Source organism: Delphinus delphis, chromosome 8, assembly GCF_949987515.2.
Source record: "Delphinus delphis chromosome 8, mDelDel1.2, whole genome shotgun sequence".
Lineage (NCBI taxonomy): Eukaryota > Metazoa > Chordata > Mammalia > Artiodactyla > Delphinidae > Delphinus > Delphinus delphis.
In genome coordinates this window covers 24337042-24409130 of record NC_082690.1, presented here as the reverse complement: position 1 = coordinate 24409130, position 72089 = coordinate 24337042, and the positions used below count along the sequence as shown (strand labels likewise).

The window sequence follows — 72089 nt, the reverse complement described above, 5'->3', positions numbered from 1 at the left end:
CATCAAATGCAGCGCCACTAATGTAGACATATTTAACTCAGGAAAACTTTGAAGATCCTCTCGCCTCTTTTTATTGATGTCAATTTAAACTAATAAAGTGAGAAAGATTGAAAAATTGGACATGACTGAGGCTTCCACTCTAGACACTCCCTACCTGTTCTCCTCTGAACATTCAAATGACCACCCATGAGTCCCTCAGAAATCCATTTTTGAACTTTTAAATCTCAGCCTATCTGTCACTCTTACCTGAATATAAAACATCTAAGAAGTTTACATTTTCTTTCGCTGTTGTTTGTTTTTATTTGTATTATATCAATGTACATATTATTTTCAAGAGAAATTGTGTAGCAGATTGTATTAAGGGGCAAATAGATATATATAAAGTGTATATGCATATGTGTGTATATGTGTATGTATATATATATAGTCAACACATATGCACTTACAGAAAAATACATTTAACTTAAAAAGACAGTACAGCTTACTGATACTGTTCCTTCTGCAGCGGTAATTTGAGAATGACGATGTCATCTAGAATTAGCTGATTGGAGAGTGTTTAGGTTATATCTAAATTATATGAAAATAGTCAATTCTGAAAGAAAAAAAAATATATATATATATTCAGCTAGCTATCTTTGTTGTGTAGAACAAAAAAGTTTGATTACATTTTCACATTTCAATTGACTGTGCAATATCTTATAGTAATTTAAAATAAAAATTAACTCTATTGTGGTTCAAGACTCTATAAACCTGTCTAAGGAGAATACCAGTCCCCCGTGGACCCACACAAAGGGGCTGGCGACACACTATGTAATAGTTACCCAGCTTGTTGACACATCCCTCTGAGAAGTTTATCTCCCAAAAAGACTGAAAGAAACAAATGATGGATTTTTTTTTAGAATGCTTAAAGCAGACATATTTCCCCACATGGAGGGGAAAAATCAGGTTGAACAACATTTTTAAAATGCTAAATTATATCTGTTTCTTTATTTAATAATTATTTATTGAGCTCCTACTATATGCTAGGCACTATAGAGAGAACAGACAAGACAATGCCTCTGCCTTCATGGAGCCACACCAGCAAACTCTGTGTATAACTAGTTGTACACTAAATGGAAATATACAGTAGGCTGTGAGACCCCCAGAAACTCAAACTATGATTGAGCAATATAACAAGTCCTTGAAAGACTCAATGTCAAAGAACACTGGTGTGAACCATAAGTGTTAAGAGAAGGTCAGAGAAAACTCAGGTTGGTGGGAAATGGAACAGTGAGGAAGACCTCATTGGGAGATGTGGCTTGATCTGGACTTTGAAGAGTGGGCATCACTTGGACAGAGAAGAGAGGGAAGGTCATTTAAGACAAGAAGGAAACAGCAAGGACAGTGAGTGGGGAATGAACATTGTTTGGAGGACAGGAAGGAAATGAGGTAGCTGAAATGTAGGGTGGAGTATTAGATGAGGGTGGATGAGCAAGACGGTACCTAAAAAAGAGAGGTCTTAGTGCTGTGTTCACACATGTGGACTTACTTGGTCATTGGCAATGGGGAACCACTGAGTTTTAATCACAAATGGAGTCTTTATATATTTTTCCCTGCTTTGTGAAAACTACACATTTTTTTTTATTTCTAAGTAATGACTTGAGACTAAAGTAGAGAAAGCATTAACAAGTTAAATCAACCATACTTACTTTGGTATGAAAAATGTAAGAAGGAAAAAGTCTGAAAACAATGGCTAAATTGACATGGATTTTAACGAAATTCTCTCTGCCATGTGTTCATTAATATATGTTTTTATAAATAGGTGGGTAAAATTCAACCAGAGAATAGCTATGAGCTTCTATAGAAATACCACAGAGTGCAATCTGATTAAATTTCCACCCACCACAACTCCCCACTCTTCTAATAATGAATTCTGGGCTCCTCTATACTGGTGTTTCTTAGTACAAAAAGAAAACAGAAATGAAATACTAGAGCTTGAACAGAAAAGAATTGAACTTCCTGAAATTAGTCTAGGTAAGTCCAAGAAGGTGAGTTAAAGCACTTTATTTTATTATCAAGACTGACAATGTGATTTGTTTTAGAGTGAGTATCTTGGAGGGGAGGCAGGTTCCTGATGGCTAGAAAAATATTTACGTTTTTACTAATTCATTGTTATGTTTTCTCGTTTAATTCTGATATTTTGCATGAGCTATTTGGCTTAAACAATAAAAGTTTCATTAAACTCAACTTGGTAGAATTATGCCATATTGCTTTACCTGTTGGTTGATAGTAATGATATTAACATTAATAATAGCTACCTTTGGCTTTCCTTGGTGGCGCAGTGGTTGAGAGTTCGCCTGCCAATGCAGGGGACACGGGTTCGTGCCCCAGTCCGAGGAGATCCCACATGCCGCAGAGCGGCTGCGCCCATGAGCCATGGCCGCTGAGCCTGCGCGTCCGGAGCCTGTGCTCTGCAACGGGAGAGGTCACAACAGTGAGAGGTCCGCATACCGCAAAACAAATAATAATAATAGCTACCTTTTATTGAAACTTTACCAAATTCCAGCTGCTCCAAGCACTTTATATGCATTATCTCATTTAACTCTCACAATATTCCTATGAGTTATCCTCTTTCATTTCACAGACAGAGAAACTAAAGTTTAGAGAAGTTAAGAATAGGCAGTTGCCACTTTGCACACTAGTTTGGGGTCATAAAAATGACCATACAAGAAATCTTGCAAAACAATCTTAATAATCAATGGAACATATTACTCTTATTTTGTGACCTTTAAAAACGTTTTTCAAAACATTAAGAACTCTATAACTGTCTGTTATAAATGTATAGCAAAATGAAAAATAGTAAAACAATATTTATTTAGGACACTGTAATTTAAGAGAATTAAAGTGTTTAGTTTCTTCAAAAAATGTATCCAGAGTAGTTTGAACAGTGCTTACCCTCTTGTTATATAACATGATACAGAGTGAGCATCTTTTCTATTCCTTGTAAATTGTCATACTGTTTCTGTTTGGATGACCTTCTAACATTTCACCTTTTCCTCATTTCGTGTTGTGAAATATCTCCAAGAACCCCTTTAATGTAAAGTTTATTGCTGACATCATGTCCTCTGGGATATCTTTATTCTTTTCATCACCACCAATTTCTTCATTTTTGTCCATAAGCTCATCTTCACTAAGTTCCTTGGACTGTATGTCTGGAGTCTCTTGAATGGTGTCAGTGTCAGTATTCTCAAGGTTAGCTGTTTTTTTAATAAATCCATTTATGTTCAGTTCGTTTCCAGAAATATCATTTTATTTCTTTGTTGCACTTTCATCTTTCTTGGTCAGTTTCCTCTTTTGTTTATTCATTTTTGTAAAAACTCATCTTGGTTTATCACTAGAACACAAGAAGTCAACACAGCTACTTGATGTGTAGTCTGAGAAGCTAGTAGTGAATTTTATAAGTTATGCAATTACTCACAGTCAATATACTGAAGTAACTTAAATTTGAACCATGTTGTTGAAGGACTAGTATTATTAAACTAAACAGTGGGAATTTAAATTTATGCATATCAGAACTGAGCAAAGTAAGGACTTCCTGCAATTGCTTAGATTGATACAACTGGTAGAGACAAGGCCAAGATTTGAATTCTAGTTGGCTTAGCTCCTAAGACCATGCTTTGTCTAATGCCTTACCATTGATTTAGAAATGCATGTCTCTCCAGAGAGAGACAAAATTTATTTTTTCTGGAGGAGGTATGGGTAAAGGAAAGGTAGAGGGAGGGAGTTTGGAGGAAGAAAGCAGTGCTGATGGAGGTGGAAGGAAGAAGAATAAAGAGGGAGGGAAAGAATAAAAGCAGGAAGGAGGGGAAAAGGGAAAGAGTGAGAAAGAAAAAGCAAGCCAAAGAGCATGCAAGAGCAGGAGAACAAAAAGAACAGACAAGAGCAAATGAGAGTGACAAAAAGAAAAGGAAATAGAAACCAGAGGAGAACAGAGTTCAGTTTCCCATCATAGTGACTCAGTGGTCAGTGTGAAATACCAGAAAATTGTTATGTAGAAACTGTTCCCTGACCTCCTTCCTCACCTAAACTCTGAGCTCCTTAATGACCAAAATGAGACCATTTTCATTTCCTTGTGCCTAGAACACTACCTGACTCAACAGTGCATATTATCAAATAAGCTTCAAAAATATAATACTGCCAACAGGGCATTTTAAATGATCTTTTGTTATTTAATAATTGATGTAAGAATAAAAGTACATAATATGAAGTAATCATCTCACCCCTTTACCACAATAAATTCTACATTATGAGACAACTATAAAATTTTAATCAAAGAAAATCAACAGACTATAGGATTAAAAATATTATGTCCATCTTTAGAGAAATGACAATTGTAAACAATAAATAATCTACAGATTCAATTGCATAAATATTTAAATCCCTGGTACAATAAAGAATAACATAACTAAAATATGAGAGAAAACAAAAGACTAAGAAAATATTTGCAGCAAACATGAATACTCATAAAATTTGACACAAAAATACTTACACCCAATGAGTAAACAAAGGATATGAAAAGACAGTTCACACAAGAGGAAAGACAATTGCTAAACCAACATTTAATAGTCTCTGAAACCACCAAAAATACCAAGAGAAACAGGGTATTGTTTTTCACATGGTACATTAACAAATATTTTAAGTAAAAATCCATAATCCTGACCAACATATTTTTAACTATATACACCAATAGGGGAAATTTAATTTGTTCAACCCTCTTGAAAAGTAATTTGGAAATGTACTTTATGAGGTTAAAAAAATGTCATACAATTTGACCCAGTAAAACTATTCATAGGAATATCTTAATAAAAGAATAAATTATGTGGAAAACACATAGGCATAAATATTTCCATTGCAATATTATTTACAAGATGAAAAATGGAAGGGACAACTACAGAGTTGTATGAAATATTATACTGTCATAAAATTAATATAAAAACAAGAAAATTGTGATAAATTATAAAAGAATAAAACAAAATACATTTTATGAATGTCATTCTAAATATGTATTCTAAACACATATGACATTCTAAATATGAAGACATAGAATATGTACACATAGAAATAAAATCCAGAAAACAATATGGCAAAATTGATTGGAGGTTAGTGGTATTTAGATATTTTTAATTCATAATTTTTATAATTATTTTGCTTAATGCATTAGAAAATGGTATATTTTGACATCATACATCTTGGTGAGCTCATTCTTACCAGAAGCTGACAGTAGCCACTTATTGAGTAATATGAACTGAGAAAATGATCAAAAAAATATTTCTCAAGGTAAAAGTGTAGCCACAAAGAAAAATCTGTAATAAAAAGTTCTCTTTTCCTATGCCTTATCATAATAATCTGAATACCAAAAGACAAAGACTTAAGTTAGATTCCCCCCACCCAAAAAAAAGGGATACTCTGTTTTTTGAAACTTCCTAAGAGGACACAAAATTAAAAATACCCCCAAAGAACATTATTTTCAATGACCATATTTAAGCCATTTAAAACCCAAGCTCCATATTTTTAATCAGTGAGTTAGTCATTTCAAACAGATTTTCTTCATTTTGCCTCAAATTAAACTCTGTTGTTAACAACCGATCAAACTATTTATTCTGGATAATCATGTAAATACTAAATAAAGATGGTTATATGGCTTGATGAGGTGATGCCCAAATCACCTACTTGCTGGCTTAGTTATGAATGGAAATGAAATGCATGGAACTACCACATAAAAATATTCTCAAACACGTTATGTTTCCAATCAATTGTTTTATTATCCCCAGTGCCTTAGAGTTTCATGTTATTAATACCAATATATTTTCATCAGTTGAATCAATAAGGCTGTGGTGTAATGAATGTTTCATGCTCAGTCTTGAGGATAATAGAAATACTGACAGACTGAAAAATGACTGGAATTGCCTTCTGCTCTAATCTAAGTCATTATAGTAGCTACAGGGTTGTTATCCAGGCAGCTCTTGCATCCCTTCACAGCTCAGTGGCATTTATTGCTTCCTACAACTTCACAGGCTCTCACATGACAGTCACTGCAAGATGGTAGACAAAGCTCAGCTTTTCTGGGGATTGGATGGCTGAGCCCTGACAGAGTCCCTGTAAAGGAGCTCCTTGGCCACAGAAGAAGAAGGCATCTCTCCCTGTCCCATGGGAAGGAGAAGGCATTGTCTCCTCCTATCTGCAGAGAAATGGAGCTCTTCTCACGGCCTCTTCCTGGGGAAATGGTTCAGAGACAAGTATAGCCAAACACCAGAAAGCCTGTCTGTGTGTTGCTCAGCTGGAGAAACAGAAAACTGCTGTACAATGTAGTGAGTGCCATGATAAGGATTGGAAATGGTGCTTCATGAACCCATAGAAAACATACCTAGAGAAGATTTCCCAAAAGATGTGAATAATAAATTAACTGACTTATTAAGAATGAGAAGGAGTTAGGCAGAAGAAAAAGAGAAAGGAAAGAACTAGGGAGAGATGAAACTCTGTGTGAATCATTAATATAGTGGTAGATAAAGCATACAAATTCTCTACACATTTGGATACTAGTTAAGAGTGTGTGGGGGAGAGAAGATATATAGACATATATACATATATATCTACAATGTATATTTAAGAAATATGTGCTTGAAAGGTCATTTTGTACCAACCACATGCCAGGCCTCTGGCATCAAACTGTTCATTTATTTAACAAGTAGTTATCAAGAATTTTAGTGGTCATTTTAAATAAGTTAACACACAGAAAAAGCTTAAAGTATAGCTTGACATATAGCAAGTACTCAAGATAAGTTAGCTATTATTATTACAGTCAGGAAGTACTAAGGTATTGGGGGTTTAGTAAAAAGGCCCACCAGGGCACCTGACACCACCCCTCCCTGAAAAGTCATAAACCCACTCAAAACATAATAACCAAATATTCCCCTTAAAGCTTATATTTTGGTTAAGACTGCCAGGAAACTCTATTTAGTGCAAAAACCCAAAACTACTGCTGAAACCCAGGATGGAACCAGGGACCTTTAGATCTTCAGTCTAACGCTCTCCCAACTGAGCTATTTCAGCTTGTTCAGGTGATTTCTCCTGAATAACTATAATGGAATAATACTTGTTTTATAATATAAAAACAAAACAATATTCAGAGTCAGCTGGAGGTAGGCATTTAACAAATCTTCAGAGATGATGAGGTAAGATCCCTGTTTACAAGCTAGACGGAATAACTAATTTCACTTTTCTCAGTTCTGTGTTTAACTGCCCTGCAATCTGTTTTTTCCATTTAAAAATAAATCATGGACTTTTTTCATGTCCAAAAAAAAAAAAGAAATATGTGCTTGATAAACAATAAAGCAGAGTAGAGGAATGAGAAGATTGAGGAAAGATAGTTCTGACAAAATCATCATGGAAGACAGCTCTGAGGAGGTGGCATTTGAAAAAAAAAATTGAATTAATTGAGGGGATAAAACGTGAATTGGCTTGGGAATATGGAAATGAAATGAAATGCATAGAACTACTACATTAAAATATTTGGTGTGAACAAGGGAAGAAACAAAAAGACGAAGAAAAGAAGAGAGAAGAATAACAAAAACAACTGGAAAATAAGTAATGAAATGGCTGTAAGTAAATATTCATCAATAATTACATTAAATGTCAGTGGACTAAAATCTCCAATCAAAAGACATAGGGTGGCTGATTGAATAAAATAAAAAGACCCTTTAATATGCTGGTTACAAGAGACACCCTTCAGGGCCAAGACATACAAACTGAAAGTGAGGGGATGGAGAAACATACTTCATGCAAATGGAAGTGACAAGAAAGTGAGGGTAGCAATACTCATATCAGACAAAATAGACTTTAAAAGTCTATAACAAAAGACAAAGAAGGGTATAATGGAATGATAAAGGGATCAATACAAGATGTGGATGTTACAATTATTAACATATATGCACCCAATACAGGAGCACCTAAACCTATAAAGTAAATATTAACAGACATAAAGGGAGAAATTGACAATATAATAACAGTAGGAGACTTCAACACTGCACTTACATCAATGGGTAAATCATCCAGACAGAAACTCAGTAAAGCAACAGTGTTCTTAAATGACACAATAAAGCAGTTGGATTTTTTTTTTTTTTTTTTTTTTTTTTTGTAGTACGCAGACCTCTCACTGTTGTGGCCTCTCCCGTTGCAGAGCACAGGCTCCAGACGCACAAGCTCAGTGGCCATGACTCACAGTCCCAGCTGCTCCACGGCATGTGGGATCTTCCCGGACCGGGGCACAAACCCGTGTCCCCTGTATCGGCAGGCGGACTCTCAACCACTGCGCCACCAGAGAAACCCAAGCAGTTGGATTTAATAGATATCTACAGAACTTTCCACCCCCAAAACAGCAAAATACACATTCTTTTAAAGTGCATATGGAACATTTTCCAGGATAGAGTGTGTGTGAGGTCACAAAACAAGCCTCAATAAATTTAAGAGGATAGAAATTATATCAAGCATTTTTCCAAACACAATGGTATGAAACTAGAAATCTATTACAGAAAGAGAAATGGGAAAAGTGCAAACATGAGAAGACTAAATAACTTGCTGCTAAACAGCCAATGGGTCAATGAAGAATTCAAAGAGGAAACCAGAAAATACCTCAAGAGAAATGAAAATGGAAACACAACTTTCCAAAATTGATGGGGTACAGCAAAAGAAGTTATCAGAGGTTTGTTTATAGTGATATAGGCCTTCCTTAAGAAGAAAAAAAAAACTCAAATAAACAACCTAACATATCATCTACAGAAATTAGAAAAATAAGAACAAACAAAGCCTAGTCAGGAGAAGGAAGGAAATAATAATATTTTTTTTTAAAAAAAGAGAAGAAATGAATAAAATAGAGATTTAAAAAAATAGAAAATATCAAAGAAACAGCTGATTTGCTTGAAAAGATAAACAGGATGGACAAACCTCTAGCCAGGCTTACCAAGACGTAAAAAGAGAGGACCAAATTAACAAAATAAAAATGAAAGGGGAAAAATAAAACACAGATACAAAAAAAAAATCATAAGAGAATACTTCAAACAGTTATATGCCAACAAATTGGACAACCCAGAAGAAATGGACAAATTTCTAGAAATATTCAGCCTCCCAAGACTGATTCATGAAGAAACAGACAATCTGAACAGACTGATCACTAGTAGTGAAACTGAAATTTTAATTTAAAAAGCTCCCAGCAAACAAAAGTCCAAGACTTGACTACTTCACAGGGAAATTCTACCACACATATAAAGGAGAGATAATACCTATCCTTCTCAAACTATTCCAAAAAACTGAAGAGAACAGAACACTCCCAAATTCATTCTACAAGGCCACCATTACCTTGATACCAAATCCAGACAAAAACACTACACAAAAAGAGAAAATTACAAGTCAATATCTTTGATGAATATAGATGCAAAAATTCTAAACAAAATATTAGCAAACCAAAACCAAAAATAAATAAAAATGGTCATACACCATAATCATTTAATTTATTCCAGGGAGGAAAAAGTGGTTAAATATTTACAAATCAAGCAATGTGATACGCCACTTTAACAAAAGGAAGGGTAAAAATTACATGATCATCTCAACAGTTACAGAAAAAAAGCATTTAACAAAATTAAACATCCATTCATGATAAAAAATCTCAACAGGAGACCTTTAAGATAGCAGAGGAGTAAGACATGGAGATCACCTTCCTCCCCACAAATACATGAGAAATACATCTACATATGGAACAACTCTTACAGAACACCTACTGAATGCTGGCAGAAGACCTCAGATCTCCCAAAAGGCAAGAAACTCTCCACATACCTGGGTAGGGCAAAAGAAAAATACAGAGACAAAAGAATAGGGACAGGACCTGCACCTCGGGGAGGGATTTGTGAAGGAGGAAATGTTTCCACACACTAGGAAGCCCTTCACTGGTGGAGACAGGAGGGTGGGTGGGGGGAAGCTTTGGAGCCATGGAGGAGAGCACAGCAACAGGGGTGCAGAGGGCAAGGTGGAGAGATTCCCACACAGAGGATTGGTGCCAACCAGCACTAACAAGCCTGAGAGGCTTCTCTGCTCACCCTCCGGGGCGGGTGGGGGTTAGGAACTGAGGCTCCAGCTTCAGAGGTCAGATCCCAGGGAGAGGACTGGGGTTGGCTGCGTGAAAATAACCTGAAGCCTGAAGGGGGCTAGTGCACTACAACTAGCTGGGAGGGAGTCCGGGAAAAAGTCTGGACCTGCCTAAGAGGTAAGAACCATTGTTTCAGGGTGCATGAGAGAGGGGATTCAGAGCACCGCCTAAACGAGCTCCAGAGATGGGAGCGAGTGGTAGCTATCAGCGCAGACACCAGGGATAGGCATGAAATGCTAAGGCTGCTGCTGCAGCCACCAAGAATCCTGTGTGCAAGCACAGGTCACTATCCACACCCTCCCTCCTGGGAGCCTGTGCAGCCCGCCACTGCCAGGGTCCCGTGATCCAGGGACAATTTCCCCAGGGGGAACACACAGTGCAACTCAGGCTGTTGCAACATCATGCTGGCCTCTGCCTCTGCAGGCTCACCCTGAATTCCGTACCACTCCCTCCCACCGGTCTGAGAGAGCCACAGCCACCTAATCAGCAGCTACTTTAACCCCATCCTGTCTGAGCAAAGAACAGATGCCCTCAGGTGACCTACATGCAGAGGTGGGGACAAATCAAAAGCTGAACTCCAGGAGCTGTGCGAACAAAGAAGAGAAAGGGAAACTTATCCCAGCAGCCTCAGGAGCAGTGGATTAAATCTCCACAGTCAACCTGATGTACCCTGAATCTGTGGAATACCTGAATAGATAACAAATCATCCCAAAATTGAGATGGTGGACTCTGGGAGCAACTGTAGACTTGGGGTTTGCTATCTGCATCTAATTTGTTTCTGGTTTTATGTTTATCTTAGTTTAGTATTTAGAGTTCATTATCATTGTAGGTTAGTATATTGATTTGGTTGCTCTCTTTTATATATATATATATATATATAAATAGATATATATATATTTTCCTTTTTCTCTTTTTGTGAGTGGGTATGTGTATGCTCCTTTGGGTGATTTTGTCTGTATAACATTGCTTTTACCATTTGTTCTAGGGTTCTCTCTGTTTTTTTTTTTCTTTTATTAACAAATTTTATTTTAATAACAATTTTTTATTTTAATAACTTTATTTTATTTTCTTCTTTCTTTCTTTCTTTTTTTGCTCCCTTTTCTTTTGAGTCATGTGGCTGAAAGGGTCTTGGTGCTCCAGCTGGGTGTCAGCCCTGAGCCTCTAGGTTGGAGAGCTGAGCTAAGAACATTGGTCCAACAGAGACCTTCCTGTTCTACATAATATCAAATGGTGAAAGCTCTCCGAGATCTCCATCTCAGTGCTAAGACCCAGCTCCATTCAATAACCAACAAGCTACAGTGCTGGACACCCTATGCCAAACAACTAGCAATACAGGAACACAACCCCACCCATTAGAGGAGAGGCTGCCCAAAATCATAATAAGGTCACAGACACCCCAAAACACACCACAGGACACGCTCCTGCCCACAAAAAATAAAAAATCCAGCCTCATCCACAGGAAAACAAGCACCAGTCCCCTACATGGGGAAGCCTACACAATGCACTAAACTAACCTTACTCACTGGGGGCAGACACCAGAAACAATGGAAACTACGAACCTGTAGCCTGTGAAAAGGAGACCCCAAACACAGTAAGTTAAGCAAAATGAGAAGACAGAGAAACACACAGCAGAGGAAGGAGCAAGGGGAAAAGCCATCAGACCGAACAACTGAAGAGGAAATAGGCAGTTTACCTGCAAAAGAATTCAGAGCAATGATAGTAAAGATGATCCAAAATCTTGGAAACAGAATGGAGAAAATACAAGAAATGTTTAACAAGGACATAGAAGAACTAAAGACCAAACAAACAATGATGAACAACACAATAAATGAAATTAAAAATTCTTTAGAAGGAATCAATAGCAGAATAACTAAGGCAGAAGAACAGAGAGGTGACCTGGAAGACAAAATAGTGGAAATGACTGCTGCAGAGCAGAATAAAGAAAAAAAATTGAAATAATTGAGGACAGTATCAGAGACCTCTGGGAACACATTAAACACACCAACATTCGAATTATAGGAGTCCCAGAAGAAGAAGAGAAAAAGAAAGGGACTCAGAAAATATTTGAAGAGATTATAGTTGAAAAACTCCCTAACATGGGAAAGGAAATAATCACTCAAGTCCAGGAAATGCAGAGAATCCCATACAGCATAAATCCAAGGAGAAACAAGCCAAGACACATATTAAACAAACTATCAAAAATTAAATACAAAGAAAAATATTAAAAGCAGCAAGGGAAAAACAACAAATAGTATGCAAGGGAATCCCCATAAGGTTAACAGCTGATCTTTCAGCAGAAACTCTGCAAGCCAGAAGGGCCTGGCAGGACATACTTAAAGTGATGAAAGGAAAAAACCTACAAGCAAGATTACTCTCCCCAGCAAGGATCTCATTCAGATTCAACAGAGAAATTAAAATCTTTACAGACAAGCAAAAGTTAAGAGAATTCAGCACCACCAACCCAGATTTACAATAATTGCTAAAGGAACTTCTCTAGGCAGGAAACACAAGAGAAGGAAGAGACCTACAAAAACAAACCCAAAATAAGTAAGAAAATGGTAATAGCAACATGCATATTGATAATTACTTTACATATGGATGGATTAAATGATCCAACCAAAAGACATAAACAGGCTAAATAGATATATAAAAAAAGACCAATATATATGTCTACAAGAGACCTGTCTACAAGAGACCCAATTCAGACCTAGGGACACATACAGACTGAAAGTGAGAGGATGGAAAGAGATATCCCATGAAAACGGAAACCAAAAGAGAGCTGGAGTAGCAATACTCATATCAGACAAAATAGACTTTCAAACAAGACTATTACAAGAGACAAAGAAGGACATTGCATAATGATCAAGGGATCAATCCAAGAAGAAGATATAACAATTGTAAATATTTATGCACCCAACATTGGAGCACCTCAAAACATAAGACAAATGCTAACAGCCATAAAAGGGGAAATTGACAGTAACACAATCATAGTAGGGGACTTTAACACCCCACTTTCATCAATGGACAGATCATCCAAATTTAAAAATAAATAAGGAAACACAAGCTCTAAATGTTATTTTAAACCAATGGACTTAATTGATATTACTAGGACATTCCACCCAAAAACAACAGAATACACTTTCTTCTAAAGTGCTCATGGAATATTCTCCAGGATAGATCATATCTTGAGTCACAAATAAAGCCTTGGTAAATTTAGGAAACTGGAAATCATATCAAGTATCTTTTCCAACCACAATGCTATGAGACTAGATATCAATTACAGGAAAAAATCTGTAAAAAACACAAAATATGGAGGCTAAACAATACATTACTAAATAACCAAGAGATCATTGAAGAAATCAAAGAGGACATCAAAAAATACCTAGAAATAAATGACAATGAAAACACGATGACCCAAAACCTATGGGATGCAGCAAAAACAGTTCTAAGAGGGAAGTTTATAGTAATACAATCCTACCTTAAGAAACAAGAAACATCTCAAATAAACAACATAACCTTACACCTAAAGCAATTAGAGAAAGAACAACAAAAAAACCCCAAAGTTAGCAGAAGGAAAGACATCACAAAGATCAAATCAGAAATAAATGAAAACGAAATGAAGGATATGATAGCAAAGATCAACACAACTAAAAGCTGGTTCCTTAAGAAAAAAAAACAAAATTGATAAACCATTAGCCAGACTCATCAAGAAAAAAAGGGAAAAGACTCAAATCAATAGAATTAGAAATTAAGAGGGAGAAGTAACAACTGACACTGTGGAAATACAAAGGATCATGCGAGATTACTTCAAGCAAGTATATGCCAATAAAATGGACAACCTGGAAGAAATGGACAAATTCTTAGAAAAGCACAACCTTCTGAGACTGAACCAGGAAGAAATAGAAAATATAAACAGGCCAATCACAAGCACTGGAATTGAAATCATGATTAAAAAGTTTCCAACAAACAAAAGCCCAGGACCAGATGGTATCGCAGGTGAATTCTATCAAACATTTAGAGAAGAACTAACACCTATCCTTCTCAAACTCTTCCAAAATATAGCAGAGGGAAGAACACTCCCAAACTCATTACAAGGCCACCATCACCCTGAAACAAAAACCAGACAAAGATGTCACAAAGAAAGAAAACTACAGGCCAATATCACTCATGAACATATATGTAAAATCCTCAACAAAATAGTAGCAAACAGAATCCAACAGCACATTAATAGGATCATACACCATGGTCAACTGGGGTTTATCCCAGGAATGCAAGGATTCTTCTATATATATATATATATCAATCAATGTGATAAACCATATTAACAAACTGAAGAAGAAAAAAACAAGATCTTCTCAATAGATGCAGAAAAAGCTTTTGACAAAATTCAACATCCATTTATGATAAAAACCCTCCAGAAAATAGGCATAGAGGGAATGTACCTCAATATAATAAAGGCCACAAATGACAAACCACTGACAGCCAACATCATTCTCAATGGTAAAAAACTGAAACCATTTCTCTAAGATCAGGAACAAGACAAGGTTGTCTACTCTCAACACTGTTATTCAACATAGTTTTGGAAATTTTACCCACAGTAGTCAGAGAAGAGAAAAAATAAACAGATTCCATATCAGACAAGAAGAAGTAAAGTGGTCACTGTTTGCAGATGATATGATACTATACATGGAGAATCCTAAAGATGCTACCAGAAAAGTACTAGAGCTAATCAATTAATTTGGTAAAGCTGCAGGATACAAAATTGAGGCACAGAAATCTCCTGCAGTCCTGTACACGAGTGATGAAAAATCTGAAAGAGAAATTAAGGAAACACTCAGTTACCATTGCAACAAAAAGAATAAAATACCTAGGAATAAAGCTACCTAAGAAGACAAAGGACCTGTATGCAGAAAACTATAAGACACTGATGAAAGAAACTAAAGATGATACAAACAGATGGAGAGATATACCATGTTCTTGGATTGGAAGAATCAACATTGTGGAAATAACTCTACTACCCAAAGCAATCTACAGATTCAATGCAATCCCTATCAAACTACCACTAGCATTTTTCACAGAAGTAAAACAAAAAATTTCACAGCATGTATGGAAACACAAAAGACCCCGAATAGTGAAAGCAATCTTGAGAAAGAAAAACAGAGCTGGAGGAATCAGGCTCCCAGATTTCAGACTATACTATAAACCTACAGTAATAAAGACAGTATGGTCCTGGCACAAAAACAGAAACATAGATCAATGGAACAGCATAGAAAGCACAGAGATAAACCCATGCACATATGGTCACCTTATTTTTGATAAAGGAGTCAAGAGTATACAATGGAGAAAAGACAGCCTCTTCAATAAGTGCTGCTGTGCAAACTGGACAGCTACATATAAAAGAATGAAATTAGAACACTCCCTAACACCATACAGAAAAATAAACTCAAAATGGATTAAAGACCTAAATGTAAGTCCATATATTATAAAACTCTTAGAGGAAAACATAGGCAGAACACTCTATGTCATAAATCACAGCAAGATCCTTTTGGACCCACCTCCTAGAGTAATGGAAATAAAAACAAAAATAAACAAATGGGACCTAATAAAACTTAAAAGCTTTTGCACAGCAAAGGACAGCATAAACAAGGTGAAAAGACAACCTTCAGAATGGGAGAAAATATTTGCAAATGAAGCAACTGACAAAGGATTAATCTCCAAAATTTAAAAGCAGGTCATGCAGTTCAATAACAAAAAAACAAACAACCCAATCCAAAAATGGGCAGAAGCCCTAAATAAACATTTCTCCAAGGAAGATATACAGATTGCCAACAAACACATGAAAGCATGCTCAACATCATTAATCATTAGAGAAATGCAAATCAAATCTACAATGAGGGGGCTTCCCTGGTGGCGCAGAGGTTGAGAGTCCACCTGCCGATGCAGGGGACACAGGTTCATGCCCCAGTCTGGGAAGATCCCAAATGCCATGGAGTGGCTGGGCCCGTGAGCCATGGCCGCTGAGCCTGCGCGTCCGGAGCCTGTGTTCTGCAACGGGAGAGGCCACAACAGTGAGAGGCCCACGTACCGCAAAAAAAAAAAAAAAAAGAAAACCAAAAAAAACCCCTACAATGATGTATCACCTCACAGCAGTCAGAATGGCCATCATCAAAATATCTACAAACAGTAAAAGTTTTAGAGGGTGTGGAGAAAAGGGAACCCTCCTGCACTGTTGGTGGGAATGTAAATTGATACAGCCCTATGGAGAACAGTATGGAGGTTCCTTAAGGAAATAAAAATGGAACTACCATACAACCCAGCAATCCCACTACTGGGCATATACCCTGAGAAAACCATAATTTGAAAAGAGTCATGTACCACAATATTCATTGCAGCTCTATTTACAATAACCAGGACATGGAACCAACCTAAGTGTCCATCGACAGATTAATGGATAAAGAAGATGTAACACATATATACAATGTAATATTACTCAACCATAAAAAGAAATAAAATTGAGTTATTTGTAGTGCATTGGATGGACCTAGACTCTGTCATACCAAGTGAAGTAAGTGAAAAACAAATGCAGTATGCTACACATATATATGGAATCTAAAAAAAAAAGTTCTGAAGAACCTAGGGGCAGCACAGGAGTAAAGATGCACATGTAGAGAAAAGCCTTGAGGACATGGGGATTGGGAAGGGTAAGCTGCGATCAAGTAAGAGAGTGGCATGGACATATATACACTACCAAATGTAAAATAGATAGCTAGTGGGAAGCAGGTGCATTGCACAGGGAGATTAGCTCAGTGCTTTGTGACCACCTAGAGGGGTGGGATAGGGAGTATAGGAGGGAGACGCAAGAGGGAGGAGATATGGGGATATATGTATATGTATACCTGATTCACTTTGCTATAAAGCAGAAACTAACACACCATGGTAAAGCAATTATAGTCCAATAAAGATGTTAAAAAAAAAGAACTCTCATCAAAGTTAGTATAGAGGGAACATATTTCAATATAATAAAGGACATTTATGACAAACTCTTGGTTAACATCATACTCAGTGGTGAAAGCTGAAAGCTTTTCTGCTAAAATCAGGAATAAGACTTGTATGCCCACTCTCACCACTTCTAGTTAACATAGTATTGGAAGTCCTAGCCACAGCAATCAGACAAGAAAAAAATAAAAGGCATCCAAGTGGGAAATGAAGAGGTAAAACTGTCACTATTTGCAGATGACATGATACTATATATAGAAAACCCTTAAATCTCCACAAAAAGCTATTAAAACCAAGAAATGAATTCAGTAAATTTGCAGGATACAAGATTAATATACAGAAATCTCTTCCTTTTGTATACATTAATAATGAACCATCAGAAAGAGAAAAAAAGAAATTTAAAATTGTGTCAAAAAGAATAAAATACCTTGGAATAAAATTAAGCCAGGTGATGAAATACTATTTCATTAAAAACTATAAAACATTGATGAAGGAATTTGAAAATGATACAAAGAAATGGAAAGATATGCTGTGTTCTTTGATTGGAAGAATTAATATTATTAAAATGTCCATGCTACACAAAGTGTACTACAGATGTAATGTAATCCTTATCAAAAGACCCATGACATTTTTCACAAAACTAGAACAAATAACCCTAAAATTCTTATGGAACTACAAAAGACCCTTAGTATCCAGAAGAATCTTGAGCAAGAAGAACAAAACTTGAGGTATCATGCTCCCTGATTTCAAACTATACTAAAAAACTACAGTAATCAAAACAGAATGGTATTGGCACAAAATCAGACACATAGATCAATGGAACAGAATAGAGAGCTGAGAAATAAACCTGCAAACCTATGGTCAATTGATTTATGACAAAGAAGGCAAGAATATATCAACACAATGGAGAAAAGACAGTCTCTTCAGTAAGTGGTGCTGGGAAAACTGGATGGCTATATGTAAAACAATGAGATTAGAATATTTTCTCACACTAAATACAAAAATAAACGCAAAATGGATTAAAGATCTAAATGTTAAGACCTGAAAAGCTAAGACTCTAGAAGAAAACATAAGCAGAACACTCTTTGACATAAATCATAGCAATATTTGTTGGATCTATCTCCTGCACAAAATAAATAAAAGCAAAAATAAACAAATGGGACCTAATTAAATTTAAAAGCTTTTGCACAGCAAATGAAACCACTGAAAAAATGAAAAGACAACCTACTGAGTGGAGAAAATATTTGCAAATGATGTGACCAATAAGGGGGTAATATCCAAAATATATAAATAGCTCATAAAACTGAATATCAAAAAATCAACCCAATTTAAAATATAGGCAGAAGCGCTGAAGAGACGTGTTTTCCAAAGACAAAATGCAGATGGCCAAAAGGCACATGAAAAGATGTTCAATATCTCTAATTATTAGAGAAATGCAAATGAAAACCACAATGAGATATCACCTCACACTTGTCAGAATGGGTACAGGAAGCCTACAAATAACAAATGTTGGCAAGTATGTGGAGAAAAGAGAACCTTTGTATAATGTTGGTGGGAATGTAAATTCTATATATTCACACATGCAATGGAATATTACTCAACCATAAAAGATAATTAAATTCTGCCATTTGCAATAACATGGATGGACCTAGAGAGTATTATGCTTGGTGCGTTAAGTCCAACAGAGAAAGAAAAATACTCTATGTTAACACTTACAGGTGGAACTTAAAATAAAACAAATGAATGTATATAACAAAACAGAAACAGACTCACAGATATAAAGAACAAACTGATGGTTACCAACAGGGAGAGGGGCAAGATAGGGATATGGGATTAAGAAATACAAACTACTATGTATAAAATTGATAAGCAACAAGGTTATATTTTACAGCACAGGGAAATATAGCCATTGTTTTTTAGTAACTTTAAATGGAATATAATTTATAAAAATATTGAATCACTATGTTGTACACTTGAAACTAATATCATATGGTAAATCAACTATACTTCTATTAAAAATACATAAAAATAAAATAAAATATTGTGAGTGAAGTGTGTTCCAGGCTGAGGGAACAGAAAGTACTGTTCTGAATCAGGAGAATACTTGATGTGTTGGAGGAATAGCATGAAGACCAATGTGGTTGAAATGGGGGTAGGAAAGGTAGCCTGGATCTGGATCACATGGGGTTTTATAGACATTGGTAAAAATTTGAAAAAGATAGCTTTTGTTGCTGTGTAAAGCAAAGAATGTGGTGCTCAGGACATATAAGAGGATGAGAAGGCAAGATTGGAAGAGATCAAAGCATCATGAAACAGAGAGGATGGTGGCTTGGATTAAGGTTGTAACAGAGGGATCAAATTCTGGATATATCTTGAAGGTGCAAATGCCTGGATTTACTGATGAACTGAAAATGAGATGTGAAAGGATGATGATGACAATGTCAATGTTAGTAAGCTAATCAACTGAGTGAATGGTGATATTATTAGAGATAAACAGGAAAGAAGAAACAGGGTTGCGAGCACTGGGGAGGAGGACTGGGAATCATGAGTTCAGTATTAGAGAAGTGAAGTTGGAGACGCTGATTGAACACCCAATGTTCGACTACTTTTTAGTATATACAACTTTGGAATTCAGGAGAACAGTCAAGGTTAAGAGTACACACTGGGAAGTCATCAAAGTAAGAGAGTATTTAGAGAACTAGGTCTGGATGTTATTACTTAGGAAGTAAGAGCAGATAAAAAGAGATCTAAGAACTGAGTCCTAGCCCACCCCAGCCACAAGTAGAGACTGGGAAGAGGAGAGAGTTTTAACAAAGGCACTTGAAAATAAGTGGAAACCCAAAAAGTATGACCTAGAAACCAATTGAAGAAAGTGTTTCTGAAAGGAGGGAATTTATCAATTGTGTCACATATCTCTAAGATGGAGATTGAGGATTGACCATTGGTTTTAGCAACATGGAGGTCTTTGGTGGTCTTTGCAGTGGTGGTAAGGTGGTAGGGGCAAAAGCTTGACTAGATTGGAAAAATGGGAGGAAAGAAAGTGGACACTGTGGATATAAATAATTTGGTAAGAATTTTTGTAACAAAGAAAAGCAGAGAAATGAAGTATTCGCTAGAGGGGAATGTTTGGTCCAACAAAGATGTTTTTTTAAGATAGGAAATATCACAAAATACTTTATTGCTAATAAAAAAGAATAAGTAGTCAAGGGAAATTGATGGTTGAAGAAGCAAAGTCTTTGAGAAAATGAGACGTGCTGGGATCTGGGGCACAAGAAGATAGGCTGATCCTAGATGTGAGCAACGTTCTTTCTTCCACAGTATTGGAGAAAAAGCAGCATATACAGGCACAGATGCATGGAGGTGTGTAGAGCAAAAGTCAGTGCATTGAAGGAATGGGAAGTAGTTTAGTTAGGCTGGAGTCTAGCATGTAAGGAAGACAGTTGTCAAGTGGATGAATGACACCTTCAGTTAATCAATTCAAAAGGTATTGTGAGATGCTGATCTTATATGATTATGACTTGGTTTTGAAAGACTACTTGGAGGAATTTCCCACTGTGCTTCACGCCAAAGTAGCAGAAGTGGAATAATTATACAGCCTCCCAACATGCCTGCTTTAAATAATAACAATAACGCAAAACCCATGCCATGTGTCAGGCTTTACTCTAAGCATTTTGCATATATTAGCACACTTAATCCTTACAACAAATCTGGGCTTAAGCACTGTTATTATTCTCATTTTAAAAATGAGAAAGTGAGACACACAGAGGTTAAATAACTTGCCTGAGTTCACATAGCTGACAAATAGCAGAGCTGAGACTTTAACCCAAGGATAACAATACAAGAGCCCATGTTCTCAATCGTTTGCTATATTTCCCTCTGATCCACAACCATTTCAAAGTATAAATTCTGTTAAACTTCTTTTTAAAAGCCATGTTCCTTAATAGTCATTCCTTTACTGCATGACCCTTACAAGGTTTGTGTGGAAAGTATGACTGGGATATGGGCAAGTGAGGGGTGATCTGGGAGGGCAGACATCTGGAGGTGCAGCTTCCCAGGCCTGGGGAAGAAGGGTCTGATCAAGCCAGTCTGTGGCCTGGCTTCTTGAGAGTTCATGCTTTTACCTTCTAGGCCTTGCATTCTCCCCTGTTGTCTTTTTGAACAGCTGTACTGTCTGCAGCACACTGCAGTAACCCAGAACAGGGCTCACCCTCCAAGATTCCCCACAGCCAGTTATCAGGGCACCCAACTAAGCCATTGGATGTAGTAGGCAAACACGAGTACAGCATAAACAGCTGGGACTCACCCAGAGTTCTGTGTGCCCCCTTATGCTTCCCACATGGCCGTAGAGTTAAGGTGATTCTGGGCAATGGCCTGTGATTAGAGACACCAGTGGCATATGTCAATCCCTACACAAGGCAATTCAGAGTTATTCTGCCTCCTCCATCTCTCTCCTTTCCCACCTTGGCAACCACAGAGGCCCTGTTTTCCAGATGATGTAGTTATTGGATGGAGGAGGGCCTCCCAACCCACACCAGATTTTAGGTGAATGAGAAATATACTTTTTGTACCTTTGGGGGCTTGTCTGTTGAGGCAGTTATCATTAATTTCTTTGATTAACAAAGTGGGCAAGTGATTCTCAGTCACAAGCATTGTCCCTAGGGCAATGCTGCTGCCTCAAATAGAGCAGGTGGTGAGGAGAAAGGCTGAGCCCTAGAAGACACTCAGGCAGCAAGGCAGGATGGCAGAAAGAAGAAAGTGACTTGATTAAAGGATATTTTGTTAAAAGAAACAGAAATTATCTCAAGGTAACTTAAGTAAAAGGGGAAATTAATTAAAGATAATATTTCTCAGGACTATCAAAAGACAAAATGAAGTATGTCTGGGCAAGACAAAGACAGACTGAATTCCAAAAATGGCAGTAGTCACCATGTTCTCGGAAAGCATGTGGTTTCTCCCATCTTCTCTCCAATTCTCTTCCTTCTTTCCTAGTCTGGTTTCATCTCCTTTGCATGACCCCACTTGGGGTTACAGCTGTGACTTTACCTGGTCTTGCATGAGTGTCTGCCACCATCCAACTGGCTCAATTTTTGGGTCACAATTCTAAATACCTGTGAGAGAGAATCACATTGGTTCATCCAACCTACCTGTGGTTCCCCAAAATCAGGCGGCTATGACCTTCACTCTGCTCAGTTAGTCCTGGACAGAAACAGGGGTCTTGTGGTCTCAGAAGTGGCTTATGGGTGGGGCAACTTCAAATCAGGAATTGGACAGAGACCTTAACATAGGTTTATCACAGAAGAGAATTTCTATGGGCCTTAAAACAGAATTGTCAAAATATCCAAGAGGATAAGGGAGGCACTGTGAATTATGGAGGGGAAAAGACAAAGTACAAGTAGAAAGAAAAAATGTCAGGCCAGAAGGAGGAATGAATACAGAAATGAGCCCCAGGATGAAGTTAGAGCTGGATTCAAGAGGCAAGCCAGCTGCAAAGTGTGCCGATCCACCATGGACACTAAAGCGTCACTGAAATAGGTTGGAAACATGGGGCCAGTTAATTCACACATAACATCCACACAGGACAACCCACAAAACCAGGGAAATGTAAATTGGTTCCACTGCAGCTGATTTGAGCAGTGTCCATGAATGAAGATAAAAAAATAAAATTCCTCACCAGGGATACATGTCTCTGTTGAGCATTTTTGCAAGTTGCAAAGAGCAGCTATGACCCCCAAACCAGCCCACTGACAGTTGCCTGAGATCAATCCTCAGAATCAGCAACATCTGAAAACTGTATCATGGATGACATAGAACTATTTAACAAAAACAAATGGCATCTTTTAATACACATTTCAGATCCTTAATATGTCTCCCAAGGAAGGCACATCTGCTTCAGGAAATCACAAATGAGAGCTGAAAAGAGAACAGATGACCCCTGAAGTGTGTGCACAGCACAACTGTGCTGTTATTCAGTCTCAGGTCATAGTGCCTGTAGACACAGGTCAAGGGCAGACTGTCTGGATAAATAATGGAGGACAGAGAGTGCAGCCAAGTCCCAGGACACACCCACGTGATGGAGAGTCAACACGCCCCCTCCTTGGGCCTTTTGGTGTGGGAGTTCTAAGATATCTTTCAAAAGGCTCAGCTCTTGCCAATCTTGCAGCATACCATACCTGTACTTCTTTAAAATTACAGTTTAAAACTTTGCCCCATTTCTTGTAGTTGTGTGATTCTAGGCAAATCTATTAGTCTGTTTTGGTGAGGCTGTTGCCTCATCTATAAACAGGAATAAGAAAATCCCATCTTGCAAGTAAAATATACTGCACAATCAAATGCTTGAGAAATGGAAGTAGTATCATTATCATTAAAAAGCAGCTCTTCATCCCTTCAGCCTTAGCAAACAAACATTCCAATATAGGAGAGCGCACAGACTGTACAAAGGGAGATTTAACACTTGGATGTTTGATACATCTCCTACAAAAGAGCAGTAAAATGAGTGGAAAGAGGCTGGCTGTTGAGCCCCCTGCATCACTTACAGAAAATGCTGAGGGAGGATGATTGCCCAGGGACCCACCAGAGTTTCAGTTTCCAAAGTATCAAATCAAGAAGTCAGTCTTTGTTTTGGTATAGTGTTCCTAGTGGATTTAAAATTTTTTAAAGAAAGAAAGAACAAAAGGCTTAAACTACTAAATCATTAAGGGGAAGCAGGGAGGGAAGATGAATCCCACATAAACTGAAGAAACTTGAAATTAAAGAAGCAGTTGAAGTATGAAATCCAACCAAGCAGAATGAAATCTCAGACACCTTTTAGGGTCAAATGCATCCAGTTACCGTATGAAAGTCAGGGACAAAAATTGCTGAAAAAGTAAAAGAAAATTATGGTTTCTGAAAGCTGATTGTGCACCCAATCTATTGACATTTGCTCCAGGATTTTATATACCACCATCTGAGAACCATGAGTATTTCTCACTATACAGACCTGAGTGGATGTCTTGTGTCTCCTGCCTTTGGAGGCCAGCAAGTCAGCTTAAATTACCCAGGGCTTAGCCTGGAGCCAGGGTGGAGAATAGGAACCAGCTGAATTTAAAATGTCTAGCTTGGAGTTTACAATCCCTTTAGCCTTAAGGGATGTTGGCTAAAACAGTCCTGAGCAAAACTGGTGGATGCCTTTGCCAGCAGAGAACAAATCTGAGAAGAAAAATGCATTGGAGAAGAGGAAAGTGAGAAAGAGAATACAGACAACATTAGTCAAGTGATTTGGTTGCAAGTAAAAAAAGACCTCTCTGAGCTGAACTAAATCAAGAAAAGTGTGAGAAGTCTCCAGTACTGAATCCAGCTGAATACACGAACTGCCACTTGAGGGTCACCATACCTCAAGACAGGAAGCCTTGCAACGGGTGTTTGTGGACTTTCCCACTGGACAGGACCCAGATATCAATGCCCAGTGTCTGTGTATTTCAGAGTTGACCAGCCAAAGTCAGGTCAAGTGTTGATTTTGCTGGAGAGTGGGGGTGGGGCAGGAGGTACCCTGAGAAGATGTCTGGGTTACCGGGGACCTTCCCTGAGGGTAAGCAGTTCCCAGAAAACAGGAGTCAAACTGCTTCCCAGTGCTTGTCTACCACTTAGAAAAATGGAGAAAGAGATGGGCCAGAGAAGGAATCCTCTGTTGACAGTGTCTCCAACAACTGATGATTACTTATGGCATAAACTTTTTTTATCTAAAAATGGCATTTAAGAGATAAGGAAGGTGGAAAGGACCCAAATGTTCATCAATACATGAATGCGTCAACAAAATGTGTATACAAAAACATGGAATATTATTCAGTCTTTAAAAGGAAGGAAATTCTGATACGTGTTACAACATAATGGACCTTGCAAACATTATGCTAAGCAAAATAAGTCAAATATTAAAGGACACATATTGTATGTTTCCACTTATATGAGGTATTTAGAGCAGTGAAATTCATAGAGACAGTAGAATGGTGCTGATTACGGGCTGAGGGAGAGGGAAGAATGAGGAGTTGTTGGTTAATGGGTACAGATTCTTAGTTTGGGAAGATACAAAAAGTCCTGGAAATGGACGGTGGTGATGGTTGCACAACAATGTGAATGTACTTAATGCTGCTGAACTGTACACCTAAAGCTGCTTAACATGTCAAATTTTATGTTGTGTATATCTTGTCACAACACAAAAGAAAGAGACAAGGAAACTACTGTGTATGTTATGGTGAAGGGAACTGTCAAAGAGAAAGCAAATATACATGCATAACTCTGAAATAGTCCGTAAGAATGTTTTCTGTAAAGAGCAGGCAAATGTTCTGCCTAGGTCTGCACAAACCTGTCATCACATGCTTTGTTTAAATCCAGGCACCAGTCATTTAGGGTTTACATAAGCCATCATTTCCTGTTTTCTTGTGCTTTCTTTGGTACCCTGGAGAGTCTGCAAAAGCTCTCCGCAAAAGACAACACCAGCACTTGAGTGTCTATCACACAGAGAGCCCAGAGCCAGATAAGTAAGTAAAACTTTTCCTTTTTCCTTCTCCCATTACCGTCCTGAAGAATTCAGGAGCCCCAGAGCTTTGCAGGAGGAGTCAGGCAGATTTCTAAAGACTGGTCAGGCCTGATCCAGAGGAGAACAATGCTTCAAATTGTAGGAGAAAAGAAAGCTTGATGTAAGATTGGGGTGGATTTCTTAAGTTGATATTTTAATGCTAGGAAGTGACAAGAATGGAGTGGGAAAGGGAGCCTCAGCAGACCAGATTGAAAGGCAATGTTGACAAAAAGCAAAGTTGCTTCCTACTTGCACCCTACTAAATGCAGCTTGCTCAACAGCTGTGGTCAGCTCACATCTAATATTTACAGTAATCCTAAAGAGATAGAGATTATTAAACCTTTTTACAAAGAAACCAAGGTTCAAAAAAGTAAATTAATTTACCCAAGATCTCATTAACAAGTTAAAGGGCCAATGTCTAAAGCTTATATTTTTCCCATTATGCTGTGCTACCTATATTAATACACTCAAGTGTGTTAAATACTTGTAATAAGCCAGTAGATGAGTATGCAAGGGACAAGAATCCTACAACAACTCCTTTGGGGCTGTTTGCCGGGAAGGAAACTTGGCAGTGACTGTGGGCAACACAGTGCTGCAAAGGAGATCAGTTTGGCCTCCAAAATGAATTTTTCTGGAATGTAGGGTCTGAGGGGTTATTAGTATTAAGCAGAGGCTCCAACTGCGTTACAAGTGTTTATAAGGTTTATCTTTCTATTCCGTCCTCATTTAGTGGGTGAGTTGAATAATGGTTGGTGCTTTGCGAGCTTGAATGGCTAGAGGGATGGATGGCCTGAACAACTGGAGGTCTGCTCCATCCATTCGTTAACTCTGAACTACATATTTTCCAGGCTCAGCTCTGAACTTAGGTATTTTCAATAGATGGCAGATCCCCCTTGTCCTACATACTGCCATATTTATAGCCCTCGTCTCCCAAATCCTCACTTTTCCTTCTGATATCAATGATAACTCCATTATCCCCAGAAAACTACCGTGGAGGAGGAGGGGGAATAATGAGAATATTAAGACTTTCTTTTTGCCTTCAACTGCCTGCTCTGTGTCACTCTGCCTGTGCAGTGGAGTAACATCCCATCTACCAATTCACTTGTTAAATTCAGATTTCTTAAAGCCTCAGGTTCCAAAGAGCCTGTAGGTGTTCCTTCCCCCGACACATCACCTATCTCTTAGTAAGTCTGTTCAGTTCTATTTCCTTTCCCTGAATGGCTAATAAAAGATCCAAGAAGCAAGAAGTTTTTCCAAAGACAAGCTCCTCCACTTATGTCAGCTATACTTATCTCTCAATACTTTGCCAAAGGTCAGCATTAATAATTCACATCTTCCAGTCCTGCTACAACTGAGGCTAGTAGTTCTTGATCCTGACTGCACACTAGAATCACCAGGGGTAATGCTAAAGCATACTGGATACCACCCCGAACTCACTAAAACAGAATCTCTGGATAAGTTCCTTATGCATTGGTAAATATATTGTAAAGCCTCCCAGGTGCTTCTAATATATGGCCAGCATTGCACACCACTTTTCAAGGCCTTGACTGCTCAAAGGGCAGTTAGAGACTAGTGCTAGACAGTGAACTTGTTAGCCATTTGAGACAAGAATTTTATGCCAGCATCAACTATGTCATTACACACTTTGGTTCAGCTGCCATTTGCTTTGTATAGCAAGACTGCCTCAGTGAGAGAAGCAGTTCATCAGTCTACTCTCTGGTGAAAGCTCCTCATCTTGTCACACATGTGTAACAGAGAATGTGGAGGTTTGTTTCTTTGAGTAGCACTGCCATAAGCCTTTACAGCATATCCAAAAATCTTTGGAATTCTTCCTTTTCTGTAGCCTCTTTTGAGCCTGGGCATTTAATCTAAACATTGTTACAGTTCTGAGCAGTACATACCAAGTGTATTATCAATGTCCACTGAGCTGTCTAGCATCACTTTACTAGGTTGAAATTCTTCTGCCATTTAATGGATATTGTCGTCAGACCATTACAATGTGCAGACGACCAAAATGCTGGGTGGCTGGGGCACTGTGAGTGGGAAGGGGGTTTGAAGGATTGAGGACTTCAGGGATTCCAGATTGATAACATAGATGGGTTCTGTTTTCTCCTCCCCTCTCCCAATCTCTCTTATTCTTTCACCTCTTCTCTTTTACGCATGGATGGTTTTAGGAGTAGACATGAAAGTCACTGACCAATATAGAAAAGTACAGGCAATCTCAAGACAGACCCTGCCCATACATTCCCAAACCAGGGCCATTGCTCTAAAATATGTTCTTTCTTGCTTTATTGGGGTGAAGGGTGTGTGTTTCAAGTATTCCAGGTAAGGATGAAAATATTCCTGAAACATGTTAAACCTAATGAACCACCAGTTTAATGAAAGGTAAAAGAGAGTATAATGCTGTAGGAATTGGAGTCAAGATAAGCATTTTGTAGGGAAAGGAGAGAGTACAAATAGACATTTAAGAGGCCCTTAGAAGGTGGCATGAGAAAAGGAACTCTGCATTTGGAGCAAGACCTCATTTTATGTCCTGGATCTCTCTCTCTCTCTTTATATTCATTTGACAATGTTTCTTTACATATTCATTCCTTAGTTTCCACATTTGTAAATGGATCACAGAGCGTCTGCCACCAGATTGTTGTGAAGTTTAAATATGATAATATATGTAAAAGCACATAGCACAGTGCCTGACACCAAGTTATTCTCTGTTCATTCATTAATTCATTCATTCATTCAATATTCATTGTCAGGCACTGGGCAAGGTACCCAAGCATGCATTGGAGGATACCACAATGTCCCCTCATGGGGCTTAGAGGCACGTGGAGAAGACAGAGAAGAATCATGTAATCACAGACATTAAAGCATAAGTAAATATATAATTACAAATGGAAATAAGTAGTATAAGCAAACATAAAATAGATACCTTATCTTGTTTTGAGGATTAAGAAGCACTTTCCTAAAGAAGTAATGTTTAAGCTAAGCTCTGAAGAAATTAACTTAGTGTGAGGTGAGGTGTTATGGATGTAGAACAAAGAATAAAATTCCCTCTTATGAAGGAAACTTTTAGTTATGATATTAACTCAATTTGCACCCTACCAGATTAGGGGGCAAAGCAAGAGCTTTAAGCCTCACAGAGGGGGATTAGCAGAACCTTGAAGGTCACAGAGCTTCAGACATTCTGTTCTATGGGCAATTTCTTGTGAGGTTGTCCAGTCCAGTGTTTGACCTTAATTCTAAAATCTCTCAGCAATTTCTGTTCATGCCAGTGCAGCTTGCTTGGAGTTCCTGCCTGAGCCTGTTAGGACTTTTTCCAGGGCTCTCTGCTCCCTGTAGATCCCAGTGTGTTTGGTGTATACAGGTTTATTATCAAAGGGGACTGGCTTTTGACAGCCCAATTTGTGGCTTCTGTATGTATGATGCTGACGAGTCTCAGATTTGCCTGGTATTTCTGTCTGAAGCTGTTAGACACCCAACGAATTGTCTCTTTCATGCACATAGCTAGATGACCTGAGTTTTCATGTAATTGGATCCCTGGGACAGTGAAATTTTATAGATCAATTTTAAACATTCGTTGCATATGTCTCCTCTAGAGATTAGTTTATAAAAATACTTTTTAGTTTTAAAAAATACAGTTCAGCCACGTTCAAATTAGGAAACCTTGGAATTACTGTGTCAAAATACTCCCATCTGTTAAAGCAGTTTCCATCAATATCAAGTTCCATTTCTTGTCATTCTGTAATATTGTCCAGTTAAGAACAATGTGAAACAAGAAGTGCCCAGAGATGCTGATTCTCATTTTCATCAGTCACAAAGGTCAGTGCTCATTTCATCTAATTCCTCTTCTCTGGTCTGAAACCTAATGCTTCTCTGCAATTGAGCAATCGAGTTATACAAATGCAGTGCCTTGTATAAAATCTAAAATGATCGATGGTGAATTTCACATTAATTTTTAAAGTGCTTTGGTGGCTCTAAGTTATTACAACATTGTGTCAAGTCATCTTTTTTGAGATAGACATTATCCTTCTAATTTCCCATTGATTCTTTAATCCCTTGATCAGCTGATCTGTTGGTTCATCTTAGAAAATCACTAAGTAGAGCAGAGGCATTTCACAATTGTCTGTCAATTTTACTTTATATTGCTATTCAAATGGTCAAACCTGTTTAAACCTGTTTCTCCTTCTGAATCTGACAGAGATTAGCCTGGGTCTAATCTCGTCATTTCCGCAAAGTCAATGCTGAGGTCTGTAAGGCCAGGGTCACGCAGCTAGCCAATTCCAGATCCAGGTCAAAATATGGTGAAGAATAAACGACCAGTTCCAACATCACAAACAGCTTAATTCAAATCCCAACTTTCCACTTATTAGTTGTATAACATTTGATAAATTGATTGACCACCTTGAACATGCTCTCTAGTTTTTAATTATTATGAGGAGCTTATATGAAACATCTGGCACATAGGAGGAGCTTAATGTGTTATTTCTCTTCATTTTCTTCTCCGTCCTAAGTACCACAGGAAAGATGTCAAAGAACATCCTTATTTTCTTTGAGCTCAAAATCTTATACTTCTGTTTCAACTTTCTATCTCTATCCTATTTCGTATTCTTGTTTAAAGAAGTGGATCAAAAAAAAGAAAAATAATAAGAAAATCTAAATGAGATTAATTAATTATAGCCCAAACCATTATTTTCTTAGGAACTGTTCTATTAAATTTTAAACCTACTAGAAGAGGAAGGTGGTGTTACTACCTGAAGGACAATGTGAATGGATATCTCTTTGTTCTCCTTGTCCCTCCTAATGCCCCTGAGATAAAACGAGACAGAATTAAGTAGGCAGCAGAGATAGGGGCTATAAGTTCCAAGAGTTTGGGAAAATCTCTGAGTGGGATGCTTTAAACTCCAAGTGGCTATATGTTGCTGGGTGGGGATGGGCAGGGCAAGTGTGATATTGTCAACTTTAATAGGAAAAGACAGGACTAGAGAGCAGCAAATCTTGGAAGAATAGACTTTAAATAGGGTCTAGGAGCCTGGCTCTGGGACAAGAGAAAGAGAAAATGATGCATTCCTGGGGCAGAGCCCAAAAAGCTAACAAATGACCTGCAAGTACAGCAGTGTGCTGTCAGAGTCCTAAGGGGTGGCATGAAGTCCAGCAGGAAAGAACTTGTTCCTTGAATAATTAAAAGGGGTTTGAAGGAAGTAGCTCAGCCTGGAATTAGAAGGCATAAGTTCCTTAAAGTCAGGGACCAGTTGCTATTTATTTTTGTATCTTCAGACCTGCCACAAAATAGCTATTCAATAATTGTTAAATGGATGAATGAAGGAATGAATGAATGAGAAAACAGCTCTGAGGTCCAGAGCACAAGGTCTGGAAAGATCCTTATGCTCTGGGCCAAACCAAGCAAATAATATGTTTGCTAAAAAACGTTTGCATCCTACAGTAAAATTGGTCAAACAATTAACCCATGTTATGTGGGTAACAAAGGTAACAAAGTGGCCATTTCCACTCTGAGCAGCCAACTTTATCCCAAGCCCTTGATAAGCCTAGAAACTGTACTTCCTCTTTGATACTCTCCCATTATTCCCACACCTCAGCTTTTTATAGAATGCTCCAAACTAGAGATGATCCTTCTGGGATTCAGCTGGTTCTTTTATCTCATCCTGCCTGACTCTGTGAACACCCATCCAACATTTCCAGTGTACCTGGCACACCTGTGAGACAGACATACAAGCCTTAAGTAATCACAGATATCAGCCTTTGGCTTAGGAACTGTCCCCAGTTCACCATCCCCTTACTCCATGCCCTGTGAGTCTATATCAACACTCCTCTCACGGGCTTCCGCTCACGCTGGCTCGTCTTGCAATTGGATCTGTTAAATCTCACAGCCAGCTTTAGGACTGCCTAAACAGCTCAGACTTTGGCCCCATCAGGACAATGTTTCTGGAATCTCTTGTTTGTTTCAGCACTAAAATCTTGCCTTACCTCCCACTCTTATTCCCTTACCCTCAACCTAGACAATAATTTAGCCAGCTCCTCTGAGCTGATGCCAGTGACACAGCACCCCAAGGCAAGCACGTGTCCACTTCAAGCCTCTGCACTTGTGTTCTCTATGCCCTCAAATATTCATGTAGCTTACATCTTTTCTAATTCATCTTGATTTACATACTTAATGTAATCATATAGATTATGTCATTTAAAGTTTCTGCTCAAAGGGCACCTCCTCAGAGAGGCCTTCCTTGGCAGCCTTTTAAAAACAGCACCCCCTTCCCTCACACTCTATCTCCTTACTCTGCTTCATTTGCTTCATAGCACTCATCCTGAGCTGGAAACATGGGACATATACACATTTCCTTCTTTCTTGTTTATCATAGAGACTAGAGAGTAAGTTCTGTGAGAGCAGCAGCTTTGTCCATTTGGCTCATCCTCATGTCCCCAGCACCTAGAACAGCTTGTCATATAATGAACATCAAATCACTAATAATAATAATAATTAATGAACAACCCTAAAGCCCATAAAGAAGTGATCCATGACTATTCAAGTGGAGAAGAAAATTGGTGGGTTCACTGACCTGATTTGATGATGGTCAAAGTAAACAAGGCAGTTATACAACTTGAAGACAGATAGTTAACCTCAAGCATACATAAGATACAGTAGGCTATTTTAAACTATCCTTATAAAACATATTAGAAAATACACTGCTAGCCTTTTTCCCAATTTACCCTTCCTCGGTTGAGAAACCCTGGTAACAAAATTAATTAAATCATTTCTTTTCTACTACTTACCTGGCATAAATCATCGTTTGCTACAGGCAGGTAGAAATCTGGCTACTTTCCAGGAGGCATTAAAAGTGATTCTGGCTCATGTGTTTGAATGAGTAATGATAAGCATGTATACTTGTTGTATGGAATATCAAGATTTATAGTTTCTTTGAGCCAGTATTGATTTCCACTTCCCTCGAATCTAATTTCTTTTCTTTGTTCAGTGTATTTTGAGAGTCGTCTTACCAGTCACCGACCCCTGCTTTAATTAGGAACTATGGATCTGTCTTCCCACAGCTCCTGGACATTATAAGGGGATGCATTCCATTACAGTGGAGGCTCCTACCTTGAAGGAAAACACTGGCCTGGCATGGGCACATAGGAAGGCTCACGGAGGCCCATACACAGATGCATAAATCCTTCTTCTTTGGAGGCATTTGCTTCCTTACATAAATTGTCTTCATCTGCTCAAAAAACATGTAATTCAGTTAATCATTGCAATTGGAGAACAGCAGCAAATGACACAGAGTATAAATTGTAAATTTAAGACATAACGTCAGGTAAGTTTTCCAACATATAAACGACCAGCAAATCTATAAATTGGGACTCTGGATGCACATCTTTTCTGAAAGGAATCTGTGATTGATTGAAGTCAGGTATATAAAAATTAGAAGCGTCAGCATGCAAACAAAGGCTAAGTGGATTCTCTGTTTTGGTTATATAGTCTCCTTTACTCACCATAGTTATTTCTATCTGGGTAAAAACTTCTGACTTGAAACAACCAATTGGTTGCAGCCATCAAAAATACAATGTGAAATTAATTGGACATCGCTCCATGAAAAATGGGAGGAGAGGAGATTATTCAGTGAAGCATGGCGTTCTAAACAGCTATTCCGTACATTAACTGCAGAATCTAGGATTCTGGAAGATACACACACCAAGGGAAAAAAATCACACTGACCCTTCAGAAGGGAACCCAGCATTTAGCATTCTTTTTCTGGCAAAGACACAAAATAGGCTTCAAGGACTTAGAAAGAAGATATCTTACTTTTTTTTTTTTTTTCCCCCACACCTCTCAAGACTTGGGAAAGAAATCTCCTTTAAAGGGATCTTTTACTCTTGGGAAGACACTACAAAATTTGACCAGGTGATTGGTTTAAGGAAGCCATTCTGGGAGGACTGATATTCATAAACAAATTATTGAAGCAATTATTTAAATTGTATATTGACTGGAATTAAATACTTGCATATAGAAAAGTTAATGAATTATAAGAGTTTCTGTATTGTCATATTTGCAGTTTGAAATGTACAGAGGTGGGAAGAATCTTTATTACTTGGGAGAGTAAGTTTAAAATGTGTTAAACTGGTTCCTCTTTCTGTGGTCCATGTGGAGACTGTCCCTAAGCAATAGAATGTCACTTATTGACTCCAAATCAGAGGATGTCTGTCCTGAAGGGCAGATACTTTAAAACAACTTTGCATTCCAGGAGTGATCATCATCTGGAGGCACTCCCACTGGCAGGACCACTGTCTCCTCACTTCGAAGCAGGAAACACAGGATCTAGAGAGCCTTCTGATGTCAGTACCTGAGCTCCCCAGTCTCCACCTGCCGGACTGTTATCAGAAAGGTAAAAATATGTTATTGTGTTGTGTTTGTGCTATAAACCTCCACAACCCCCACTGAAGAACTGGGACTCAGGGGTGGTTGGAGTGCTCCCTGCTATGAGTCTGGAACAGAGGCTCCCTTCAGATCTTGCTGCTGTTGTACCCACCCTACCTCCTTGGCTTCTTGAGACCCCCCCAGGAGGTTATCTCTCCTCAGGGGGAGGGGACTGATATGGAATATAAGAGCCTGGCCTGCTGGCCTCCAGGTGGGGCACCTCTGCACGTGATTTAGACTCAGAACCCTCAGGGATCAGGCCTGAGACCACACCCTTCCTGGGCTCTCACCCCGTCCCTTTCCAGACCCTGTTTGCTCCCTTCCTTAGGTGTTTTCAAAGAGCACTTTGTCCCAGGGCCTGTTTCTAGAGAACCTGACCTGAGACAAAACTATTCCCTTTCAGTGCCAGGGCAGACAAGAGCAGATGGCAGGGTTCAGCTGAGAGGAATGTTCTGTTGGGAGGAATCCCTAAAATACCCGAGGAGAGAAGGAACTCACCGATGACTGCACAGTTTCCAGAGTCATATCTGGTCAATGAGATTCAACCTCACTGGAACCCAAGTGAGCAGTGGCACCCAGATCTGTACTCCCACATTCTGCCTCTGGCTCTTCCCAAAGGAATAGCACAATCAGGCAGGTAAAAAAGACTGGGAATCAGAATTCTAGATGTGCCTCTGTTCTCTTGCACACCTAAGAAGCTCAAAATGGCATAAAAATCAAGTAGACAAACCAGCTAAAAAGATATACTTTTTATCCAGTAGACATTTAAGGCACAGAAGATGATAATATGCACACTGACAATGTATTTTCTTCTTCTTGAACTGATAATCAGTGTACACTCTGAAATATGAGTTGGGAGGGGAGGGATAACCTGAATTTCCTAACTCATTCTATTTGTACAGGTGTACATAATCTGGTCCCTAAAGCTGTGGACAGAAGCAGAATGATGTAGGGCGTAGAGCATGGGTTTGGTCAAGGACCCCTGTGAAATGCCCTGACAGCATCCTGCACTTCTCTTTCTCAGCCCCATATACCTCTATAAACATCTAATTAACTATTTGAAATACTTTGTCTATCTTCCCTGATTGAGCATAAACTCCATGTTGGCAAGAAATATGTCTTCTGCTTTTTTTAAATCTGTTTTACCTCCACACCCCAAATGATATGATTCATTATCAGCACAGCTTTTAATTAAGACCTCCCATCATTAGAGTCTGAAAACCAAGCTGTACTGTCAACAGGCTGTGTGATCTTGAGTGAGTTACTCAACCCCTCTGAGCCTCAGTTTTCTAATAAGTAAAATGTGGATTATAATAGTGCCTATTTTAGTGAAAATTAAATGAAATGGAGCCTGTGGGGCCCTTAGCACAGTGCCTGGTACATCATAAGCACTCAATAAATGGTTATTATTATTTTAATTATTATAATATTACTGCATCTAGGTTCTGTTATTCACAGTACAAAGAGCTCCTGTATATAACCATAAAGTCAAAGGTATATGTGAATTCTTCTTCACGCCCCTCCATAACCTCTTCCTTCCCTTTCAATAATGCTTTTACTACATCACACCAGAATCTTCCCCACTTAATTTGGATGATTAATTTTTCCTTCCAAATACAACACTTATTTCTCCAGTGCACTCAGCTCCAAGTAACAAGATTTGTGGAGGTCATCTGAGTGGGCAGCTCTCAGTGCAATATATAAGAGCACATTAGGGACCCAGTGGCCCCAAGGCCACCGTGGTTGTGATTTACAAGGTGCAGTGTGGAAGGCAGGGACTGCGGATCCGAGCCCAGACACTCCCCCAAGGGAATGGTAAACAACAGCAAAGCTTGGAGCAGAGCGTGGATCTCTGCTCCTGACCCCAGATCGCGCCTCTAGGCAGTGTCCCCTCCCCGCTCCTGACCATGCTCCTCCTTCATCTCCCAACCACCCTCCGCAGCTCTGCCCAGTGATAAGAGGAGACTGTGTAATGGGATTGGCAGATTCAGAAGCTCCCTGCTCACCTGTGAACACATTAATGCCAGCAGCCTCAGAGTGAGCACATTCCTCTTTCGATCCTGCTCACCAAGCCCAGTTGCAGTATTTGGGGTTGTGAGCTTGCTACACTGCAGGCTCCATTGTCCTTTTCATTATCGGTGAAGATTTCCTGAGAAGATTTATTAAATATTGAGCTAGAGGTCTGCTATCAACTTGGTGTCACAAGAATACAAACAAAGCAGAGAAATGTCTAGGCTGATCTGATTATTAGTGGTCTGAAAATATACCATAAATGAGTATATTTACCTAGCATACACGGGGCGAATTATATAGCCATTAATTTTACATTATTCAAGATAAACTTTCTGAGGCAGAACTTGTTCTTTATCAAGTCTCTGATTGGGAATGTGCCATACAGTGGCTGCAAAAGATTACGGGGGATGAATATTTAAACTATTTAACAGAGCATGGACCTTATTTCTTAGGTTATGGTGTTTTTCAGTGAAGTTTTTGAGAATATCAAGGCTCTTGGAATTTAAGTCTTCTGAAATACAAAGTAGTATATGATATGTCAATCACTAGATAACTTTTCATTCAGTGCCTCGTATTTAGAAAACTCTTCCATAAATCAGCTACTTTTTCCTTCACATGACTTGAAGGACTAAATAGAAACATGAAGGAAGCCAGAACAATACCTACCACATATATGGAGGTTTTGATGAAAAAATTCAAAACTGAGGTACTATTCTCATTTATACATGGAGCAAGCACAAGTAAAGAACTCTTCATGGTCTTAAATAGAGCATAGAGATTTAACTAATCTCAACCATTTGTACAGTGCTAAATTGTATGATTTTGTCCTAATTATTCCTAAAGTACTGCACAGTGGCCTTTTCCAAAAGGGGTATCTGCAAAACACTAGTCCAAAATATACCCTTGCTCCCTCTTCCCCTAAATGCTTCAGACTAAAAGCACTCTTTAGTCAAATAAGCTTTGGGTATGCTGTATTTTATATGCTGTACTCACATATCCATAATTCATATCATAAATTAAAGACTATAAAGTCCTTTAGTGAAGAGACCTGTTTAATTTTGGATTCCTTGTCAAATTTAGTTGACAAGGAAACTTTTACTGAGTTACACTTATAATGCACTTACGAAACCAACTTTAGAGAAAGCACTTTTAGGGCATATGCTCGTCATTTACTTAAATGTGAAATAATTCTCAGCATTCTTGGGAAACACTTGAAGAATCACTAAACTAAGTAAGATCAACAAGTGAGTACTTTTTCTTTGACAAACGAATTAAAAAATGAAGGTCTTTTTTTTACTATTCAGTCTCGTGATGAAGGTAAAGTGTTCATATCCATATTGTCTGCACAGACTACAGAAAACATCTGCTGGGCTTGGTGATAGTCACTTCTAGCCTCATGCTTCCTTTCCCAAATTATGTGTGGTCCAGGATATGATTCTCAGAGTTGGCTATGGTTACCATTGCTACTCCTGAACAGGCCCTACAAGACTGGTGGACCAGGCAATGTACCTGGTACTGATCCATGGCTCCACAGCCAGCCCCATAGACCACAAATGTCTTAGATGGTTCGTCCCCTCCAGTCATATAATTGGATCCATTGCTCATCTGTCATGCCCAAAGTAGAAACAGACGACAGACCATCTGTTCCACCTCTCCAAGTTCTTCCTCAGCATGAGGCACAATCTCTGCTGTTCATTGTTACCATGGTAAGGTGCACCCATGGTAACAATGAACTGTGTGGCCTAAGAGCTGCCCACTTAGCTGCCTGAGTGACACTCTGACTCAGCTTCAACTCCTTCATTAGTTAGAGGGGCTGTTCCTACCCGGATCTGGGAGTAAAGACCTAATGCAAACACTTTCCATTGTCTGGAGGTTCTTTCCTTGGGATCATTTAATGCATTTTATGGTCCATGTGTCCTTGCAAATGGCTGGATTTGTTTTGCTCAAGTGTGAAGAATAATTAAGATCATTCTAAGTCAAATGAAGTGTTGAAACACATTGTCAGAGGACCTCAGCACTGTAAATGTCTTGTTACCTCTGACACGTTGTAATGGGGTGTGTAGCTGCTCTGTTCATTTCCACTGAAATGCCCTTTTCCTTCCACACCACCTCTCCCTCCCTGTGTGTCAGGAACTCCCCGCCCCCCGCCACAAAACACATACACATCTGGGATCCAGGTGTCATAAAAATGCATCAGGTTGTTGAGAAAGAGACTGGTGCTTTGATGGTGCTCAGCAAAGCCATGAAGCATTTTCTGTGACTCATCCATGAGCAAAGGTGAGGGGCAGCAGCTGTTGAGAGAAGACTCACCTCCAAAGCAGCAAGACAAATAGCAAATGTGTCTCCTCCACCCTGGTAGTGTGCATCCTCCTTCACATGATGACAGGTGGCCTGTTGATCTGGCTGAGCTCTCTTCCCCTTCCTCCTCTCTAAGAGTATCTGTGTGGTCCTAAACAAGGAACGTGACCCTCTCCACACAGCTGAAACCAATTGATTCTGATTTGAAAATAGCTCTCCTAAAATATATATGAGCTAAGAGTTAATGAGCACTCCCTACTTGTCAGGAACTGTGCTAATACCTTACATACACTGTCTAAGTTTGTCTTAACAATGACGCCTTCAGAAGGTTACTATTGTCTCATTTTATATTTGAGAAACTTGAAGCTTAAAAAGAGACTTTAATGTATCCCAAATCATACAGCTTTTGACTGGTAAAACTGAAACTCAAATCTATATCTCTGTGACCCCATGGGCCAAGTTCATAACCTCTATCCTGCCTGATCCTATACTGTCTGTCCCCATAGTCTATGTATTTCCCGATACCCCATTGGTCAGTTTATATATACATGGATTGTGTGTTCTATATGTCAAAATATTTCCCTGACTTATTTCCCTCACTTCTGTGGCTTCCCCACCCTCAGGGACAGATCTTTTTCCAGGCCTCAGCACTTCCTGTCTGCCCCAACCTGCTCTTGTCAACCAGACCCCATCTAGTCAAACCCCAAGGTTTGACACCTCCATTTACCAAAAAGACATGCTTGAGATTTAAAAAAGTACAGTGCATAAGAAATTACACACAGAATACTGTGGGCCACTGACCATAAGAATGACTAGTAATGCTTACTTCTGTGTAGCACTTTAGAGAGGCAAAGCAATTTAACATAATACCTCATTTAATTTGAATGAATAGTTCAAGGTTCAAATAGCAAAATGATTCTCTGCAAGAGAACAGTCCGTTTACAAACTGGCACTTGAGACATTCTCCAATCAAGGAGGTAAATATTTGCACCAACAATAAAGTACATTAAAAATATATTTAAAAGTAATAAGTAGGCTTTTTCTTTTTTTAATTCAGTTTATTTTTGTTCATTGACTGATTACATAGAGACATACAAATTCAAATATGCAGTAAGAACAATTGGCAAATTCATTAAACCTGATGATGTTTCTACTTCTCTTTCCCAAAAGTAACCAATTTTGAGAAAATAGCAACCTTGATTACTGCCAGTTGTTAGCTGCAAATACATTTGCACTTTCTCAAACATGGCATGTTTGCATTTCACAAGTCTTCTGTTTTATAACCTGTAGCAAATCTCCATTAACTTTTTCTGAACAGAATAATTAGAAAAGGCAGTGATTTAGCAAATAAACAAATAGTTACCTTTGGTTAAAAGTACTCTTTTAGACCCAGTTTGGAGATGTGCTGTTATTCTTTCCCATAGTGGACATTAACATCCAAATAACCTTCAGCTACATCATCGGTAAACTATTTATTCTGATGTTTATCTGTGTCAACATTAATGTGCATCCAAATGTCCTCTGTTAAATCCCGGAGCAGCCTGTCTTGGCCTCTTATAAGTAGTGTCAGGTTGGCAGTCAATCGGTTGCCTCCACTCCCAGCATCTCTTAGCATCCTTTCTGTTTTACTTGGCTGGTTTCAAAGGATTCATCTGTGGAATTATTTCTAATGCCTCTTCTTACCACCTGGAAGCTTTGTTGGGAGTCCCTAAGACCACCCTCAAATTCAACGATTGCACTCCCTGAAATTTTTCTTTGATCAATGCAATGTGAGGGGAAGTGACATGTGCCACTTCCGATAGATGTTTCAAGAGCTACTATGTTATTTGCTGTGCATTATACCCTCTGCTGTGGTGGTCATAGAAGCATCTTTTAAAATGTAGAACCCGTCATCCCAGTACACTGATGAGCAGAGTTTCCTCCCAAGCCATGTTGGATATATGGCCCAAACACAAAATAAACCTTTGTTGTTATAAATGACTAAGATTTGGGGCTGTTTGTTGCTACAACATAACATAAAATTTAACCTATCCTCATTGATATATCTCTTCACCCATAATGGTCAAACAACCATCTTAATTCAACCTTGTTATCCATTCTCACCCCAACCCTCTAAAACCCAGCAGGATCCTGCCAAAAATTTTAAAAGTTTATAGTTGGTTTTTATCCCCACTAAATAGTTTTGAGTCCTCTGTACTAACGGGCTAAGGTCCTCAAGAGCTGCCTCATGTATCAATCTACCAAACTCCCATTCTCACATTCTTTTCAGATTTATTGGTGTCCCATTCTTCACCCCAAAACAGTGATTCTTAGGATGCAAGAGCCTTGACTTGTACCCTATCCAGTTGGCCCTCATTGCTGCCAGTCCTATTGTTTGAATTTCCTAGGTTGCCACAAAAAAGCACCATAGACTAGGCAGCTTAAATAACAGCAATCTATTGTCTCAGTTCTGGAAGTCTGAAGTCCAATATCAAGGTGTTGGCAGGATTCCTTCTAAAAGTTCCTTCTAAAGACTGTGAGGGAGAATCTGCTCTCCTAGCTTCTGGTGAGTTGCTGGTAATCTTTAGATTCCTTGGCTTGAGGAAGTATCACTTCATCTCTGCCTGCACGTTCACATCACGTTCTCCCAGTATGCTTGCCTTTGGGTCCAAATTTCCCCCTTTTATGAGGACACCAGTCATATTGGATACTCTGCTCCAGTATGACTCATCCTCACTGATTCCATATTCAGTAACCTTATTTTCATAGTCATATTCTGAGGTAAGGGGAGTTAGGACTTCAACATATGAATTTGGGGGGATACTATTCAACCCATACTACTGATTCTTTCTTAGATCCATTGGGAACACATTTTCCTGAAAGACCCATCTCTGTATCTGATAATCCTGTCATTGCAACCCTCCACTTCCAAAGTCATACCTTTAGCCTGTTCCCAGGTTTATATTCCTCCTTGGATCTTATACCTTTTTGAAACTAGATTATTTTAGAATTTAAAACAAAGTATAATGCTTTTTATCATAGAATTGATTTGTTTACTCAACAAACATTTATTTTAGTACCTACTTTTATCCATTGGGAGTTGAATGCATTCCCTGTTCCCTAGGATTTCACAATTTAAATAGGGAGCAAACCCATTTATATACAATTAAGAGAAAGAGTCTTTCCACAGTTAATATTATGTAACCCTCAACAACCCCTGGAGAAGGTAATTATTTTCACTATTTTATTTTATTTATTTATTTTTAAATATTTATTTGGCTGTGCTGGGTCTTAGTTGTGACACGTGGGATCTTTTTTGACATGGGAGGGATCTTTGTTGCAGTATGTGGAATCTTTAGTTGTGGCATGTGGGATCTAGTTTCCTGACAAGGAGTCGAACACAGGCCCCATGCACTGGGAGTGTGTGGTTTTAACCACTGGTCTACCAAGGATGTTCCTATTTTCACTATTTTTTAAATGTGGAAAGGGAGGTCCCAGTAAAAAGTTCTCAGATGTCATTATGATCCAAAGAATCAGAAGGCACAAAAGAAAGAGTTGGAAAGCTGGACCTTACACCAGATGGGGAAAATGGAGGAAAAAAACTTAGTACCAAAACTATTTTCAGAAATGCAATCCCCAGTTATAGCACTGTTTTTATTGAAAAAAAGAATCCACCTTAAGATACTGGTGATATTGTGATAATTTCCAGAAACACAACATGGTCCGTACTTGCAATCATTTTTTCTACATACTCTGCTAATGCCACTGAGAGAAAAATCTCCCCATAAAATCTCTAATTTTTTATGATAGAAGTAAATCTACTGGACAATTTTTACTTTGTATGGTGTTATGAACTGAAATATGCCCCTGCTCCCAAATTTACATTTTGAAGTTCTAACCTCCAATATCTCAGAATGTCACTATATTTGGAGGCAGGGTCTTGACAGAGGTAATTAAGTGAAAATTAAGTTATTAGGGTGGGACTTAATCCAATATGCCTGGTCTCCTTATAAAAAGAGGGAATCTGGACACAGAGACACAGAGAGATAAGGTGATATGAAGACACAGAGAGAAGATGGCCACCTACAAACCAAGGAGAGGGACCTGTAACAGATCCTCTCCTCATGGTTCTCAGAAGAAACCAATCCTGGTGACACCTTGAGAGCAGACTTCCAGCCTCCAGAACTGTAAGGAAATAAATTTGTTTAAGCCAGCCATTCTATACTACTATGTTATAGCAGCCCTAGCAAGCAAATTCATGTGGTTAATTACTTTTAATTAAAAAAAAATAGTAATAGATCAGGATTTAAAGGCAATGCAACCCCCTTCTTCTTTTTTCATTTTAAGAAAATTTCCACTAGTAAGGTCACTAGTTTGTATATCTACACTATAGCAAAAATATTATAGATGTGTCATATTATGATTTATAATAAATGTATATTTTGTCTTCTTCCAGTTCTTGGAACCCTTGGAATTTCCTAAGTGATAAGAGCCAAAAAGTGTCTTTTTTTATGTTAATGAAGTGATTTTTGGAAAACCCCTAGGTTACCTAAGGATGGGGGTTGGTTGCCATGGGAACCAACCCCCTGACTAGAGGGTTGGCACTTTCAACCCCACTCCCAACTTCTGGGGAGCAGAGAGGAGCTGGAGATTCAGTTCAAGCACCAATGGCCAATGATTTAATCAATCATGCCTATGGAATTCAGCCTCTATAAAAACCCAAAAAGATTGGGCTGTGAGACCTTCCAGGTTGGTGAACCACAACGCATCAACGTGCTGCCATGCTGGCCCCCAAATTCTGCAACTCCATGCCACAGGGTCAGAAATTCCTGCGTTCAGGACCTCACCATATGTATCTCTTCACCTGGTTTATATCCTTTAATATCCTTTGTAATAAACTGATAATCTGGCAAGTAAACTGGTGTCCTGAGTTTAGTGAGTCACTCTAGAAAATTAATCAAACCCAAAGAGGAGTTCTTGGGAGTTTCTGATTTATAGCCAGTCATTCAGAAGCACAGGTAACAACCTGGACTTTCAATTGACATCTGAAGTAGGGGGTAGGAGGTAGCAGTCCCATGAGACTGAGCCCTTAACCTGTGGGATCTGATGTGAACTCTAGGTAGATAGCTTCAGAACTGAGTTGAATTGTAGGACACCCAGGTGGTGTTGAAGAATTGTTTGGTGTGGAGAAAGAGCTCACACATAGAAGCTGGTGTCAGATAGGTTTAAATGTTGTTGATACATTTGACACACACCCCAAGGATAGTAGAATGATTCCTAAAGAGTTAATTTGTGGCTTATTAGTAGGAAGAAGGTTAATTTGTGCTACAGCACAATAGCAATAGGAAGACAAGTTGATAGGGAGAACAAAAAAAAAATAGGTGAGAGAATACAAAAAAAGAAAGAAATCTGAGGAGCTATGAGGAAAGGAAGAAATTACCTAGAAGGCAAAGAAACTTAAAAGGCCAGGAACACAAGATGGAGTCCATTATTCCAGTAAAGGGCCTTAGCCTCTCCATGACATGAGCTAAAATAATCTTAGAGACTGGAAATACTCTGACATCCAGTTTGTCTTCCAATCTTGTGGAATTTTAATTAAAACCATTATGGAGGTGATTGTTAATCTTAGTTTAGGTGATGTTTACATGCTAGCAACACAAAACCACAAGAACACAAAGTCGGTTATCATAGAATTGTGGTTAAAGATATACAGTTGACAGATAATCTGGGTTTGAATCCTAACTCCATAGTTTCCTAACTATGTGGCCTTGACCACATTGTTTAATCTCCTTCCCTATGGCTCAGTTTCCTCATCTGAAAAATAGAGTAATAATATTACCTCATTCCTAGGGTTAAGATCAAATGAGATAGCAAAATGTAAAGTCCTGAGAACATTGCCTGGAATATAGTGAGAACTGTATAAATGTTCTTTGTGTTGTTGCTGTTTTTTGTTTTGTTTTTTTTTGTTTTTAACTTAACTTTTTTAACGTCTTTATTGGAGTATAATTGCTTTACAATGTTGTGTTAGTTTCTGCTGTATAACAAAGTGAATCAGCTATATGTATACATATATCTCCATATCCCCTCCCTCTTGCATCTCCCTCCCACCCTCCCTATCCCACCCCTCTAGGTGGTCACAAAGCACCAAGCTGATCTCCCTATATGATGCAGCTGCTTCCCACTAGCTATTTTACATTTGGTAGTGTATATATGTCAATGCTACTCTGTCACTTCATCCCTGCTTACCCTTCTCCCTCCCCATGTCCTCAGGTCCATTCTCTACGTCTGCGTCTTTTTTCCTGTTCTTCCCCTAGGTTCATCAGAACCTTTTTTTTTTTTTTTTAGATTCCATATATGTGTGTTAGCATAGGTTAATTGTTTTTTTCTTTCTGGCTTACTTCACTCTGTATGACAGACTCTAGGTCCATCTACAAATAACTCAATTTCATTTCTTTTTATGGCTGAATAATATTCCATTGTATAAATGTACCACATCTTCTTTATCCATTCATCTTTTGATGGACATCTACATTGCTTCTATGTCTTGGCTATTGTAAATAGTGCTGCTATGAACACTGGAGTGCATGTATATTTTTGAGTTACGGTTTTCTCTGGATATATGCCCAGGAGTGCAATTGATGGATCATATGGTAGCTCTATTTTTAGTTTTTTTAAGGAACCTCCATACTGTTCTCCATAGTGGCCATACCAATTTACATTCCCACCAACAGTGCAGGAAGGCTCCCTTTTCTCCACACCAGAAATGCAGATCAAAACTACAGTGAGGTATCACCTCACACCAGTCACAATGGCCTTCATCAAAAAATTATACAAACAATAAATGCTGCCTTTCTTTCTAACAGGTAGGGAAATATATCTTCTTCTCCTGTCCTGTGGGGATGGTTTTTGTGTGTGATGCCCCAGTGTGGTTATTTGGTCACCCAAGGTCAGGGTTCTTTCAGTTCTTTCTACCCCAGGATGCCTGGATATTCCCTAGAAGGGTGAATACAAAGTAAGTTCAAGAACAGCTCACATTGCTCCTAGAAACATGGCCACCCTTCCTCTCACTGTGATTGCTGACTAGGGTCCTCCTGCCTGACTCCCTCACAAATGGGGATTTCCCATTCTGAGGTGCTTTGTTTCTTCCTGAAGTTGGATTCTTTTACATAATTCCCCAAATCCATTAAACTTGTGTATATGTGCCTAAGCCTTTATTAATGTCAGGGCTTGAGTTGTTTTTACCAGTGAGGTTCCTGTGTTCCAGCCAAATTGGATTTCAAGGATGTGCATCAGTGGAGTGTCTCCAACAGCACATGTGGACATAACTGACCTCAGCTGTGACCTACCTGGATACCTGCAACCTTATTGAGTACTTTCACATCTAGAGCATTGCTAAAAAGGAGTGTACAATTCTGTGTCTGATATGGGATCAAAACCCAGTTTTGCACTGGGTCTCTGCTTATTCCTATTCCACTGTATCAATGAAAAAAGGAATCTCTGATGCTATGGGCTCCTTTATCTCTGAACTACCTCTCCCTGCATTATGTTCTGGGGTAAGGAATCCTGGAAGAATCATCATAACTTCCATCTTTCGAAGCTCCGGCTGGTTTACTGTCTTGAATTAGACTGTTTTTTTTTTGTTTGTTTGTTTTTTGCTTTGTTAACTTTCTCTATAAGGACCACTGGAGACAGGCACTGGGAAAGACAGCACTGGAAACTTCTTGGGGGCATCACAGCACCCAGTCATGCTTTGTTTTCTTTTTTTTAATTCAAGCATTCTTTTCTCTGATTCTGATTCACATGGGTGCTCTATTTGTTATTTTAAGCTACAAATATAAGCTCTTCCAGAATAAAGAGACTTACTATATGTGACTCACAAATAAATGAATAACTCTGACACCCATTAGCAGAAGCTTTGGGGTCAATAAACATAGAGGCCTTGCTTCCTAGTTCCAGAGTTGACTATAATATTCTGTGAGAAGAATTGCAGCATATACTTTCACTTATAATTATGTGAAATTTAGTGTTCACCAATTCTTTTGTGTTCCAAAATTCCCTGTGGTCTAACTTGAGGCAGTTTATCTGAGTCAGCAACATCTTATAAATAAGCTAAAACTCTGTATAACTAAGTGAGAATCACAGTCATAAGAGTAGAGTTGGAAAGGACATTTAGGGGTTGTTTTTATGGTAGCTTTAATGATTATACAATTCATTTTTAGAGACTGACCTCCTTGGTGGCGTTACCATCACCTTCTTTCTTGTAATTCAGAAGCTAATTCTTAGCATTTCCTGAAGTCACATTAATTTTTATTTTGGTCCCATCTTTATTGCAAAAGTCCTCTTATATCACAAATGGATCAGACCACCCCTTGGTTCAAAATCCAACCTCCATGTCCATCCTGTGTCTATTGATTTCCAGTGATCTCAAGCTAATTTTGTCCTCTCATAGCAGTGTTTCTTGACCTTTCTTTATTAGTGGTGCTCAATCTTAGGGTTTACCTTTCATTTTCCTAGGTTAGAAAGGAAAGGGACTGAATTCTTTGATGTATTGTTTAGGAAAATGCTAGTCACTGTAACAATAAACTCCAAAATTACAGTAACTTACAATAAAATTGTATTTCTCACTCTCCTAAGTCTTATGCAATTCTCTACCACATGGTGATTCAGGACCCACCTTGTGGCTCCTTTTTCCTTTAGGGTCTCAGCTCTCTCTTACTCTCTTGCTATATCTGGCAAATGGTGAAAGAGAGGCTGGAGAAGGCACATTTGCTTCTTAGCTGCCTTGATGCAAAAGCAATATATGTTATTCCTACACACATTCCACTGGTGAGAGCTATTCATAAAGCCCACCAGGATGCAAGGGGATCTGGGAATGTCATTACTGGCTGGATACCTGTTCCCCAATGATAACTCTACAGTATGGAAGAAGAAACACAATTTTTTTTATTGTGGTAGAATATACATAACATAAAAGTTATCATTTTAAACAGTTTTAAGTGTACAGTTCAGTGGAATTAATTCCATCCACATTGTGGTATAACCATCACCACCACCCATCTTCAGAACTTGTTTCATCTTCCTAAATTGCTCTGTACCCATCAAACAATAATTTCCCATTTCCTCCCAACCTCAGACCCTGGAAATCATGATTTTACTTTCTGTCTTTATGAATTTGGCTACTCTAGGTACTGCATACAAGTGGAATCATACAAATATTTGTCCTTTTGTGCCTGGCTTATTTCACTTAGCATAATGTTTTCAAGGTTCATACATGTTGTAGCATGTGTCAGAATTTCATTCCTTTTTAAGGCTGAATAACATTCCATTTTGTGTATACACATTTTGTTCATTCATTCATCTGTCAAAGGATGCTTGGGTTGCTTTCACCTTTTGGCTATTGTGATTAATGATACTATAAACATGGGTAGACAAATATCTCCTGGAGTCCTTACTTTCAATTTTTTTTGATTACATAGCCAGAAGTTCTGGATCATATGGTAAATCTATTTATAATTTTTGAGGAACTATCACACTGTTTTCCATAGTGGCTACACTTTTTTACACTGGGGAGCACATTATTGATGTGATTAATGTGTAACTTTTTTTCTTTCTCCTAATCTCCTCATATATACAACATCACCATATCTTATTTCTCCTCCATTCATTTCCCTCAGATATTTAATTTGTGAAAGTTAGCTACTCATGAATTAGTGGATATCCAGTCTAACCACATCAAATGTGGGACATGGAGGTTTAGGAGGAGGATCTCAAGTGCTCAGAGGTTGAGAGTTCCTTGGTTGGGGAAAAGATTCTCAACAGAACAGCCTTCAGCTCCACCACTATTATACTAGGGAATGCTGCCCCTAGTTAATTAGCACTGGGTCTCTAGGGAAAAAAATAGTTATTTGTCAACAACTCAGAGTCTAAACCATACTTCTTAAACCTCCCCACTTTAAAGTTTTAATCAGTATTGTTTCTCCTGTTTGAATAGTTTTCAGATTCACATCTCATTTTGTTTCTTATTATTTCAGACCAGTCATGCCGATTTAAACAATTAATGAAGAGTAAGAGTTGACACCTATAAGCAATGCCATTTCACAATCCCCAGGAATGTTGGAGTCAGGAAACTATTGGTGCCCTCAGTCACAATCAATCCTGGTTTCTCTTTATTCTGCCCTGTCCCTTAAGTTCACACTGGCCTGTGGGGGAGTTGAAAGCTCTTTTGTCCACAGGATCAGCCAGAGGCAAGACCACCCTGGTCTTCTAGTTATCAGTTGGAGCAGACTTTTGATTCTGGCGCTGATGCTACTACTTACCATTACCTAAGGAGGTGATCACTTCCCCTCTGGGAATCAGCTTTTTCACTTGCAATTTGAAAGAGGTAAATTAGACTGGGAATTGAATTAGATTATCTTGCAGGCTTCTCCAAACTCCAAAAAGTCTATGATCCACTGCTTTCCTTGGCAATTTGTGGTTCTGTGTAATGTCTTCCGTACCTTTTATCAAAGCTAAGGAGACATTAACCAGCAGGAACACATTTTTCCTCACCCACCGATTTATTTGTGATCAAAATGTTTGAGGATTATTGTGTTCTTACATGGCAATACACAATCAAACACCAGATGCTCAGCATTCAAAATGAAAAAGGCAGCTGAACAATTTGATCTCTTCCATCTGATAAACTCTGATAACTAAGAGGCTGATACAGATCCCTCGACCGTGGCTCAGCCTGGGCTGCCCTCTCACAGGCTGCGTTGGCACCATGCAGGGAGCCATCTCTGAAGTTGTGCAAGCAGTTGGTGAGCTGCTTGCACACTGTTGCAGCAGCATTTGAGGTGTGGAAGTCTGAGTAGTGAGGACAGGAGTGACAGCAGTTTTGTTTACTTAGCTACAAACTGCAGGCACTGAAGCAGGAGCAACAAAAGCCCAAAGAACAAGAACAAAGAGAAACAGATGGTTCCAGAGAGGCCTGTGAGACAGTATCAGATGTTTCCTCTAATGCTTTTAAGTGGAATTATACAAATCAGATTGAAACTGTTTTATAGAAGCCCCCAAATGACAATATGTTTACAAAGAAGAGGAATGTCATAAAATCATCGCCATCTATATGGAAAAAAGGTATATATTTCTTATGCCACAAAAGTGCAGCTATGTTTCTTGACACTTTTAGCAAGTGTAATTTGTATATGAGTAAACATTATATATTGTTAACCTCATCTTTAGGACTCTGTCCAGGAGTTAGAAAATGGGTGTCCTCTGATGTGATAAACAGCCACATGAAAAATTACCCCATTTTTGTCTTCCTCTCCCTCACTTCTTTCAGGTCCTCTACTCTCCAGGGTGTCCAGTGCTTCATAGGGTGCTTAAGGTCCTCTAACAACAAACAAAAACATTTCCTATAATGATTCACACTAGTATTTTACTGACTTCCTGCTTTCCACCTGCAGGAGCTCTTGCATTTTAAAAGAGAATGTTGTTTATAGGAACAATGCCTAAACAATAGAAATAGATCTCAAATCATAGCATTTCAGGTATAAAGTCACCTGTCTTATTTATGTTTGAGGGCAGAGGAAGCCGGCCGTCACATCACTTATACTGACTATTTTAGTAGAATAGGTGACTATTCTACTTAAAATTCAGGCATCTTATACTGTACACATAGCATTATCTTTTCTATTAACTTCATTATTACTATGAGCTGGGTTCAAGACTAAATTAGGCTGATATAAATCTCAGCTGGTGGTTGACTATAGTGCACACTTTGTAGATTCATCCCCTAATGAGTGAGATCTGGTGTGATTTGTCTGGAAATATGACTTTGTACACTTCTTCCATTAGCCTTCATTTTCCTACTCATCAGATTTGGCAGATAATTTTGCAGTCTGCTTTTATCACTTTAGGGTGAGCTCTCAGCACTGAGCAATGCCTTTATGCCTTAACAGCTGCAGGATTCCATGGCCCACAGAGATACATGTGAGGGAAATCTGACTCGGTTTATTTGAAAAATAACCTTTCTGATATACAAAATTGATGTAACTCTACTCACACCAGGAACCAGAGGCAAAATTAATGACAAATTGCCTCTCAGCTTTTATTTCTATTTGCCTATGCCTGAATATTCAGAGCCATTTAACAATTGTTTTGAGCTGAATAGATCAGGGGGAGGTTGAGGATGCCCTGTACTTTTCAAGGGGATAAGAAAATCTGGTTTGGAAGAGTAGTGACAGGACTTTTGCCAGATGAATTACCTCTGGGGCTGGGGCTGGGGTGTGAGGTACCAGAAGGGGTAAGATGAAGATGGGGGAGTTAGAATTGCCTTGGGGATTAACTTTCCCTGTGAGCTGTGCCTTCAGCCAACTGGCACCAGCCCTGAGCCGTGTGAATAAGAGTCAGATCCTTAGTCACTCTGTGCATCAATTTTCTTTCTTTTTTTTTCTTTTCTACTATAGTTTATTAGGAGGTATTGAATATAGTTGCCTGTGCTATATAATAAGACCTTGTTTATTTTATATACAGACTTGTCTTTCTCTGTCTCTTTGTCTTTTTCTATCTGACTTCCTTCACTTAGTATGATAATCTCTAGGTCCATCCATGTTGCTGCAAATGGCATTGTTTCATTCTTTTTTGTGGCTGAATAGTATTCCATTGTATATATATATGCCACATCTTCTGTATCTATTCATTTTGGGTGGACATTTAGGTTGCTTCTGTGTCTTGCTATTGTAAATAGTGCTGCTGTGAATATTGGGTTTCATGTATCTTTTTGAACTAGACTTTTCTCTGGATGTATACCCAGGGATGGGATTGATGGATCATATGGTAACTGTACTTTTAGTTTTTTAAGGAACCTCCATACTGTTCTCCATAGTGGCTGCACCAATTTACATTCCCACCAACAGTGTGGAGGGTTCCCTTTTCTCCACACCCTCTCCAGCATTTATTATTGGTAGAATTTTTGATGATGGCCATTCTGACTGGTGTGAGGTGATACCTCTCTGTAGTTTTGATTTGCATTTCTCTAATAATTAGCAATGTTGAGCATCTTTTCATGTGCTTATTGGCCACTTGTATGTCTTCTTTGGAGAAATGCCTATTTAGGTCTTCTGCCTATTTTTTGATTGGGTTGTTTGTTTTTTTTATTATTGAGTTATATGATGTTTGTATATTTTGGAAATTAAGTCCCTGCTGGTTGCATCATTTGCAAATATTTCCTCTCAGTTTTTTAAGTTATCTTTTTGTTTTGTTTAGGGTTTCCTTTGCTGTGCAAAAGCTTGTAAGTTTGATTAGGTCCTATGTGTTTATTTTTGCTTTTCTGTCTTTTGCCTTGGGAGACTGACCTAAGAAAACATTGATATATGATTTATGTCATAGAATGTTTTGCCTATATTCTCTTCTAGGAGCTTTATGGGGTCATGTCTTATATTTAAGTCTTTAAGCCATTTTGAATTTATTTTTGTGTACAGTGTGAGGGAGTGTTCTAACTTCATTGATTTACATGTGGCTGTCCAGCTTGCCTAATACCACTTGCTGAAGAGACTGTCTTCTCTCCATTGTATATTCTTGCCTCCTTTGTCAAAGATTAATTGACCATAGGTGTGTGGGTTTATTTCTGGGCTCTCTATTCTGTTTCATTTATCCTCTCCATATGTCAGTTTTTGTGCCAATACCACACTCTTGATTACTGTAGTTTTGTAGTATTGTCTGAAGTATGGGAGTGTTATGCCTCCAGCTTAGTTCTTTTTCCTCAGGATTGCTTTGGCAATTCTGGTTGTTTTATGGTTCCATATACATTTTAGGCTTATTTGTTCTAGTTCTGTGATAAATGTTACGGGTAGTTTGATAGGAATCATATTAAATCTCTAGATTGCTTTGGGTAGTATGGCAAATTTAACAATATTAATTCTTCCAATCTAAGAGCATGGAGCTATCTTTCCATCTCTTCTTAAATCTTCTTCAATTTCCTTTATCAATGTTTTATAGTTCTCAGCATATAAGTCTTTCACCTCCTTGGTCAGGTATATTCCTAAGTATTTTATTCTTTTTGATGTAATAGTAAATGGAATTGTTTCCTTAATTTGTCTTTCTGATAGTTCATTGTTAGTGTATAGAAATGCAACAAATTATTGTATATTAATTTTATATCCTCAAATTTAGTGAATTAATTGATGAGCTCTAGTAGTTTTCTGGTGGTGTCTTTAGGATATTCTACATACAATATCATGTCATTTGCAAACAGTGACAGTTTTACTTCTTCCTTTCCAATTTGTATTCCTTTTGTTTCCTTTTCATGTCTGATTGCTGTAGCTAGGACTTCCAATACGATGTTGAATGAAAGTGGTGAGAGTGGGAATCCTTGTCTTGTTCCTGATCTAGAGGAAATGCTTTCAGCTTTTCATTATTGAGTATGATGTTAGTTGTGGGTTTGTCATATATGACCTTTATTATGTTGAGTTATGTTCCCCCTATTCTCACTTTTTGGAGAGTTTTTATCATGAATGGATGATGAATTTTGTCAAAAGCTTTTTTTGCCTTTATTGAGAAGAACTTATGGTTTTTATTCTTCAGTTTGTTAATGTGGTTTATCATATTGATTGATTTATGGATATTGAAAAATCCTTGCATCCCTGGGATAAATCACACTTGATCATGGTGTATGGTCTTTTTTATGCATTACTGGATTCTCTTTGCTGATATTTTATGGGGATTTTTACATCTATGCTCATCAGTGATATTGGCCTGTAATTTTCCTTTTTTCATGGTATCACTGCCTGGTTTTGTTGTCAGGGTGATGCTGGCCTTGCAGAATGAGTTCAGGAACATTTTTCCTCTGCAATATTTTGGAATATTTTGGAAGAATAGGTGTTAACTCTTCTATAAATATTTGGTAGAATTCACCTGTGAAGCCATCTGGTAATGGACTTTTGTTTATTGGGAGTTTTAAAAAAATTATTGATTCAATTTCTTTCCTGGTAATTGATCTCTTCATATTTGTTATTTCTTCCTGGTTCAATCTTGGAAGGTTGTACATTTCTAGGAATTTGTTCATTTCTTCTAGGTTGTGCATTTTATTGACATATAGTTGTTTGTAGCAGTCTCATGGAATACCTTTTTCCATTCCCTCACTTTCAATCTGTGTGTGTTTTTAGATCTGAATTGAGTCTCTTGTAGGCAGCATATTTGCAGGTCTTGTTTTTGTATCCATTCATATGCCTCAGTTTTCTTATCCTAAAAGGGGACTTTCTATTAAGGTTAATGTTAAAGAGAAAAATAAGGATTCAGAACTCCCCAGAATGTGTCACTTTTGTATGAGGATTATTTTGTGCTAAAGGCAATTGAGACCCTGTGGGTTCAAGAGAAACTGTTGCCCTACCCTTAACTACTTAGGATAATTTAAATTGGTGATTTTCCCCTGAACAGACTTATTACTGGAGATAAGTTTTCTCTAAGTGGCCCCATCTATATGGCAGGGCAGACATCTAAGTACCAAATATCTGCTCTTCTTATCATCCTATGAATGACCCTCCTGTCCTTGGAAGCCCCAGGCCCCTATCTCATTCCTTAGCTCGGATAGCTTATATTCCTAATTTTATCTTTCTGTTTCTGAACCTCTCATGTATGTGGTGTTTTGGTATATATGAAATTAAATTTGATTTTCTTCTGTTAATATGTCTTATGTTGATTTAATTCTTAGACCAACCAGGAGAACCTACAAGGGTAGAGGAAATTCTTCCTGACAGAAGCACTCATTCCATGAGTGTGAAGTTTCAGCACACTGGACACCAGAGACAAGGAGTTGTTGACATTATTTCTATCTCTGTCTATAAATCCTCTTCCTTCTTTTCCGGTTTGTGTCCTTTTCAGTCAAATTTATATCCTGAGTTATCTTTAAGCTGGGATTAGCATAACTCACTGTTCTTTGAAATACTCACTAAATAATAGACACTCTGGAGCATCTCTTGATGTTTAATAGATGTCAAATACTGGTAATATGCTGTTATTAAAAATGTTAGTTTCCTGAAGTGACTCAGAGTTGACTTATTTTTCCTTCTGTACAGAGAAATCTATTCTGTACAATGGCACCCTAGAATGATGTGGAGTGGTGAATAATTTAATAACTGTAAAAAAGCATTTTGCTCTTCAGCAAAGCATATAAAAATGGAATAACCTTTTAGTTCAAAATAAACTTTATCTTATTATTAATTTTTCCCATTTGTTCTTACACTTTCAAAAGTCAGAAAGAAAAGTGAAATTCTCTTGACCATTGTGTAAAAACCAGAGTTTATTAAAAAAAATCTATCCTATCTACCTACCTATATCCAGTTTGCTCCACAGAACAATAGCTGGCTTTACCTAGAGTTGAGCTCTGAATTTTACTCATGGCTATGTTAAGGACACGTGATAATCTGTTCTTATCAGGTATTAACATTGGAGTGACACCTGGTGAAAAATTGCTATAATTGGTTATCTGAACTGCTGAAAAGAAAATCACAGTCCCCTAGTGGCATCACTCATGCTAGAAGCCCATGATACCAAACCTAGATTTAATACCTGATCTAACTGCAGTTTCAACCTCTCACAGAAATTTAATCTTAATCTACCAGTCTGGAATTTTCTGGTCAAGCATCAGTAAGGTAGTCTGTCACAGGGACCCTCTCCATCCCCAAGAGGAAGAAGAAGCATCAGTATGAGAAAACCCTTGCTCTTCCCTCCCTTCACAAAAGATGTCCTGGTCGAAAAAGAATAATTTCTTTTGTTTTTCTAGTAGCTCCCTTGCCCCACCATTTTTCCTATAAAAGCCTTCCATTTTGTACAACTCCTCTGATCACTGTTCTAGTTGCTAGATAGGATGCTGCCCTATTCATGAATAGTTGAATAAAGCAATTAGATTTTCAAATTTACTTGGCTGAATTTTGGCTTTTAATAGAACCAATTGAAGGTATTTCTACAAGGAAGGGTATTATAAGGTTAAACCTGAAGAATACATATGACTTTATGATTATTGTAGTAGTATGGAATTCTACATTTAGAACATATATAATAGTTAATTGAAAGATTTAAGCTTTGGTTTTTCTCACTTTCTCCAGAAGCAATTTGGAGAACTGAGGAAAGCTCAGAATTCATGTCAGTGAATCTAGATATGAGTCTTGGTATTATGATTTACTCACTGTATAAATGAGAACAGAATAGGTTTTGTCCTCTGTAACTTGAGATAAAATGAGTTTATTCTATCCTTCTTATCTTTCAAGGCTATTGTGATGTTCAAAAAAGATAACATGATATTCTTTGTAAATTGCAAAGGATTTTGCAAATGACAGGTTCTATTTATCAATGGTATAAGTGTAAGAAAATAATAGGCTTATGATGGAAATAAAAAAATAAGGAATGAGGGTAAACAAAATGTATTTTTGAGTGGCCACTGTGTAACAGACATTTTAGAATTTTTTAGCACATTTAATTCTCCCTACACTGTAAATGAAATGATAAGCAGTCCCTCCGTTTCCAAATGAGAAAACCAAAGTCAGAGAGTTTATGTAACTTGCTTAAGATGACACAGCTAGTAAGCACTTGAGTTAGTACTTCTTTCATTAAACAATCTGTTTTTCTGGACAGAACATTTTTCCTCTTTCAAACATAGCTCCATGATGGAAAGGCTGATATGCATATTTGTTTACTCATTTGTTTGTTCAATAAATATTTATTCTCCGTTAAAACTAATAAGTCATTGACCTGGTTCCTTCGAGGAAACAAATGAATAAAACACAGTCCTTGTGCATATGGAGTCAAAGTCCACGGTCTCCAGTCAATTCTTGGCTTTCCTTGCTAATGGTAGGATGAAGAATAATTAAAAACACCGGGAAGGGGCTTCCCTGGTGGCGCAGTGATTGAGAGTCCTCCTGCCGATGCAGGGGACGCGGGTTCGTGCCCCGGTCCAGGAAGATCCCACATGCCGCGGAGCGGCTGGGCCCGTGAGCCATGGCCACTGAGCCTGCGCGTCCGGAGCCTGTGCTCCGCAAGGGGAGAGGCCACAACAGTGAGAGGCCCGCGTACCGCAAAAACAAACAAACAAAAAACCACTGGGAAATAGAAGCTCTGTAAGCGGATTCTTAGAGGAGGATGAAGTTCTTGAATTTGCTTCAGTTTCTAGTCAGTTAAGAGCCAAGCAGAAACCTTTGTTGTTGTCTGGCTGAAAATGGAAAATAAATCGCCATATTCTCTTTGTTTGGTAACTGGAGTATTAAGACTGTAAACAGAGCTGTTGAGAGTGCTGGCTGTGGATTCAGAAAGCTCTGTGTTCAACTCCAAGCTCCACTTACCAATTGTACACTTGGAAATTCACTTCTCTTCTCCAAGCTTCAACTTCATTAAGCATAAAATGTACTTTTAACTGTAAAATAAGAATAAATCCATGCCCCTAAAGTTGTTAAGATGATTAAATGAATGAGTGTGTGTGGGGGGGGTTTGTGCGTGTGTGTGCATGCACGCCTGTGTCTGCATGGTGTATAAGGTATGTTAAGTACTCAGCATGATGCCTGTTGTTTGGTAAGTAGTCCTCAAATGATAGCAATTATAATTATTTTGTCTTTGAGGACACAAATCATTACTCTGAATGTCAGTTTTGATTGCAAAGGGCAGATGATCCAGATAACCTCCTTAGCACATTGGGCTAAATATAGGAATATTTTAGGTTTATTTATATTGGATTGTTCGCTTTATTATTTTTAATGAAATTCCTGGTAAGAGTTTTCTTTGCTTTGTTTTCATAAGAAGGTGCGACAGAAAGGAAATTGAGGCTAATTAAGGGTTTGAATTACTTGACCTACAGGAAATTCTGTTTTATGGCCTTTGCCTTTAAAATACTCCCTTTTTCCTGACAACTTCATTTTAATTACAGATGTTACACTCACGGAATGCTTACAGTTCATCAGACCATATTCTAAGTGATTTTCGTGAATTAATCTATTCTTCTAAAACCTAATGTGGTAGATACAATTCTTGGGCATCTATTTGGCCTGCTTGTACCCAGAGGAACATGAACCAAAAGAACAACAAATGCTAAATGGGGCTGTTGCTTTAGAAGAGCTGGAGGAGGATCCATTTTACAGATGAGGACGCTGAGGCACAAAAATATTAACTCACCTGTCCAAGCATGTAAGTGGTAAGGCTTAGAATGAACATAACCAGCCTGGCTCCCAAGCCCATATTCACAACACCTCCAGCACAAGCCTCCCATATAGCCAACTAATTCTATATGTTTTCTGGAATACTGAAGTCATGACTTGTTCCAGTAAGGAAACACACAGGCACAGTGATTAGTGAGCCTCACTGGGCCTATGACAAACCAAACATTTTCTTCACTGCATTACAATGAAGGAAGAAGACAACTAGACTGGGAATTAGCGTCCATACACTCTGGCTTAGGGCCTAATACCAGTTTGCTGTGTGACCTAAATAAGTGACTCTCTAATCCTCAGTTTCCTCATCTATAAAATGAGGTATTGGGCAAGATGATCTCAAGGGACTCTCCCAGCTCTAAAAGTCAGTGTTGTTTAAATCTGTGATGCGTAAAATTAAGCAAAATTCCATGTTAGAACTACTGTAGGTTAAGGTGATTATTATAAATGGCCACTGATAAAATAGCTTATTGAAGCAGGAGGGGGAGCCAGGTAATTGTTTTGTTTTGTTTTTCTCCTTCATAGCCTAGCCCAGATCTATTCACTGTTAGCTGTTCTCTTAGAAAGCAAAGAGCTGGGTCCTTGCTCTTTGTGGCAAGTTTTGATGATGCTGGAATGAAGGTGGGAGGGCACAGAAGAATGGGGGCTTAGAGAGCTTCCAGGGAGAGATGGCAGGGGCAGGTGCCCAGGGGTTGATGGTGAAAAAAGTGGTGGTGATGCTCTGCTCTTCACCTCTTCTCAGAATATCATTCCTTTGGTGGAGCTTTTCTTTCTCCAATTGACTCCCATGTCTGGGAGCTGACATGTCACTTAAATTGGCCAATCAGAATATTTCCTTGGGTTTTTTTTTTTTAAGTATTACTAAGAGGGAGAAGGGGTAACTCCTCTCTGGTGGGGTGTGAGGCACAGGACCTATCAGCAAGCTTATTCTCCAATTTGTGGAGGAAGTGAGTTTGAGAGATTAGTACTGATCTTCAGATAGAAGCATATCCTGAAAATGTTAGAATCTCTTGTTCCATTTGTTCCACAAGCCAAGCTCACACATCTATGTATTTTTTTTAATGTAACCATTTCTTGGACTCCCTAGGCTAAAAAAAACCTCTCTCTGTCTAAGCTGGCTTAAGTTGGATTTCTATAACTTGAAAAAAGGAAAGAACAATTCAATTCACCGATAATTGAATTCAAATCAATTAGACTCTGAATCCAGAATCCATGAGCCAACAAGAAGGATGTAAAATTTTACTGGTTGTTGCATTTTTCTGTTGTAAAGATGCATGGCTTTCATCAGCTTGTCCAAGGGGGGTGTGAATCAAGAAAGGATAAGAACAATTGCCTAAGGGAGTTTACAGGCAGGAGTGAGATAACTTCTGCAGGAGTTCAATAAACAGCCATTGAATGAATTCATTACACATCAAGTAAGTGCCTGCTGAGCTTCAGATATGGCACTACGTTCATGAAGGACACAAAATGAATGGCATGGCCTCAAACAGAGCACATTTTGTAGGCGAGACACATGGCTAAAGTGAAACAGAGTGGAGTAATTTTTGTAACAGAGGCACACATTGTGGTCCCCTGCGGGAAGCAGGAGCTGATGGCTGATTCTCACTAGGGGATCAGGAAAGCTGAGCAAAGTGCTTTGCACACACGTGAGTCTTCAAAGCTTTGGCACGACATCATTCACCTGCATAGCGTAGTGGCTGGGAACTCAGACCCTGGCATCAGCCAACTGGCTTCAAATCCTCCCCAATCTACTCACTAGCTGTGAGGCCTTGAACCTGGCATTGATGAGCTTGAATAATAATAGTAGCTACCTCACAGTATAAAAGGCTGGTTACAACAGTTGGTACAGAGTAAGGAGAACATTGTGGTGGTAGTGGTTTAACTAGGGGAGATGATGGAGCAGAGTCCAGGCTGAGAGGGCTGTGGGACAAGGGCAGAGAGGCAGGGAATTATGCGTTATGATCAGGAGCAGCAGTGTGGTTTGCTTAGAACCCAGTGTCCATCAGATGACTTTGGAGAGGCAAATCGGAATGCCCTGGAGGCCAGGATCAGGATCTTGCGAGGAAGTGGGGCCATCAGAATGTCCTATGCAAAGGAATAATATGATTGGAGTGGAGAATTAGGATAAAAGCTGACTGCAGTGTAGAGAAAGGACAGCCTAGGGGAGATATGGTGGGTGACAGGAGAATAAGGGTAGGGTTGCCCAGTGGATAAGAGCTTAGGCTTTGGAGTCAGACAGACAAGGTTTCAATTCTTGCCTCTGTCCCTATTTATATCACTTTGGAAAACTTACTCCCATTTTCCAAGAGTTATTCTTTAAAATGATGATGGAAATAGTACTTACTTCATGGGATTGTTGTGAGGCATAAATGAGGTAGTGCTTGTTAAAGAGTTAAATTTTTAACTGGCACATAGCAAAACACTTCATTTTTAGTTATTATTATTATAATAATCTTGAATAACAATGAAGAGGTATTTCTTCCAAGCCTGGATCTTTCCTGGTCCCCAGCGCACTTTCATTTCAGATCCAACAGATGGGGCTTGTCCAGTAAAGATTCCCCAGACAAAGGCGTCCAGCACTCATACGGTCTAGAATTAGGCCCTGGCAGCTCTGAGACAGGCTGAGACCTGGGACCTGGGACCCTTTGCTGTACTGCTTGAACCTGGACAAACATCTCTGAGCAACAGAATACAAAGAAACTATATGGGACTAAAAATAACTGCGTGCATGCACAGTTGGGGCAAATTAATGACAAGATACAAAAGACCAAAACCCAACTGCCGCTTCTGAGGTGTCGGGAGCAAAAGCAGGGTACTGCGCATGATCCCTGCACACGGCACCACCAAGGGGGTGGACTGACCACCTCAGCCTCCCCTCTGGCTGGACCCATGGGTCTGCTCCTACCCTCATCCATGTAAGACACCTGCTCACCCCCCTCAGGAAGCGAGTAAGGGAACCTGTTACATGTTTTCACTCTGTGCGGCACAAGTGCCAATAAAGCCTTGCCTGAATTCCTCGTCTGGCCTCTTATCAATTTCTACTGATTAAAGAGTCCAAGGACCTGGGTCAGCAACAGCTCTACCTTATTTCCTGCCAGCATCTTTCCCCACTAAGAAGCACCCCCACTTTACATTTGTTGTTCTTTTTGGTTTATGTTACTCTGGGTGTCGGCAGGCCCACAGCAAATGGATGCCTGAACTTGGCTGTGAATATGGCTCAGAAGTGGTCATAATTACCTCAATGCCTGTTTCCATTTGAGCACATGAACTGAGCAGCAATCAGTTCTCTTTATGAACAAAGGCTAAATACCTGGGCTTGTTGCTTAAAATGAGCAAAATCTCTGTGATATTTGTAATGTAATTCCAGACAGAGAAAAAAGCATTTCACATGGAAAGTGAACTGTAAGCTAAAAAATGAGAACTCGCTTCTTCCTTTTTGAAATCCAGGTTCACATGGTTGACTTTCATTTGAAAATACTAAAGAAACAGGAAGAAAAAAATTTTAATGAGGTATTTCAGAGCATGGAGCAGGTATATATTGCCAGGTCATTCATTCTACCATTTGTTAACTTTATTCTATTGATCTGAGGAAAATTTTCCTTCAATTATATTGTTCTTTCAATTTAATCTTTGAAATTAATAAAAAGCTCCTGCTCTGCCTACAATCTGATCCCCTCAAACCATTTGGACATTAACAAGACACAGGGTAACATCTCCCTAAAATTGACACACATGACGGTTGTCTAATGGCTACTAATTTCTTTAAAATTCATGTTGGTAATAATGATTATAATAAACATTTGGTGGGAATGTAAATTGATACAGCCACTATGGAGAACAGTATGGAGGTTCCTTAAAAAAACTAAAAATAGAGCTACCATATGATCCATCAATCGCACTCCTGAGCATATATCCAGAGAAAACCGTAACTCAAAAAGATACATGCACCCCAGTGTTCATAGCAGCACTATTTACAATAACCAAGACATAGAAGCAACGTAAATGTCCACTGACAGTGGAATGGATAAAGAAGATGTGGTACATATATACAATGGAATATTACTCAGCCATTAAGAATAATAATACCATTTGCAGCAACTTGGATGGACCTAGGGTTTGTTATACTGAGTGAAGTAAGTCAGACAGAGAAAGACAAATATCATATGATATTGCTTATATGTGGAATCTAAAAAATGGTACAAATGAACTTATTTACAAAACAGAAATAGAGTCACAGATGTGGAAATCAAACTTATGGTTACCAGGGGGGAAAGGGGGAGATGGATAAATTGGGAGATTGGGATTGAAATATACATGCCACTATATATAAAATAGATAACTAATAAGGACCTACTGTATACCACAGGGAATTCTACTCAATTTTCTGTAATGACCTATATGGGAAAAGAATCTAAAAAAGAGTAGATATATGTATATGTATAACTGATTCACTTTGTTGTATACTGAAACTAACACAACATTTTAAATTAATTATACTCCAATAAAAATTAAAATTTAAAAAAAGAAAAAGAAAAAAAAGAAAGGGGCACCAACAGTATCATAAAAAGACAAATATCTTTATCCCCTCTCTTTTTCAGATTTTTGGTTTTCCTTAGTTGACAACAGAAAAATTGTGAATTGAATTAAGTAGCCTATATTGCCACTGTCACCCATGAAACAATTGTATCTTCTTTAGATCCCATTTTTCTTAGAACATAGGGGAAGGGTGAATTACAAATATTTTGTAATTTAATGCTGATACTTTTTTACCTAACACTATGGTTTTCAACAGAAGATTCAAGTAAAATTATTTTCTCTATTCAGAATAGAATACATAATACCTGTATTATGTAAAGTACTTCTTCATTGCCAGTTATGAATGTTGGAAGCATTATTCTTTTTCTTGCTGTGTAAGCCTATGGGTTTCACACTTACAACTTATGTTGGTCCCCATTCAACCTACATGTCAGACAATTAAGTTTTATCCAAATTAAAAACTGAAACTCAAAAGAAGAAAGAAAGAAAGAAAGAGAAAAAAGAAAGAAAGAAAGAAAGAAAGAAAGAAAGAAAGAAAGAAAGAAAGAAAGAGAGAAAGAAAGAAAGAAAGGCAAACACCTATTAGCGAGTGGAAGTCAGGAAGGTGAGGGGGTAAGAGGTGGTACCTCAAGGAATGTTTGAGAATGTCACTGGATCAAGACCACCAAGTGGATGCCTGCAGTTCGTCCAGTAAACAGCACAGAATCAATCCTGGATAGGAGCCATAGGTCACAGGGAAAATTAAGAGTCAAGAAGCACAGAATGACCTAGGCAAGCAATTCACAAACTTTGAGGTTTCAGGTACCATTTCAGTCTTAATTATGGAGCACCCCAAAGAAAGTTTGTTTACGTGGATTACATCTATTGATATTTACTATGTTAGAAGCTAAAACTGGTCTTTTAAAAATATTTATTTATTCACTTAAAATAATAATAATTAAATCATTACATGTTAACATTTTTATAAAAAATAGCTATATTATCCCTAACAAAAAAATTATTGAGAAAAGTGATCTTATGTTTCATTTTGCAAATCTCTTTACTCTCTGACTTAAAAGAAGAAGACATCCGGATTCTCAAGTCTGCTTCTATATTCAATTTTTAGGATATACTGTTCTAGTTGAAAGATATGAAGAAAAACTGTCTTACACAAATGTGTAGTTGGAAAATGTAGTAATATTTAATTTTTTTTTTTCAGAGAACTGTGGATAGGTCTTCTTTGATACTATACCAAAACTCAACAAGTAATGGTGTCTTACAGGTTAATTGCAGTGTGGAATCTGAAACATGTCATTGAACTTATCTTACTCTGTTCCATTAAAAGCTATTGGTTTGTCTTGCACAATGAATGGATCTTTTGCACACACATGATTTTGTAACATGTATTGGTCATTCGGAAATGTTTGTACGCTGAGTTATGCCACTTTTCTAAATGTTGACTATATTTTATTATTCACTATCAAAAAAATTACTTTTTTAATATCTCCCCTCATCCTTTCAGAAAAGTCTTTAAGTATAAAGAAGCAGCCAAACTCACAGTAGCAGATGAAAGTTTTCTACAATTTTAATTTTCATGTAAAAGCTGAAATTTTATCACTGGCAACAAACAAAACTATTTGTCAGTTGTCTTCCTTGAAGGGAAAGACTTAAAGACTTACTTTGTTCATTTTTGGAAAAGTATCTGTCAAATAACCAAGTCTAAATAACTATAATTTGCCTGGCAGTCACACTTTAAAGAAAAAAATGTTGTTCCACACACACACACACAAAATCTAGTTAGGTCACAACTCAAACAATTGCCCAAGTGCTTTTTCTCAAAATGAGCACTGTACTTCAATACATAGCAGAGTGCTTTATGTGTACATCCCATCTCATCACCCAGAATATTAAAAATAATGGCACTCAAAGTTCAAGATTTAATAAAATTAATACTTTATACTGCTTCATTGAGAACATTCTTCAGTAAAACAGATTTTTTAATGTGAATTTGTGGCAGTGAAAAAATATCTCTAAAATTTTGAGTCACTGCCTTGATTCATGCTAAGTCACCAGTGCTTTTATCCACTTTTAATTTTGTACCATCAGTACAAATGTCAACACAGTGAGGAAAAAAAACAAAACAGCTCATACAACTCAATAACAAAAAAATAAACAACCCAATTTAAAAATGAACAGAACACCTGAATAGACATTTTTTCCAAAGAGGACATGCATATGACCAACAGGCACATGAGAAGATGCTCAATGTCACTAATCATCAGAGAAGTGCAAATCAAAATCACGATGAGATATCACCTCACACCTATCATCAAAAAGAACACAAATAACAAATGTTGGTGAGGGTGTTGGTGGGAATGTAAATTGGTGCAGACACTATGGAAAACAGGATGGGGGGTCCTCGAAAAACTAAAAATAGAACTACAATACGACCCAGAAATTCCACTCCTGGGTATATATTCGAAGAAAATAAAAACACTAATTTGAAAAGATACATGAACCCCAATGTTCATAGCAGCATTATTTGCAATAGCTAAGATATGGAAGAAACATGTGTCCATCAACAGATGAATGGATAAAGATGTGGTATATATCTATACACACACACACACAAAAACACACACAATGGAATATTACTCAGCCCTATTGGATGGACCTAGAGAGTATCATGGATGGACGTAGAGAGTATTATGCTTAGTGAAATACGTCAGACAGAGGAAAACAAATATCCTATGTTGTGACTTATATGTGGAATCTAAAAAATAAAACAATTAAATGCATGTAACAAAACAGAAACAGACTCAGATGTAGAGAACAAACTATTGGTTAACAGTGGGGAGAGGGAATTGGGGAGGGGGAACATAGAAATATAGATTAAGAGATACCAACTACTATGTGTAAAATAGGCAACAAAGATATATTGTACAGCAGAGGGAAATATAGCTATTGTTTTGTAATAACTTTAAATGGAGTATAATCTATAAAAATATTGAATCACTATGTTGTACACCTGGAACTAATATAATATTGTAAATCAACTATACTTCAATTTTAAAAAAATAACCAGAAATAGATAAGATGATCAAGTGTACTTGCTGTGTTTTTTTTAAATTTTAGAAACTACTTTGAATCTAAATTTCCTATACAATTGTGTTTCTACCACTACCTATTGCCAGCTTACCAAACCAGACCTTCCTTTCTTACTCATACTGTGCACTCTGCCTGAAAGGCTCTCCCTTCTCTTTCTTCCTACCCAATCTCTGTGTTTTCTCCCAAAGCCCAGGTCCCATCCTAGCTCCTCTGTAAAACTCACATATATTTCCTCTTTTCTCAGCTCCTACTGCTCTCTGTCTGATAAGATATATTTATTTGTACATTGTCATATTCTTTGCTGATTGTTTTTGACTCTCTGCACTGAATTCTCACAGGGCATGGATTCTTTTAATTTATTTTTGAAATGAAATATCTTATTGTACAATTTGTAGTAAAACTTATAAATAAAATAAAATATGAAGAAGGAATTAAATTCAAACAATGTCCCATCAACCAGAGAAATAACCATACTAACATTTTAATATGTTTATAAACAACTCACCCTTTACACACACGCATACATATGTACGCCTATATAAAATTTTAAATAAATTGGTTCACATAATAAAAGCTGTTTTTAACCTTCTTTTTATTTTGTTTGAATCTTCATTTAGTAATTATTTATGGATATCTTTTCATATTGATAAATATAGCATTATATCATCATTTATAATGACTGCGAAGTTTACAGTTGTATGGATAGGCAATGATTTATTTAGCCAGTCTCCCATTGATGGGCATTCAATTGCTTCTAACTTTGTTATTAGAAACAATGCTGAGATAAACAACTTTATACAGATGACTTTTCATATTTTTCTAATACTCTCATTAGAATAAATTCCTAGAGTTATAACTGTTTGATGAGATTATTTTGTTTTCTTCATTTCATTCCCTATAACACTTGATAGAGAACTAAGCACAAAGAAAATGCAAGCCAGAGAGTCTAGGGATAAATTCATCCTGACAGATAAAGGATGTCTCCAACATATAAACACTGAATACCAAATAGAAATATAGATAAATTTCTCTGAGAAAGACCTACTTAGTCTAAATCCAAACACCCTGTGTCTTCTCAAGAAAATGTCTTTTTTTTCACTTAAGGTAGAGTTTTTTAATGTTGATTAAGAAATAGAGCGAGTTTACAATTTGCTGTTAAAAACAAAATGCTTGAATGGCACTTCTATCAACTAAAACCACTGACAGAACCTACAGAAACCAGGAATGGCAGATGATGGCTTTGTATTCTGATTTAGAACCCAAATACATTTTTCTCTAGTAGCATCAGTGACTGATTCAACTATCAGTTTACAAAAACCTATTTAACCTAAAGTGTACCTGTCTGTGTTCATAATACAATGTTAACAATATAGACTCAAATTCACTGCATTGTTTCTACGGAAAATATATCCTGCCTCACAACCACTTAAATTAAAAATTAAATATAACCCAATCATAAGCTGGGCCTGCTAGTACAATATATCTATCATTTACTTTGGCCAGATGCCTGTTACTGATGTTTTTTGTCAAAGCATCTCTGCAGTATTGGCCTCAGTATCATCATCATAAAATAAGACTGGCCAAAAGCAAATTCAAATGAACCTTCTAGTAATAAAATGTTATGATCCTATGAATCCTTAAGAAGCAGATTTCCTGGAGAAAACTGTTCATTGAAGAATGTTTACTCTTTTTTGGGAACCAATTAGACTAAATGAAATTAGATTTTAAGTGACTTGGGAGGAGCCCTGTGTAACATTAATTGCTAAGTATATTTTTATGCTAGTTATAATTATTAGAATGTAGAAAGGAAGAATCACTTGTCTGTAGTGGAATTGAATTTAAAAAGACAATGTTTGTAAATATTTTCTTAAATAAAATTGTTTGACAAGACTCCCACCATCAACCAAGATAGAGAAACAGGGACCAGGTTTACCCTACCAAAAGAAATAATTTTAAAACTGGGAAAAAAATATGAAAAGACAGTTTTCAAGATATTGGACATAAAGAAACAAAGTATAATGATCTCTGAGGGTTAGGGAATCAAATAAGTGAGCCCTGTGATTACACCAACTTACTGCCTGGAGAGAATTCACATGCCGTAGCACAGGGAAGGGAAAACTAAGATTCCAGCAAGCTCTCTGAGTTGAAAAGACAGAGCTGGGAAGTTGGGAAACAAAGGAGGCTAGACTTCGCAAAACATCATATTGAAGAGAAGAGAACTTCACAGAGAGAGAACTCCAGAGATCTATAGAGAATCTTCTTTGAATCTTCAGCTGAGTACTTATCAGCACATGTGTGCAAAGAGACTACCCAAGACTTGAGAATAAAACACCCAAAATAATTTATCATAGGAATTGGCTTACACAATTATGGAATCTGAGAAGTCCCAAGATCTGCAATCTGCAAGCTGAGGAATCAAGAAAGCCAGTGGTGTAATTCAATCTAAGTCCAAAGACTGGAGAATTAGAGGGCAAATAGTGTAAGTCATGGTCCAAGTCTGAAGGCCCAAGAACCAGGAGCACTGATGTCCTAGCATGGGAGAAGATGGATGTACCAGCTCAAGCAAAAAGAGCAAATTTGCCCTTCTTCTACCTTTTTTGTTTTATTCATGTCCTCAATGGAATAGGTGGTGACCCACCCACATTTGTGAGAGTGATCTTCTTTATTCGGTCTACCAATCCAAATGCTAATCTCTTTCAGAAACATCCTCACAGACACACCCAGAAATCATGTTTTACCAGCTATCTGGATATCCCTAATCAAGCTGACACATATAATTAACCATCACATATAGAGTAAGCGAAAAAGATTTTGCATCAGTGGGAGAGGAAAATTAACCCTAGCTTAAATGAGCTCTGCTCCACATTTAAAATCATTAGCAGAAAGGATTGAACTGTTTCAGGGAAAATTAATTGCATCATGGAGCTACAATAAGGACATTTATAAGAACAAAGAGTATCCAATATCTAAAATTCATAATGTCTAGTATCAAATAAAAAAATTACTTAGCCATGAAAAGAAGCAGAAAAATGTAAATCAAAGTGAGAAGATCAGTAAATTGATACCAACCAGAAATGACAAAGATGACATAATTAGTATGCAAGGACATCAAAACACTTATTAGAACTGTGCTACATATGTTCAAGAAGCTGGAAGAAAGATTGAGCATGTTAATTTGAGATATGGAAGACATAAAAAATACCCAAATTGAACCTCTAGAATTCAAAAATATAATGTCTGCACTGAAAAATACACTCAGGTAGATTAACACTAGATTTTGCCCCACAGAGGAAAAGATTGGGAAACTTAAGGACATAGCAATATAAACTAGGCAAACTGAAACACAGACAGGAAAGACACTGGGAAAAAAAGTAGCAAACACTCAGTGAGCTGTGAGACAAATTCAAGTGGCCTAATAGAGTGCAACTGGAATCTCTGAAGGAGAGAAAGGAGAGGGAAGAAATAAATATTTGAGAAAGTAATGGCTAAAAAAACTCTTTGATAAAAATCATAAATACTTAGATTAAAAATCTGAACAAAACCCAAGCACAATAAATATGAAGAAAACTTTATTAAGATACATTATCATCAAATTACCGACAACCAGTGATTAAAGAGAAACTCACACATGAAGCAAGTGAACAAACAAAAAGCCCCCTCCCCAAAAAAATACACGTTATATAAAAAGGAACAGAGAGAAGGATGGCAGCAGATTTCTTATGCATTGAAACTGCAACTTTCCTCCGTCCCACAAGCACTTCTGTTTACACTTACCACGTTCTAGTTCTTTTCTCCATAGCACTTAACATCTTCTAATATACTGTTTAATTTATTGCAGGTTATGTTTATGTATTTACTTTCTCTGTCACCAGAACGTAAACTCCATCAAGGCAGGAATTATTTTCTGTTTTGATCATGTGTATATCAACTGTCCAGAAGAATATCTGGCACATAGTAGGCACTTATTATATGTTTGATGAATTAATACATATACATCAAAAACTATTTTTTCCCACCTGAAACCCCACGATTTATGTCTTAGAAGCTTTATCACTAGGAAGTAACCAAAAATGGGTACAAACTTACATGTTAGGCTATATAGTGAAGCATTATTTTTAGTAGTAAAAATATTAAACAACATAAATGTCATTAGGAAAATATTGATAAGATAAATCTTGCAAATATGATAGGGATACTATACTATATTCTTTAAAGTACCTGATGTTGAACAGCATGTTCAGTATTAGTTGAAGAAAAATGTTTTAAAAAAAAGTATATAGGATTTTCACATGTGAATAAAATGTGGATTATGTCATATCACCATTTCTATGCAAGAAATAAAAGATGATCGAGACTATTTGAAAAAGAAAAGATATTTTTAAAGACATTCAAGAGCAATAGCAACAAAAAATATTCAATAAACTAAAATTCCTAAGAGAGAAGAGTCCTTCTAATGTGAACAGTCCTTCATCACTTCATCAGCCATTTCCTTCCATTACTAGATTTGCTGATTCTGTATATGAGCTGAGGATCAGCTTTAGTCCATGAAGAGGGAATCTACTAGAAGGAAAATAAATCAGTAAACCCTTTTAGTAGTCATGGATTTGGAAGCTTCAGGAACTAGAAGTACCCAACTTGTTTCTCCAGAGTATGTTAACTAAGTTTTGAGTCTATTTGGAATGTTTTCAGGATCTGTAAGGCAGATTCAAATCTCCTGCAGTCTCACAGTCTTTAGGAAACAAAGTTTCACTTAAGGAACGATTCCGTCTTCAAACATACTGCTGTCTTCTCCTCAAGAATTTTGCTGAAGTTGGAAGTGGCATTGGACAGGGAGTCAAAGGGCATAGATCAAACCTTCTGAAGGACAGAGTCGTCTCTCCCACAGTTTTCACATCTAGAGAATTGCCAGGTTCTCAATCCCCCACCCTCCCAAAAAAGAGGGACACATTTGGTAGAACAGGGAAGAACCAGAGATAGAGGCAGTCTTTTTCAACCTGTAAACCAGGCTTAACACAACTCAATCACTGATTAGACTGAAGAAATCAACCTCTAGCCTCTACTCCATAACGGGGGAAAGGAGCAACTTTCCCAGTGGAAAAATGCCATCTGGTACCTCTACAGTTTCTTTATATATGAAATACAACATAAAGTTTAGTAGACATAGGGCAAAACAGGAAAATGTAATTAATATTCATGAAGAAAAAAATTAGAAGCAGACTCATGGCTATCTCTGATAACAAAGTAGATAAGGATTTCAGCCTAATTATATCCAATTTATTAAAGAAATTAGAAGAAAATATGGGCAAATTTGATGAATAGGTGAAGAGTTTCAACAAAGAATGAAAATCTATAAAATGGGACAAATGGATGTTTTAGAATGGCAAAATATAATATCTGAAATTAAGACTCATTTGATAGATTTATAAGCAGAATATATAATAAGTGAACTTAAAGACAGGTCAATCCAAACTGAAGCGCAGAGAAGGAAAAGAATGGGAATAAAGAATATAAGAGATACGTGAAACGACATGGGAAAAAAAATCCAACATATAAGCAAATGAAGTCCCAGAAAGAGAGGAAAGAAAATTAAGAGTTGGTGGGGGAGCAATATTTGCATGGATAATGATTTTTTTTCCCAACAATTAATGAAAAACTTCAACCCACAAATTTAAGAATCTCAGGGAATTTCAAGCTAAACGCAGTTGATCCTTGAACAATGAGGGTTTGAACTGCATGGATCCACTTATATGCAGATATTTTTCGATAGCAAACACTACAGTACTACACAATTCATGGTTGGTTGAATCTGTGGATGTGGAGGAACCATGGACACAGAGGGCTGACTATAAGTTATTTGCAGATTAATCCTCATGTTGTTCAAGATTCTATTGTAAATGCAAAAAGAACCATACCTAAACATATAGTAGTCATGCTGCTAAATTCAAAGCAAAGAGACAAAGTTTTAAGAGAAAAAAAGACATTAGTCCTCAAAGCAGCAGCAATAAGATTTATTTTGACTGTGAAACAGAAACCATGGAATGCAAAAGACAATTCTATATCCAGTAAAGAAAAATCTTTAAAAATGAAAATAATCAAGATATTTTCAGATGAACAAGAGCTGAAAGAAATCTTTGAATATGCACATTACAAGAAATACCAAGGGAAATTCTCCAGGTTGAAGAAAAATGAAACATATGGAAGCTCAGAGCTGCAGGAAAGAATTAAAAGCACTAGAAAGGTTAATTATGTGGTAATTATAAAGTAATATTGATTGTTTACAGCAAAATATCATATTTATAACATTGTAATAATAAAACAGGGCAAATGGAGTTAAATTGTTGTAGGATTATTGGATTGCTCAGGAAATGATTAAAGTATTAATTTAAGGTAGATAGTAAAAAGTAAAACAGAATAACTATTAAAAGAAGTAGTTACTAAGGAGTTAGTAAAAGAAAAGTATACAATAATACAAATATTTGATTAGTCCATAAAATGCCAAAGAAAGAATTATAAGAAGGAAAATAAATGAGGCAAACATAAAAACAAAAAGCAAGGTGGTAGACTTAAACCCGATTATACAAGGAATTATATTAAATGTAGGCAACTACACACTCTAATTAAAAGACAACTGTTGGACTGACATAAAAAAAAATACAACCATATGCTACTTTACAGGCTATACACCTTAAACCTAAGGACACAAAATAGTTGAAAGTAAAAGTAAAAAGATAAACCATGCAAATACTCATCAAAGGAAAGCTGATGTAAGTTATTAATATCAACAAAATTAGACTTTAAGTAAGAAGTATTATGAGAAATAAAGTAGTATATTTCATAATGATTAACAGATCAAGTCATTAGCAATATATA

The 72089-nt window shown here is 37.7% G+C and overlaps 1 long non-coding RNA gene and 1 other non-coding gene across 3 annotated transcripts; one reads left to right on the top strand and one right to left on the bottom strand.

Annotated features, from left to right (window-relative positions):
- Positions 1–7016: 7016 nt before the first annotated feature.
- Positions 7017–7089, bottom strand: TRNAF-GAA (transfer RNA phenylalanine (anticodon GAA)). The gene has a single exon. It is a non-coding gene; the product is annotated as a tRNA-Phe (tRNA).
- Positions 7090–25600: 18511 nt separating this feature from the next.
- On the top strand, positions 25601–54435 carry LOC138414134 (uncharacterized). Of its 2 annotated transcripts, XR_011246551.1 has the most exons (4): positions 25601–25680; positions 29471–29534; positions 33962–34102; positions 54116–54435. It is a non-coding gene; the product is annotated as an uncharacterized lncRNA (long non-coding RNA). The 2 variants fall into 2 exon arrangements; XR_011246552.1 differs by lacking the exon at positions 29471–29534.
- The last annotated feature ends 17654 nt before the right edge of the window (positions 54436–72089 follow it).